This window comes from Cenococcum geophilum (assembly GCF_001692895.1).
Source record: "Cenococcum geophilum 1.58 unplaced genomic scaffold K441scaffold_20, whole genome shotgun sequence".
NCBI lineage: Eukaryota > Fungi > Ascomycota > Dothideomycetes > Gloniales > Gloniaceae > Cenococcum > Cenococcum geophilum.
Genome location: NW_027137578.1, coordinates 1,215,180 through 1,287,268, shown reverse-complemented (window position 1 = coordinate 1,287,268; position 72,089 = coordinate 1,215,180). Strand labels below are relative to the sequence as shown.

The 72,089-nt window shown below is 39.6% G+C and overlaps 5 protein-coding genes across 5 annotated transcripts; 3 read left to right on the top strand and 2 right to left on the bottom strand.

Annotated features, from left to right (window-relative positions):
- Nucleotides 1-10,914: 10,914 nt before the first annotated feature.
- K441DRAFT_559391 (uncharacterized protein) lies at nt 10,915-11,151 on the top strand (the record flags this gene model as incomplete). Its single annotated transcript, XM_067643450.1, has 1 exon — nt 10,915-11,151. A coding segment is annotated over one exon (237 nt), but the record flags the coding sequence as incomplete, so codon positions are not given.
- A 24,220-nt stretch (nt 11,152-35,371) lies between these two features.
- On the bottom strand, nt 35,372-36,274 carry K441DRAFT_659608 (uncharacterized protein). The gene has a single exon (XM_067648565.1). The coding sequence runs from the start codon at nt 35,905-35,907 to the stop codon at nt 35,743-35,745; it is 165 nt and encodes a 54-aa protein (XP_067504228.1). The 5' UTR covers nt 35,908-36,274; the 3' UTR covers nt 35,372-35,742.
- Nucleotides 36,275-36,561: 287 nt separating this feature from the next.
- On the top strand, nt 36,562-37,258 carry K441DRAFT_659604 (uncharacterized protein; the record flags this gene model as incomplete). The annotated part of the gene is made up of 3 exons (XM_067648564.1): nt 36,562-36,624; nt 36,669-36,862; nt 37,021-37,258. A coding segment is annotated over one exon (194 nt), but the record flags the coding sequence as incomplete, so codon positions are not given.
- Nucleotides 37,259-40,892: 3,634 nt separating this feature from the next.
- K441DRAFT_677276 (uncharacterized protein) lies at nt 40,893-41,800 on the bottom strand (the record flags this gene model as incomplete). Its single annotated transcript, XM_067651047.1, has 2 exons — nt 40,893-41,276; nt 41,489-41,800. 2 exons carry the CDS (start codon nt 41,798-41,800, stop codon nt 40,893-40,895), a joined length of 696 nt encoding a protein of 231 aa, XP_067504226.1.
- A 13,758-nt stretch (nt 41,801-55,558) lies between these two features.
- K441DRAFT_687046 (laccase-like multicopper oxidase) lies at nt 55,559-57,930 on the top strand (the record flags this gene model as incomplete). Its single annotated transcript, XM_067652055.1, has 5 exons — nt 55,559-56,316; nt 56,362-56,546; nt 56,600-57,033; nt 57,088-57,476; nt 57,531-57,930. 5 exons carry the CDS (start codon nt 55,559-55,561, stop codon nt 57,928-57,930), a joined length of 2,166 nt encoding a protein of 721 aa, XP_067504225.1.
- Between the last annotated feature and the right edge of the window lie 14,159 nt (nt 57,931-72,089).

Here is a 72,089-nt window from a genome sequence, read left to right as displayed (position 1 = left end):
GTGCGAAATGCAGTAAGCTATTTGTCCCCTTTTGTAATGCGAAGACGGTTAAATATAGAGATGATATCGAGCTTCGTGTAGTAACGAGCCTTACTTAGTTAGTTTAGTATCTTTTATATTAACGGGATCGGATATTAGTTCTTAACGGTAACGGTGTTAAGAGCTCGGTAGTCTATATAGAAGCGCAGACCGCTACTAGGTTTTTTAACGAAGATTACTAGTGCGGCTATAGGCGATAAGCTTGCTCTAATAAATCCTTTACTTAGGTTCTCGTCTAAATACTTTTATAGCACTTAGAGTTTATTTTAGGATATTCCGTATAAGGGTCTAAATCTAGGCTGCTTTCCTTCTTTAAGTATAATCTTATAGTCGTATAGTCGGTATTCTGGTAGCTTATTAGCTTCCTTTTATAAGAATACATCTAGGCGATAATAATACTCTATTAGTACCTTTATAGTAGGGTCGGTGTGCTTCTTTAGTGCTAAGGCCTTTTTAATATCGGCTATTGTAATAGCGAAGATTATATGCTTAGGTTTCTTAGTAAGTTACGCTAGTAGGGTAGCTCTAATTATGCGGATATCTAGGGTGCCAAGCTCGCTTAGATTGTCTATAGTTTCTTATTTAGGTTTAGGTTTAGTATTAGGTATAGAGTTAGTATTAGATTTAGGTTCGGGTTCTTTAAGAATCCTTTTTATAGTTGGATACTAGTCCTTCTAATATCTTTATATAGTGAGCTTAAGCTTCTGCCTATCTTTAGGCAGTATAGTGCTTAGGGCTAATTTATAGAGTTTAGTGGAATTCCCGGATCCTTAATAGATGTTGGTGGAAATCTTACGCTAGTAGAATTTGGTGGAATTTCTAGGTTGGTGGAATCTGGTGGGTTTTTTAGGCGCGGGGTGGATATTAGTGGAAATCTTAGGCTAGTGGATCTTAGCGGATTTCCTAGATTTTAGTTTGGGGTTAAGGCGGTGCGTTATATAATACTTCTGCTTATAACGGGAAGCGGTAAATAGAAGCTTAAGGTTGTCCTAATTAATGGTTATCTTATATAGCTTTATCCAGGGTTGTCTAAGGATTACTAGGTAACCTAGGGTAGTAACGAAAAGCTTAATTAGTTCTTTATAGTTTAGGTATTAGAGTCTTAGGGCTACTATATAGGTAATACGGCCTAAGATGGTGTGTTTGCTATTAAATCCAAATACATTAATATGCCGGTTAAGGGGGGTTAAGGTAAAACTATTATCTTATATAAAGATCTTATTAATAAATCCTATGCCGCTAGCTCCTGTATTAATTAGGATTTAAGCGTTAGCCTTTTAACTATTTTGCTAAAGGCGGCAGTTAATAGTTATGCTATAGTCCCAAGAGTTGGAGTTTATAACGTTAAATGCGTTTAACGAGATCCTATAGTAGAGCTGTTCCGGAGAGCGACTTAGCTCTAGGACCTTCCTTTTAGAGGCGATTAGGGCGGGGTTCTTATAGAACGTTAGTTGGAGCTTTATCCTTATAAGTGGTGCTTATTAGATATAGGGCTGGAACTAAATAAAGATCGGGGACGGTAACCGGAAGATTAATATGGTAAACGGCTGCTAGTGCTAGCCGTTTGTAAATCGTTTTAGGGTATAGGGATGGAGCAGTAGTTTAAGAGGTGGGAGCCACTTCTATATTTAAAGTACATCGGCAAAATATGGTACCCTTTCAATGGCCTCAATGGTTGGTGGTTGACGCAATTGGCGCGCAGTTGAGGGCATTTGGCAACTCGACCGACTAGCCTATGTACGTGTTTTTTTAACACGCAGCCTGCGCGCAGCCTGCGCGCAACCTGCTAGTAATCTGCGCATTTGGCAACCATAATTATATTTACCTCTTTTATACTAATAATATATTTAAATAAAATAAAAGCTATTTTAAAAGCTATTTACTAGACGGCCTAGCGCAAATCATAATTAGATTATTTTAGATAATTTAAATAAATACAGATGATAGCGCCAGAACCAGATGGTTCTCTTCGGCCTAGCCTGAGCGATCTTACCTATTGAGGCTCTTGACCTAACCGTCGCGGCCATGCGACGTCTTAGCAGCTCAGGACCTATTTGCATTGCCTACCTATGACTAACATCTGAACCTGTACTACATTTGCCCCCTGAACCTATTGCTAACGTCACCAGATCTAGCCTACCTATCTATATTTAACCTGACGCCGTTACGTCAGGGAGCACCGTCTCCAGGACGCTACCGTGATCTGTCATCTGAACGCTATGACCTGTCTGCCACGCTACTTTTACCAGGACCGACTGTGCCAGCCGAGACCTTACTATATCCATATCTACTTATCTGCCAAACGCTGATGCCCGTCGCCTACCTATCTTTATGAATCCTGGCCTAACCCGTTGCAGCATCCTACCGCTACCTGAGTCCTACGATCGTGCTTGCCATATCTGCATCTACTTACCTATCTGCATCTGCCTGCCTATCTACTATCTGCTTACCTGTCCGCATCTACCTACCTGTCTAGATCTACCTACCGTCAGCATCTACCTGTTTATGCCTAGCCTGTCTGTGCTACCTTAATTCGATCGATCGATCGACGATCGTTATAGTGTTGGCTGGCTAGTCGTTGTCGTCTGGCTCTGCGACGGTTGTCTGGTTCTGGCGACCGGTCGTCTGGTTCTGGCGACGGTCGTCTGGCTCTGGCAACGGTCGTCTAGTTCTGGTAACGGTCGTCTGGTCCGTACCAGGCGACGGTCGTCTGGTCTCTGGTAACGACGTCGTCCCTGGCTAGCGACGGTCGGTCTGGCTCTGGCGCAGGGTCGGCTCGTTCTGGCGACGGTCGTCTGGGTCTGGTAACGGTCGTCTGGCTGGCGACGGTCGTCTGGTTCTGGTAACGGTCGTCTGGCTGGCGACGGTCGTCTGGTTCTGTAACGGTAGACTGGCTGGCGACGTCGTCTGGTCTGGCGACGATCGTCTGGCTCTGGCAACGGTCGTCTGGTAACTGGTAACGGTCGGTCTGGCTGGTCGACGGTCGTCTGGTTCTGGCGACGATCGTCTGGCTCTGGCAACGGTCGTCTGGTTCTGGTTAACGGTCGTCTGGCTGGCGAACGGTCGTCTGGTTCTGGCGCGGGGCGACGGTCGTCTGGGTTCTGGTGGACAGTCGTTCTGGTTCTAGCGACGGTCGTCTGGCTCTGGCAACCGTCGTCTGTCTGGCTCTGGTAACGGTCGTCTGGGTCTGGACGACGGTCGTCTGGTTCTGGCGGACAGGTCGTCTGGTTCTGGTAAACGGTCGTCTGGCTGGCGACGGTCGGTCTGGTTTTCTGGTAACGGTCGTCTGGGCTGGTCGACGGTCGTCGGTTCTGGCGACGATCGTCTGGCTCTGCAACGGTCGTCTGGTTCTGGGTAACGGTCGTCTGGCTGGCGACGGTCGTCTGGTTCTGGGCGACGGTCGTCTGGTTCTGGTGACAGCGTCTGGTTCTAGCGACGGTCGTCTGGCTCCGGCACGGACGTCTGGTTCTGGTAACGCGGTCGTCTGGCTGGCGACGGTCGTCTGGTTCTGGCGACAGTCTCTGGTTCTGGTAACGGTCGTCTGGCTGGCGACGGTCGTCTGGTTCTGGTAAACGGTCCGTCTGGTGGCGACGGTCGTCTGGTTCTGGCGACGACGGTCTGGCTCTGGCACGTCGTCTGGTTTCTGGTACGGTCGTCGTGGCTGGCGACGGTCGTCTGGTCTGGCGACGGTCGTCTGGTTCTGGTACAACTCGTCTGGTTCTAGCGACGGTCGTCTGGCTCTGGCACACGGTCCGTCTGGTTCTGGTAACGGTCGTCTGGCTGGCGACGGTCGTCTGGTTCTGGTAACGGTCGTCTGGCTGGCGACGGTTCGTCTCTGGTTCTGGCGACGATCGTCTGGCCTGGCAACGGTCGTCTGGTTCTGGCGACTGGTCTGGCTGGCGATGGTCGTCTGGTTCTGGTAACGGTCATCTGGTTCTGGCGACGGTCGTCTAGTTCTAGCAACGGTCCTCTTGCTGGCTGCCGTTCTGGTGCCTCCCTAGGTAGGGAGGATATAAAGAAGGAAGGAAGGGTAAAAAATAAGGTGGCTACATAGGGTAGAGGCACGTGTAGAGGCTATCGGGAATATAGCGGGGACCCGATGCAGAGCTTCGTGTAGAGCCTCTGTACGCAGAGCTTCGCGCAGAGCCTCGTGCAGAGCCTCTGTACGCAGAGCTTCTCGCAGAGCCTCGTGCAGAGCCTCTGTACGCAGAGCTTCGCGCAGACCCTCGCGCAGACCCTCGCGCAGACCCTCGTGCAGAGCTTCGTGCAGAGCTTCGTGCAGAGCCTCTGTACGCAGAGCTTCGTGTAGAGCCTCGTGTAGAGCCTTATGCGAAGCTTCGTGCAGAGCTTTGTGCAGAGCCTCTATGCGCAGAGCTTCGTGCAGAGCCTCTGTACGCAGAGCTTCGTGTAGAGCTTCGTGTAGAGCCTTATGCAGAGCCTCCAAGTAATAAGACTATAAGATTNTATNAGATTNTATAAGATTNTATAAGATTATATATAATAGTTAAATATATAGTATATAACTTTACCTTAATCGCACGTCAAGAAATATACAGTTAGCTTTTAAAGTTGTTAAGTAGGTTAACTGCATATTAAGTTAGTTAAATTGTATATTAAGTAGGTCAACTGCGTGTTAAGTTAGTTAAATTACATGTTAAGTAGGTCAACTATATATTGAGTTAGTTAAATTGCATATTAAGTAGGTCAACTGCGTGTTAAGTTGGTTAAATTGCATATCAAGTAGGTTAACTGCGTGTTGAGTTAGTTAAATTACATATTAAGTAGGTCAACTGCGTATCAAGTTGGTTAAATTGCATGTCAAGTAGGTCAACTGCGTGTCAAGTTGGTCAATTGCGTATCGAGTTGGTCAAATTGCATGTCAATTACGCGAAACGCAAAAACCAAAGTCTACTTAAATCTCATCCTACGAATATTTTCCCAATGTAGAGGCCTAGCTTAATGCGTTATTCTTGTTTAGAGGACCCTAATAGGGCGTATCCTAGGGTCCTAGTGTTAATATCTATGGCGTTAGGGTGCTTAGGTTAAGATAATGACTTAATGGGTGTTTATAGGGTTGTTGTGTTATATTAATAAACGGGCTTTAGTATAAGGCGTAGTATATTGTTATACCGTTTGTTAATAACGTTTGCATAGGCGTTAAGAGTTTCTAGAAGGTCTACGCCTATTAGGGAGGTTTTTAGTTTAGGGCTTAGGGATTTAATAAGGCTGTTAATTAGTGCGGAGTTATTCCAGCCTGTTTCCTTTACGTAGCGGTTAAATTTGGAGAAGTATACTAGGAAACTTTTCTTTTCTTAAGTTATTTAGTTTATCTTTCTTTAAGTGGTGGCTTAGCGGTTCGGGTTACTATATATAGCTTTAAGAAGTATAACTAGGCTTTATACTAAGTTTGGTTAGAAAGGTTTAATAAGGTTAGCTATATCTCCTTCTAGTTAACTTAGGGCGTAATAAAGTTGGTTAGCTTTGGTTAGGTAGCGGTTAGTATTACCGGTTAGCTTATTCTTAAGCCGGCTTAAGAATAACTAAAGATCTTATCGTTTACCGGTGAATACTAGGGGGTCTAGTAGTTTCTTAGATCGTTTTGGTGCGGTAGTCAGCTCTATAGGGTAAGTAACTACTACTAATTCGGGGCTTGCGTTCCGCGTGTTTATCTCTAGAGATGGCGTTTGGTCTTAAGGCCTTAATATAGGCATCTTAAGGATACGGACTTCTTCTTAAAGTGCTTTAATTAATTATTGTTATCGTGCTTCTTATTCAGCTTACTATTAAGTTAAAGTGGCTTAGTGCTATATAAGGGCGTCTGTAAAGGACTTTTATATACCTACTAATTGTTCTTAGAGTGTAGCTATAATAGCGTCGGCCGTTATGGGGGCTTTAGGGTCGTTCTGTATTTTTAGAGGGTAGTGTAAGTTTTTAACGTAACGTAGTGTTACAGAGTGAGTATAAGCGGTGATAATATATAGTGAAGTAGGTATTATTAAGCTATATATATAAACTGCGTAATAAAGTTAAGATGTTGCGTAAGGAAAGAAGGTAGGAAACGGGAAGAAAGGGTATATATTATTGACTTAGTTGCTTGGTTAATACGTATATGGGTAAAATAGGGTTTAGGTTATAGTCCTGGTAGAACTTGGTAGAATTTGGTGGAACTTAGCAGAATATGGCAGAATGCCGTAGATTACCGTTAGATTGCCATTAGATTGCCGTTAGATTGCCATTTCGCGGTTGGTCTTTAATTGCTAAGTTGGTAGAAATAGGTGGACGTGTATAAGGTGTTATGGGGGTGTCCCGTAATAGCTAATAACTCGCTAGGCTATAGCCCCCTCTATTATTAATTAATAGATAAGCTAAAAGTAATAAAGTAGTACTTAATTAATAACCTAGATAAAGGGTTTATCGAGCTAAGTTAAGCCCCTTTTACTTCCCCTATTCTATTTATAAAAAAGCCTAATAGAGGCCTTTGTTTTTATATTAACTATTAAAAGCTAAATACTATTACTTAAAAGGACCAGTATTCTATTCCTTTAATTAATAAGACCCTTACACGTCTAAGCTAGGTAAAGATCTTTACTAAACTTAATATCCGCTAAGCTTTTTACTAAATTAGGATAGACCCTATATTTAAAGATTTAATAACATTCCGTACTTATTATAGTTCCTATAAATATAAAGTTCTTCCTTTTAGACTAATAAACGGACCAGCTATGTACTAAAGGTATATAAATAACGTTCTTTTTAATTACCTTAATAAATTTTGTATAGTATACCTAGACGACATTCTTATATACTTAGATAACGAACTTAAGCATTAAGTTTATATTAAAAAGGTCCTAGAGAGATTACGGAACGCGGGCTTATAAGTTAATATTAAGAAATATAAGTTTAGGGTAAAACGTATAAAATACCTTGGGTTTATTATAACTATAGAAGGAATTAAAGTTAACCCTAAGAAGGTAGAGGTAATCCGTAACTAGAAGCCCTCTTATATAGTAAAAGAAATCTAGTTCTTTTTTGGTTTTTATAACTTCTATTGCCGGTTTATCTATAACTACAAAATTGTGGCAAAACCTCTTATACGACTAACCAGGAAGGATACGCCTTTTATCTTTAATAATAGCTATATAGAAGCCTTTAAAGAGATAAAGGATCGGCTTATCTCTTCCCTAATCCTTTATTACTATAACCTAGACCTTAAATTAATGCTAGAAATGGACGCCTCTAATAAGGTTATAGCGGGAATCCTATTACAGTTATATCTAGACGGCGAATAGTACCCTATAGCTTTCTTTTTAAAGATAATAGACCTGGCTAAGTATAACTATAAAGTATATAATAAAGAAATGCTAGCTATTATTTAATTACTCTTCTAATAGCGCGTAGAGCTTAAAGGTACAAACTCCTAGATTAAGATATATACAGATTATAAAGCCCTAAAGTACTTTATAACTATAAAGCAGCTTACTAGATAATAAGCCTAGTAGGTTAAAATACTCTCCTAATTCTTCTTTATAATTATATATTATTCTAGTAAGCAAAACTCTAAGGCTAATACCCTAACCCGAAGAGAATAAGATATAGGACCTTAGGATAAGCTAAAGGCCTAATATTGGATGCGCGCCCTCCTCTATCCGGAATAGCTTAACCCGCGGATCCTTAAGGAGCTAGACTTTTAGTAAAACAAGCTAGCACTAATAGAGGAGTTCTTAGATAAGCTAATAGGGCTAATTAACCGCCTCCTAACTATAAACCGCACGGCTAACGCCCTAAGGGCCCTCCGCGAATAAGCTGTAAAAGAAGACCCCAATTTTAAGACGGAGGAAGAATTGCTCCTATACTAGGAGCGGCTTATAGTCCCTAATATTAATAATCTATAGACTAAACTAATCTGTAAAGCTTACTGCTAAGTTTCTACGGCATACCCTAGCAAGAATAAGATCCGTAAAATTATTAACTGCCGCTACTACTAGCTAAGAATAGTTGCGGATATTAATTAATATATACGGAACTGCGAAGACTACTAGAGAGCTACTATCCCATAGAATAAGACCCTAGGACTACTTAAGCCACTCCTAATACTAGAGCGCCCTTAGCAGTATATCTTTATAAACTTTTATAAACTACCTAGGGACCGTAACGGATATAATATAGTTATAGTTATAGTTAACCGCTTTAGTAAACGCCTATTCTTAATTCCCTATTATAAGAACATTGATGCTAAAGAGGCAGCCTAGCTATTTGTCTATTACGTTTACTAAATTTATGGACTACTAGATACTATTATATTTAATTATAGGCTATAGTTTATATCGGCCTTCTGGAATAAGTTTACCTAGATCTTAGGTATTAAGCTAAAGCTTTCTATAGCTTATTACCCCTAGATAGACGGTTAGATAGAGATTATAAATTAGTACCTAAACTAGAGGCTTAGGCCCTTTACTAACTATTTCTAGGATAACTAGTCTAAACTATTACCCTTAATAAACTACGCGCAAGTAACCCTACCCTATAACTCCACAGGGTTTGCCCCGATTTAGCTAGAAATAGGATACTTACCCTATATAAGCTTTAACTAAAAAAGGCTAGAAGAACCCTAGACCGTATAAAAGAAGCTATCCTATACTAAGGCCTAACAGTACGCTAAACGATTAGAGGAAGCCTAGATAGTAGCCCGCAAGAACCTAGAAAAAGCTTAGAGGTTAATAGAACAGCAGGCGAATAAACACCGTTAAGAGCCCGATTTTGCCCCTGGCGATATAGTTTAGGTTATAATAAGAAATTGGAAGACTGAACGACCTAGCCGTAAGCTAAACTACTAGATAGTAGGACCGTATAAGGTTCTTAAGAAGATAGGCAACTTATATAAGATAAAGCTCCTAAATTTAATTAGGGTTTACCCTATCTTCTTACTAAATAAGTTATAGAGAGCTATAAACAACCTATTGCCTAGATAAAAGAATAAGCCTCCCTTACTAGTTTAAGTAAATAGTAACAACGAATAGGAGGTTAATAAAATATTAGCCTATAAGATAGTACGGGGAACGCTAAAATACTATATCTAATAGAAGGGCTATAATCCTAACCTAACCTAGTACCCTACGCGGAACTTTATAGGCTGCCCCTAAAAGCTTAAAGAATTTTATAACTAATACCCTAATACGCTTAAACCCCTAAAGTACCTAGACAAATGGATGGAATGCTAGTATAATAAAGACGATAAGTTACCGGAAGAATATAGGGATAAAAACGCCCTAAAGCCCTAATATAGCTATCTGCTAAATTCTGCCATATTCTGCCGTTTTCTGCTAGTACTATAAAATTTCAGATATCTAGGAACTTTAACCGCCGGTTAAAGTTATCTAATTGGTTAGATCCGTGCTAAGACTTTTAGCGGCTACTCTTTCTAGCCTAGTGCTTCCACTTAGCCTATAATTGCCCTTTATACTTAGTCTGGACGTACTTATATCCCCTTTATCTCCTTATTTTATATTTTATAATCCTACGTTTATAAGCTAAGTGCTACCCTATTTCTAACTAAGCCTAAGGGCAGGCTTTCTTTTAAAGAGGGGGGTGATGTAACGGCGCTATCGCACGTTACCTGCCAAATTCTGCCATATTCTGCCGACCTGCGATTAGCCCGCCCAAAGCTAGCGCCTTAGCGGCTTACCTTATATATTTATTTACATCAGTCTTAGCGACCCCTTTTCCTTCTCTTTAGCTTAGTATCTTTATAATATAGCATTCTATAAGCTTCGGTTCAGAGGCATTTATACGAGCCGTAATAATATAGATTGTATATATATTAGCACAATTAGTAGTTAATAGCAGAGTAATGCTAGCGTTAATAGTCCTAGTAATTTTATTCCTTAAAGCTCGTACAACTTAGTATTAGTTAGGGTTGTTTATTATAGCTAGTGTATAATACTAGTCTTAGTATTAACAGATTTCGTTCCTTGTAGTATATATAGCTTAGTATCTGTTAAAAAGGACTATTTAGGTAGTAGTATAATGTAAGCGTCTAATAGAGACGTACGGTTAGTTAGTCGGACTATTAGTTAATAGGTCGGTTAGTAGGCATACGCGTTTAGTTAACGGATATACGCGTTGCTTGGTTAGTTAACGAGTTCATATAGTAGGAAAGAGGTTACTACCTGGCATATGCTTCCCTATAGTATAGGCGGCCGTTTAATAAAGAATTAAAATAAAAATAAAAAGAAATATAAGGGTGCCTACGCGGTATAGGGAGTAAGCTTCTCGTAACCTAGCCACTATAGGACTTCGTAAACCTGCTTTGTTATAGAAGTGTATATCTCCTTCCTTTACCTACGTGTAGGGCTTTATCTACCCGTCCACTATAGGACTTAACCTAAATTATAACAGCCTGCGTCTGACTGAGGGATCTTAATATAATATCATAGCGACTTAGTTAATTAAGGCACGAGCGCCGTAAAGAACGTATATAAGCCTGTATAATTAGTAGTCTATAGACCCGGGTATTAAGATAAGGAGCAGAAGGTGGAAAAGGACACGTCTATATATATATACTAAGGCTTAAGCGAGCCCCCTGACTAGATCCGTTACGGTGCCGTAATAAGCCTTACGTGCTTAAATCTTAATATAATTGTGTAGGAAAATAAGGCTACTTCTTATATCGCAAAGATTTACTAGGTCTACTTTAACGCCTACAAGATTTAACGTCTTCTTTAGTTAGGTAATTCGCCTAACCTAAATATAATTAAGCCCTATTAGAGCTACCTAAAACGGGTAACTATAAAAAGAGGCCTATTTACCTCCCGTGTAGCTGTAGAGAAGGCTTAGCTTAGAGCTTAGTAAGATCTTAAGCAGTGGCGAATTTAGTAGTGGATTAAGAGGATACCTTGCTATATTAAGAAGCTTATAGAACTTAAAGGAGGCAATAATTATAGAGAGGGAGCGGAGGAAAAGCAGGCTGGTTTTCCATTCTCTTATCGTCCATCTTATCGATCCATTATCGATATGGATCTTATCGATATAGATTATAAATATTGTCCATACTTCCTCACCGCTAGAAAATTTCTTAGCTTTTATCTTTCCTTTACTCTATTATACAGGATATAGATTCTAAAGCAGAATTATCTCTTCTTGCGCCTTTAACTACCGTTAATTCAGCCTTAACTCGCCTAACGAGGACCTAAATAGCCGTTGCAATATAGGCCCATACTTATACGGCGCTTAGCATAAAGCTAGAATATTTAGGTCGAAATTATATTCTCTACTACATTCACTATCTATAAGAATTACTACATAGTAGTCTAGTTACTAGTAATTTTCAAAAGTATCTTAATTTAAAACATCTACTTTAGATTAAAAAAGATACTAGCCTAATACAATTAGAGATACTTAAAAAAAACTTTAGTAACTATATATTAAAGCAGAGTCTTTAGGTTAAACAACGGAAATAAATACCCAGGTCTTTTAAAAACGGCTAGATTAGGATATAATTAATAAGGCTTTAATCTTGTTAATTGTTATACAAAACATTCCATTCCGTATTATTAAATGGCCTAAATTTTATGCTTTTTACCGGGTTCTTAATCTAGAATCGTCCGACTTTCTTATAATAGCACACTCTTAAATTATAAAAAAGATTAAACTTATCCTAACAAGCTTATAAAGACATTATACAAAAGAAACTTTAGTCAACAATATTAAGTATTTATCTATTGCTTAATATCTGGACCTCCCTAAATAAACTCCTTCTTCTAGGGATCTGCGCCTACTTTATTAATTAGGGTTAGGAGAAGCGGTTAAAGGCCCTCCTTACCCTTCGTATAGTAGTAAATTATAGCGAAGATAAGTAATTCGCTACTCTTCTCTTAGTCCTTAAGGACTACGGTATTATACAAAAGCTTAGGTCTATTATTTGTAATAATACTAGTTTAAATAATACCCTTTATCGCAAAATAGAAGCCTATCTCTTAGAAAAGGAGGAGATTAAATAGGATTTCACGTATCGGCGGATCCGCTATACTAGTTATATTATTAACTTAGCCATATAAGCCTTCCTATTTTGCAGTTAAATTAAAATAGAGTAACTTAAGTTATATAACAAATAGGAAGGAAAAGGGGAAGTAGGAAATAAAGAGGAGAAATAGGTAACCTTTTGGGTTATAGGACCACTCGGCAAGCTTTATAATATTATTATATATATCCGCAGTTCCGCTAGTCGTATAAAGGAGTTTAAGGATCTCGCAGAGAGAATAATTCTACTTAATAACCGTATAAGATGGAATAGCTAGTTTTAAATACTAGCTATGGCCAATTAAAAGGCAGGAGCTATTAATACCTATACTAAGAACTACTTTACTACGCTCTAGGTAGATTATCTCTCTCTAGAGGACTAGGAATAGCTTTATACAACTAAGGAATTTCTTTAACTATTCTACTAAGCAACTTTAGAGACTTAAGGAGATCACGTAACAATTAATAGCGTACTCTTTACTATAGATATTCTTATCTAGTACTTTAAAGCCGTACTTATAAGTAAACTTCCTACTAAATTAGACGATAGTAATACCGTATAGTAGTCTAAATATGCTTCTAATAAGGAGTTTAGCTCTGGGATTAAAAAGGGGTAGAAAACCTTTAATAAGTACTACAGCAAAACAGATAATTTACCCTTTTACGCCGCAGCCCTTATTCTTTATCTAAACCGTTATATAAAGTATATTAAGGCTAACTAGAAGCTAAAATGGGTAAAGCCTATATTAAAAAGGGTTAAAGGACTTTAGGAATCCTACCAGGAAAAGGCTCTTTTTCCCCTAATTTCTTTATTATATAAAAAGAAACAACCTTAAGAGCAAGAGCTTAATATATTTAATTAGATTGCTTAAAAGTTAGGAAAGTATACTTAACCGTAAAGTTAGGATAAATTCTAAGACTATTGTAATAGGGAACCGTATAATATTGGCAAGATATTAGCCCTTAAATAGTAGTGTTAAGATTAACAGAGAAAATGTTAGCCAAGGTTATCGTATATAGCAATTAATATTCTCTTAATTCCAGCTATAAGCGATGAACTAGAGTGAGTCTTTTTAGGGGCACGTCGTACGGTATTATGGGAAAGGGCGCAGATAGGAGCCAAAAACCTTAAGAGAGTAGAGTGTTTAAAGCATTGGAAACGAAGTAGTATTTTAGACGAAAGGCTTAAGATAGTAACTTAAATTTAAATATCCGCAATATCCGCAATATCTATAATATCTACAATATCTACCGAATTCTACTTAGTCTGTTAAATTCTGCTAAATTCTGCTAGAACTATAATCTGCTCTATATATAGTGCAACTCCTATTAACCTAGCAACTAAGTTAATAATAATAAGGTCTGTGCGGAAATTAACAGATAGACGTATGTATTATAATTCTAAGGAGTATGGACTAGCGTATGGATATGGAGAGGTATAGACGAGTCTATATCGATAATGGATTGCAGCCTAATCCATTTATGGAAAACCACACTGAGGAAAAGTAGCGAAGCTAAAAGCAACTCTATAAGGAAGCCAATCACAAGCTTTCTATAATCGTTGAGGTGCTTTAAACGGGCTATAAGACGTTGCGCAATCACTGTGGTTTACCTGACGCCTATCTACAATTCTTCCTCCCTGCGCAGAGCCGTAAGGAAATTGAGGAAATTACTAAGGAAGAGTGGCAAAAATTAGTTGATTTAGTGGTTCCAAATCGACGTTAAGATACTTAGGGGCCTGGCTTAATTGTAGATCGATAGCTCTATAATTAAAGACTTTAAAGAAACGATCGTAACCAGGTAGTTAAACGGGCAGTTAAACGGGCAGTTGAACGGGTAGAGAGCCAAGTAAAAAGCCAAGAATAGACGCAATTAAGGCCCCGAAAGCCTCGAAAGCCTATAGAATATAAGGTGCGATGGAATGAGATTAATCATGTGAATATTAAACGGTAAAACACCACGTTTTGGAAGCTATATAGATAATATATTAATATTAAAAGCTTCAATTAAGTTGATTGAGTTGGTTTTTGGTGGGGTCTTGGCATCAAAATAACGCTTTTCCCAAATAGGAAGGGGAAATTCAATTTTGCGTCGTCCTCCGTATATAGTAGGAGATATAGGAGATATAAATTATACTACGTCAGGAAAAAATTTAGCAGCATTTAGCTAGTATTTTTAGCATTTCGCAGCATTTCGTAGCATTTAAAACAGACTATACGCATTAAGTAGCATCTAGGCAGCTATATATATATATTATATAATATACTATATCCAATTATATATTTAAAAATAAATTTTTTATATATAATATATATATATAGCTGCCTAGATGCTACTTAATGCGTATGGTCTGTTTTAAATGCTACGAAATGCTGCGAAATGCTAAAAATGCTAGCTAAATGCTGCTAAAATTTTTCCTGACGTAGGGCACTACGGGCCGTTCTTATAGAGTTTATAGTCTAGTTTAAAGAGTTTCTGGCTTTATACTACTTAGCTCATGCCTTAATTTAATAAAGGCCTTAGTTAATAGCTAGGCAGTAGTCTATAAGTACCTTTAACGTCTATATAGTAGTAAAAACTAGTAGTACGGCGCGCTATAGGTCTAGAGTAAGCTTATTAAAGAGGTCTAGTATTAGGTCTTTATGGGGAATTTATACTTAGCTAGCTAGGTCTAAAAAGCGGGTCTAAAAAGCTAAAAAGGTCTCCTTTTTTTATATTTAGACTTTTATAATTAAGGCGGGCGTTCTATACCTTAAAGGGGTCTATAAAATAGCAAGCTCCGCACTACTTAGCCATATATAAACCTATAAAAGGTAAGCGAGTAACTGGCTTAATGCTAGGCACGGCTATACGGAACAATATATATAGGCGAGGTGACTTCGTCACCTAATAGGGTCCTTATAAATAAAAGACAGGTAGTTAATTATTTCTTCTTCTAAGACGAAAGGGTCTACTAAGTCTGTAGTATATCGCAGATATAAGTGCGTCTAAGTATCTCTACTAGTACGGCCGAAAATATAGGCTATCTTAGCTTAGTCGTTAAGGAAGTAATCTTTATTAACTTTAAGCTTATCCCGTAGTTAAAGCTTCCAATTATTAAATATAGGGTTAGTTCTATTTATAAGTAATAGGGGGTTTATAACCTTCGCGGATCTTAATAATATAGTGCGTTAGGCTAGGGCCTTAAGGACTATAGCAAGTCTGTTTAATAGGCTATTTTAAAATATAGGGGTATCTCTAGTTTTAAGCAGTTCTCGTAGCCGTTTAATTTTAGTATTATATTATAGTGCTGCAATAAAGTAGACTAAATAACTACGTTATAATATAAAGAGGAGAAGAAGGTAGAAAGGGGGTATTATATATAAGTAGTAGTGCCGGCCGCCGAGGCACTAGTAGTGGGCCAGCCAATAATAGGAAATAGTACGAGACAGTATGAAATAGTATGCGTTAGGTCAGTGCCGTGATATATTAGCTGCCGTAAGTTCTGCCTAGGGGGTTAAAACATTAATTATTTCTTCGTCTGAGGTATTTACGGGTCCTATAGCTGCTTTACCTACTACTATATTTTATAGCATAGTAGTAGGGGTATTAGGTAATTTCTTTAGGGGTTTTAGTCTATGCGTATCTTATAGGTCCTTTTCTTAGGGCTCTATTCTCTTCCTTTAGGTTCTATCCTTACGGTCCTAGTAATATCCTTAGGGTCTTATTCTATATCCTTATCCTATTTATAGTCTTATAGATATTTTTAAGTTCCTTCTTAGGAAGAAAGGGTGGTTTTGTTACGGCACTAGCAGAATTTAGCAAAACTTCACACCGCTAAGTTACCACAGATTGCCGCATATTGCGGTCACGTGACGCGAAGATCTTATAAAACATTAAGCGGCGCTACTGTTCTTTTCCTTTCCTTTCCCTAGCTTTAGATTCTCGTTTATAGACAATCTAATTATATAGGCTTACGCGTCCCTCTTATTATACTTATACCTCAATTAACTAAGTCGCTAATAGTTTAAGCTTTAGATAATATTAGTAACTTAGTTAATTAAGGTATAAGCATAGTAAGAGGGACGGGCAAGCCTATATAATTAGATTATCTATAAACGAGAATCTAAAGCTAAAGAAAGAAAAAGAGAAGAAAAGCAGCGCTAGTTAAAGTAGGGTTCTTTTATGCGGTCCTCTAGTTACGTAACCGCGAAGTTCTACTAAGTTCTGCTAACTAAGTTCTGCTAGTGCCGTAATACTTTCCGTAGCTTATCTGGCGAGAAAATAGGGTAAACCCTAATTAAATCTAAGAGCTTTACCTTATACGAGTTGCCTATCTTTTTAAAAACCTTATATAGTTTTATTATCTAATAGTCTAGCTTATAGCTAAGTTGTTTAGTTTTCTAATTTCTCCGCCCGTTAGGGGGGGGGGTCTTAGCATATAGTTATATCTCTTCTTATATATATATTTAATCAAGTTAGGGTAATAAACTTACTTTAATTCTAGCCATATAACAATTTAGTTATTAGGTATTAAAAATATTTAGTATATAAAGCTTTAAATTAGAATTATAATCTACTATATTAAATCCTATATAGAGGGCTCTATATTAAAACTCTATAGTTTAAATATATACTAGATCTATAACTAATATAATCTTTAAACCTAGCTTAAGTAGAGCGCCTTAGTTACTATAGTAGATCCTTACCTAGTAGTAACTAAGGCGCCTTAATCTTACTATTACTTCTAAATTAAGCAAAAGCTATTAACGTAGTCTGCGGGCAAGTGGCCTACGCGGGCAAGTGGCCCACCTTAAAAACTTACTAAAAATTGGAAAAATCGCACCTTAATATCTTAACAACCACTTAATAATAAATTCTAATAATTTAGATATAGGCTTTTATATACACTCCGTAGCTTCTATTAAAGTTATATAGTAATTAGTGTTGGGAATAGGGCAAATTGCCGCCATATGCGGCAAATTGCCGTCACGTGAGGCAAGTTGCCGTCACGTGTTGCCGCGGCACTAGCGTGGTAAGGAACCTTAAGTTCCTTACCCTTCCCCTTTCTTAGAAGAAAGAAGAACAACAATTATCATACTATCTACGAACCGTAGCTACGTGATATCCCCTTGTGATCCAACACTAATTAGTGGTTAACTTTATAGTTATGCCACAGAACAGCTAGGTATTCACTAAAAAGAGACAAGCCACTATACTAGTGCTACTCGTGCTAAGGGAAGCTGTCTTTTAAGGTTAGAACTAGTCCTAAACCTTAAATAGAACTCTTCCACAAATCTAAGGATTTAAAGGCTAGAACTAGTCCTAAGCCTTCCCCAGATTATAAATTCTTGCGTCTATTACGTAGAACAACACGCTTTATAAGTCTTCGCGATTTAAGGCTAGAACTAGTCCTAAGCCCTATAATCGCAAATATACGTCACAAACGCGTACTAAACGATAATCCCTATACTACTAATATTCCCTTCCTCCAAAGATATAACTATGGCCACTCTAAACAACTAAAGAGACTCCTTACTACTAGGGGTAGCTATATACATAAAACTTATTAATAAAGATTGGGACGTATTTACCTTTAATATAACAACCTATACCGTAAAATAAGTTAACAGCTTTCTCCTACACCATATTCTATTTTACCAAGATAGCTATTACGCCGATTTATAGTTATGGGAATACTTTAGGGAGGATTTTATAGGATGGACCGCCGATACCTAGGCACTTAGCAATATTAATATTATTTAGAATTTTTAAGACTCCCTCTAAAGGAATAGGGTGTACGTTACTAAGGACAATAACCTAATTACCAGTAATATTTACGCCGTTCTTACTAGTATAGAAGAACCAGTATAGACGGAAGCTAAGATTATACGTTAATTACAGAAACCTAAAACCAACCTATATTCTTTAGAAGGCAACTTTAATTCGGAATAAAACCCCTAGAACGCTACTCTTCCACCTAAAGGTACTCTCCCACCTAGAGGTACTCTTCCTCTACCTCCACTACTTTTAACTCCTTTATCCCAGCTAACCGATAAGCCTCTATTTTAAGAAGTTACGAATCTAATAAAGGTATATTTGGACAAAGAGAAGAAGTTTAGAGGAGAATTATACGACATACTTAGAGCAAAACTATAGGTCTTTTATAACTGCTATAATAAGGTTAAAATTTAACGCCACTAGTTCTATTATGCTTTCTCTATTATATTAAAGGGACGGGCGGCAATATTCTATTACAACTATATTACAGGTAAAAACTATAGCTTTAATATAATGCTTTAGCTTACTAGAGCCTACTTTAAAACTAACAAAAACCGCTAACTCTATATATCTAAATGGCGGGAGACTATATTTTAGAGAGTTATTACTTCTAACCCAATAACGACTTACCTAGAGTGTCTTTAACTACTCTTTAATAAACTCTAGAAAATTTAATATAGTCTTACTAAAACCTACCAAAACAAGAACAGTCTAAGGGACTAGGTTATTTTAGTATGCCATAGCGTTCCTAAGTGCAACTTAGCGCTATATAAACCTATAGATATATTTAAAGGAGTATATACCGAACTACGCTTCGCTATAGGCACTATAATACAAATATAAGAACCCTAACAATTTTATACCAAAAACCCTATTTAAACTAGGATTCTAGACTAATATAATTATAACTAGACTAATTAAATATATGGTGGCCAGAGTAGGGGATACGGCAGAGGGTATAATTAACGTCAACTATAAAGCAATCATAGAGGTCCTTGTAGAGGTTCATTTCGGAACAACCGTTAGAAGAAGTGCTACGTTTATAAGAAGCTAAATTACTAGTTAAATAGACACTCTCTTAATAAGCGAAAGGAGGTATATAATAAGTTCCAATAAAATATAAGAAATGTTAAAAATTATAAGGTTACTACAGCCTACTTCTAAAGCTTTCTAGTCTAATATAAAGGTATAAAAGACCTTAAGGATAAGGTTAATAAGGCCAAACAGCTCCTTATGGATATGGATATTAAGGATTACTCTCCCGACCAATACTTTACTGAGTATAGTAAGGTAAATAGTACATAAACCGTCGCTATCCTTAATAACCAATCTATGTTCCATTCTGTTATAAAGTTAGATATCTTTAACGAGCCAAAGGAAAGTTCCGCGTTCTCCTTTAACGATAGATACTTAGTAAACGTCTTCTATAGTATTATACCAGATACTAGAGCCACAGGAGTATCTATAGTAGGAGAACCTTAAGTTCGAGCTCTTTAGTAGCTTAATAGCTCTATTTAAATTAACCAATTAACAGCAGGCTAACATATAATTCGCTTCGGTAAGGGTACTATAATATCTCTTGGCACAATCAAGGTCCAAACCCTATTAGGATATATTACCTTCTATATTATTCCCACAAATACCCCGTTCCTATTCTATATCTAAGATATAAATAAATTAGGCGTTAAGCTCAATAACCTTAAAAATATACTTATTTAGGGAGATAATTGGGTGCCTATTATACGCAAGTAGGGTTACCCTTAGTTGCTCCTCCAATAACTAGAAAGGAGCGTTGCTTAGAGTCACTTAACTAAGTTAGAGCTACGTTAACTATACCATTGTTTTAGCTACCTATTTATTTACTAACTGCTTAGGGTTCTTTAATAAGCAGGTCATAAAGTCAAGGTTAAGGCAATTAAGCATCTTATAAAGTACTGCTATTACTACTAAATAAACTAGAAGTCCCCTAGCCGATTTAAGTTCACCCTTAAAAATAACTACGACTTTAACTTCTGTATTATTATTAATGTTATATATCTTAACGGTAAGCTAGTCCTCTAAGCTGTTAACTTATCAACCTTCTTCTAAGCCGCACGTTTCTTAAGGGATATATTAGCTAGAAACGCATAGGATACCCTTTAGTTATACTAGATTAATGTCTACCTAGGACCCCCTAATCAAATTATTTACGACGTAGGAAAGAACTTCTTATCTACAGAGTTTTAACAACAGGTAAAAGTAATGGCAATTAAGGGTTAAGGAAGTCCCTGTTAAGGCATATAATAGTATCGGAAAAGTAAAGCAATACTATATACCATTGCGCCAAGTATATAAAATTATTTCTTTAGAACTAGAGGACGCTAGCAAAGAAATCATCTTATAGATGGCTATTAAGGCCGTCAATAATTCCGCTGGCCTAGATGGGCTTATACCCACGTTGCTAGTCTTTAGCGCCTACCCTTAAATAACTAATAATTCTCCACTATCTCCCTCTATTATATAACGAGCTAAGGCTATTCGCAAAGTAACAAAGGAGGTACAACGTCTATACGCTACGCGCTAGGTTAATAACGTACTAGGAATAAGAAATGGCCTAAATACCTCGACTACGCTTAATCTGCCACTCCAATCTAAAGTACGCGTATAGCGTAAAAAGGGAGGATAGTTAGGCCCATATAAACTTATTATAATTAATAGTTAAACTTACACTCTTTAGATACCCCATAGACCTACTTAATTCCATTCAACCGTTATTAGGCCCTACTATAAAGATAATAGTTCCGAGCCTTTGCAGGATGCCCTAGAAGATACCCTAGAAGATGCCCTAGAGGAGAACCACGATTAACGTGCCCTAGAAGGCAACTGTAATCCTAATATAATTATAGTAGACGTGCCGCAACCATAACGCGGTAGAGGTCGCCCGAAGGGATTACAAAATCGCTAACATTTTATTAATTTTAAAGAGCAATTCGTTGCTGCTATAGAGAGTTGAGTTGAGTTATTAATGGCCTTTATAACAGCTAAAGAGAAGGCTGACTTTAAGCTCGCAAAACAGCTCTAAAAGGAAGGTCGTATTATAACCCCAGGAGCTCCTTTCTAAGCATCCGACAAGTAGGAGATTAACGGTTTTATCGCAAGAGGAGTCTTTAAATTTAAGAAATATAACCCTACTAAGTTCGATGGAGTTCGCATCTTTAAGTTAAAAATGGTCAATGAGATTAAGGGCAAAGCTACTAACACCCCATTTAAGAAATTAAGGCTTATTATCTAAGGTTACAATAATAATAGCAAAGAGATGATTCTTACACAATCTCCTATAATTTAACGAGCTAGTTAGCGAGTTATTGTTATATTAGCTCCCTCCTTAATAAAGAATAGAATGGCAGTTTATTTACGAGATATCACTTAAGCCTATACCTAATTAGAGACGCACCTTCAGCGCTTAATATTAGCATACCTTCTAGAGCAAATTCGCCACTAGTATCCTGAAGACACAATTATAGTTATACTTAAGCCATTATATAGAATTGCAGAGGCAGGAACTTATTAGTGGGCTACTTACAGTAAGCACTATAAAGAGAAGCTTTTAATGACTACTTCTATATTTAATCCCTGCTTCCTCATTATAACTATAGGAACTCCATTCGGAATTGTCGGCATATAAACTAATAATATAATTATCTTAGGAGACGACCAATTCTTAGCTCTTAAAGAAGATAAGCTAGTAAAGGTAAATCTTATAGCAAAGCTAAAGGAAAGACTTAATTTAATAACACTATTACTCTTTAATAGATATATCCTTTCTATAAATAAGAATTCCATTGCTTTACGCCAGAAGGGTTAAGGTAAGAAGATTAATGTTATTAACGTTAATTCTCTAAAATAAGGATATATGGAACAACGCGCTCGCGGGGCTTATGTTGCTTCTATCTATTAACCTAAGGCTTCTTTTAATCTCTCTATTGCCGCCCAATACTAGGAACCAACTAAGGATAACGTTCTTGCTTTAAATAAGCGCCTTTTTTAGCAGATAAATTATCTTAACCGAGGGCTACTCTATATACCTATTAATTTCCCCACCGCTAAGATCTTTATATTTATTAATAGATTATTCGCTAATAATAAAGATTTTAGCTCCTAGTTAGGATATAAGATTATTATTGCAAACGAATCTACTAGAGAGAATAACTTTATAATCTACGGCAACCTTATCTATTAGAGCTTAACTAAGAGTAAACGCGTTACTTAAAGCGTTCTAGCGTTAGAGATATACGGAATAGTTAGCGGAGTTAATATAGCAATTACAATTAGAACTACCCTTAAGATAATTACGGATTAACTCGAAATTCCCGCTATTCCTACAATTATATATACCAACTTATACTCCCTCTACGAGTGTTTAGTTAAGCTTAGTACTATAAAAAAGAAGCGTCTTATAATTAATATTATGGCACTTTAGCAATCCTATAAGCGTTAAGAACTCTTTAAGATTTAATGGATTAATAGCCAAGATAACCTAGCAGATGTAATAACGAAGGTAAACCTAAATAAGGCACTAGAGACATTCGTTAATATAAATACTCTATATATATAAGTTAAAGGTTGGGTTAAGAGGGAAATTTAAAGAAGTTAAGATCTTATAGAACTTCGACCGCCGGTTAAAGTTATCTAATTAGTTAGATTCTTGCTAAGAGCGCCGCGCCTAATTAATTCGGGTGGCGGTGTGGAGTTCTGCCGACGCTATTCGTTAATCTAGCCAATTAGGATTTTCCATGCCCGGCATAAAAAATCGCCATTAGCTCGCTTACTACTAGCGCCTTAGCGGCCTACTCGTCTTTACATTAACCCCCTAACACCCTTCCTCTTTTCCTTCTTCCCCTTAGCTTTATACTTTTATATAGTAGCAATCTATAGGTGTTTATAGATGGCAACTATAAAAAGAAGAGTTGCCAGTATTAGGAATAGGGTAAATTGCCGCCATATGCGGCAAATTGCCGTCACGTAAGGTAAGTTGCCGTCACGTGTTGCCGCGGCACTAGCGTGGTAAGGAACCTTAAGTTCCTTACCCTTCCCCTTTCTTGGAAGAAAGAAGAATAATAATTATCATACTATCTACGAACCGTAGCTACGTGATATCCCCTTGTGATCCAACAATTAGTTTAGTGGTTTTTAAGATATTATAATTTGGGGGCCAAAATAAACCTATATTACTATATCTTAAAAACCACTAAACTAATTACTATACAACTTTAATAGAAGGTGTAGAGTGTATATAAAAGTCTAAATCTAAATTATTAGAATTTATTATTGGGTGGTTATTAAGATATTAAAGTGCGATTTTTTGGTAAGTTTTTAAGGTAGGCCACTTGTCCGCGTGGGCCACTTGCCTACAGACTACGTTAGCGACTTAGTTAATTAAGGCATGAGTACGGTAAGAGGGACGCGTAAGCCTATATAATTGGATTGTCTATAAACGAGAATCTAAAGCTAGGAAAAGAAAAGGAGAAGAAGAGTAGCGCCGCTTAATATTTTATAAGATCTTTATATTACGTAACCGCAATATATAGCAATCTGTAGTAACTTACCGGTGCGAAGATCTACTAGGTTCTGCCATTTTTTACTTATAGTAAAGTTAGGTTCGCGCCTATACTTATTTATCTACTATACCATTAATTTTTAGGCCTTTTTAGATTTATATAGGCTACTGTCTAGGCTTCCTCTAAGCGCTTAGCGTACTGCTAGGCTTCCTTATAAGACAGTTTCTCGCGTATAGTTTGTGGTCCTTCTAGTCTATCCCAGTTAAAGCTTATTTAGGGTAAATACCCTATTTCTAGTTAAATAGGTGCAAATCCCGTAGAGTTATAGGGTAGGGTCGCCTAGGCATAGTCTATTAGGGGTAGTAGTTTGCCCTAGTTATCTTAGAAGTAGTTAATAAAAGGCTAAAGTCTCTAATCTAAATATTAATTTATAATCTCTATCTAGCTATTTATTTAGGGGTAGTATATTATAAAGAGCTTTAGCCTAATACCTAGGATCTGGATAAACTTGTTTTAAAAGGCTAATATAAATTATGGGCTGTAATTAGATACTATAGTATCTGGTAGTCCGTAAATACGGTAAACGTAGTAGATATATAGTTGGGCCGCCTCCTTAGCATTAATATTCTTATAACAGGGAATTAAGAACGGGCGCTTGCTAAAGCAGTTAACTAAAATTATAACTATATTATATTCGTTGCGGTCTATAGGTAGCTTATAAAAGTCTATAAAGATATACTACTAGGGGCGGTTAGGTATTAGGAGAGGTTTTAATAGTCCTAGGGTCTTATCTTGTAGAATTATAGACCTATAGCAGTTATTACAGTTCCGTACGTAACGGTTAATATTTATAACTATTCTAGGCTAATAGTAACGGTTACTAATAATCTTATAGGTCTTATTTTTTCTAGGGTAAGCTGTAGAGACTTAGGTATATACTTTAGTAATAAGTCAGGTTTATAAGTTCTATTCCTAGTACTTAAGTAGTCTATTTTTAAGGGACTATAGGCTAGTAATATCCTTTACCTTTTCGCGGTATTCCTATAAAGAAGGGTCCGTAAGGTTTACTTATAGTAGTTTATTAATAAGGTTAAATTCTATAGGGTTAATAGGATATATCTTAGCACTTAGAGATTTAGTACTTAGTTCTTCCTATATCTAAGGGTTAAGGTGCTTTAGTTGTAGTAGTATCTAGGTCCGTAATAAGATCTTTACAGCTATCTAGTTATTTAGGTCCTATTTACGTCTTATAAGGGCGTCCGTATAGTTAGTAACGCCTAGCCTATATATAATTAGGAAGTTAAACTAGGATAGAACGTCTGCCTAGCGCGCTTACTAGGCCGTAAGGACCTTAGTTATTATAAAGTATTCTAGGGCCTTATAATCTGAAACTACCTAAATAGGCTTAGGGGTCCCTTCTAGCTATACTCGCCAGTGCTAAAAGCTAGAGATAATAGCTAACATTTCTTTATTATAGATTGGGTAGTTTAGCTTAGTATCTATTATAGTCTTTAAGTAGTAAGTAATAGGGTGCTATTCTCTATCCATCTACTTCTAGAAATAAATACTAGTAATAACACTATCTAAGGCATCTATTTCTAGCATTAAGGGCTATTTTAGGTTAAAGTAGGTAAGTAAGAGAGTGGAGACTAGTCGTTTCTTAAGCTTATTAAAAGCCTGCTTATATATAGTGTTAAAGTAAAAGGGCCGGTCCTTTATAGTAAGGCGGCTAAGGGGCTAAGTAATTCTACTGTAGTTCTTAATAAAGTGTTAGTAGAAGTTATAGAAGCCTAAGAATAACTATACCCCTTTTACGGTCCGTAGTAGTTCCTACTAATTAATTACGGCCGTCTTTTCTAGGTTAGCCTTAATTCTATCTATACTAATAATAAACCCTAGGTACTTTATACGCTTTATACTAAATTTTAACTTCTTAATATTATTACGGCACTATAGAACTTCGCACCGGCAAGTTGCTATAGATTGCCGTATATTACGGTTACGTAACGTAAAGATCTTATAAAACACTAAACGGCGCTACTCTTCTTCTCCTTTTCTTTCCCTAGCTTTAGATTCTCGTTTATAAACAATCCAATTATATAGGCTTGCGCGTCCCTTTTACTATGCCTATACCTTAATTAATTAAGTCGCTAATATTATCTAAAGCTTACTCTACTCTTTCTTCCTAAGAAGGAACTTAAATATATCTATAAGTGTCGGTATTACCTAGGGGGTACTGCAATTGCAATATAAGGTAACTGGTTCTTAATTTATTCGTGTTCTTCCTCTAATCTACTAAAAGAGAAAGAAAGGGGTAGTAAAGGTCGGGCTATCTATCGGGCCGTAGGTGGTCAGGTAACCTACGCTACGCTATACAGCCCCTACCGCATACGCTCCACGCCATTTATCTAGTAATGATATTTATAATCTCTACTCGTATAGACACTAGCGGCATTTATAAAAAGAAAAGAAGGTAAGAAAGTATAAAGGGGAAGTATATAGGTTAACAGGTGCTCGGGGCAGTAATTACGGATGTTTTGGTATTGCGAATATTACGGATATTGCAGACGTTGCGGATATCGTTACGGATATTGCGGATATCGCTACGGATATTGCGGATATTGCGGATATTGCGGATATTGCGGATATTGTAAATATTGCGGAAGGTGTTATAGGAGTATCCTATAACAGAGCGTAGTTGAAGTCAGAACTAAAGGTATGGCGGCTTTAGAAGGTATAAAAGTTGTCGCAGACCATAGGGGAAAGTAGGTGGAAGGGCTAAGTCCTATCCGTTGTCGTCGAAATGACAGTTAAGGAAGTCGATATTAACCGTAAGGTTCTCTGTATTAACCTTATCACCATACCTTGCTATACTAGGTTCCGTACCGCTAGGTTTTATACCACTAGGTTCTATACTGCTAGTAAGGCCGTAGATAAAGGCATTGTTGTTTATAGATGTGACTATATTCTTAGCGGTTTTAATTAGTATTGGCCCATTTAAAGTTATAAAGTGCTTAATACTATAGTCGTCGTAGAAGAAATTGCCGCTAGTGGTAGTTGGAGTTGATGTATTAAGTGCTATGGCCGTTATATCCTTGTCGAAATTGTTATTAATATCGTTGTCCGTAAGGTACTAGTAGACACATCTCTTAAATCCTTCTCTTACTTTATTATGTTCTTCCTTAGTATGCCTAGTTGACTAATAGTCTCCTTTCTTACACACGAAGCACGTCCTAGCATTATTGCCGTAACGATTATTTGATGAACTTGGTTGGGATATTAATTGGTAATAGCAACGATTAGTAAAAAATACGTCAGCAAGCTGTCTTATAGTACTATTGATCTTCCTATAAGTAACAATTGACGATTATAGGCTGTTCATAAGGCCGGTAAGTATGGTAGGTAGATTAGAGCAAGCTGCCTAGCAAGCAGCGACGTCTTAGCAAGCGACGATGAGCTTATTATGGAGGAAGTCGTTATTGCGGAGGTTAGTATTAAGACTATGCTATAAGTGACGGAGGTCGTTAAGTAATAGCTGTAGGCAGTCCTCTATATACTTGCCCTCGCTCTTTATTATTACTATCTTAAGAGTTATAGCGTTCCACTTTGTTAGAATTCCACGCTTATATTCCGGTCCTTTAAAATAGTTATATACGGCATTGCAGATGCTGTTAAAGGTGGTGTAGGTTGCCTTATTCTTATAGTAGAAGTTAAGAGTAATACTATATAGCATTATTGGAAAGCCTTTAATCTTTGCCTTTTACGGTATACTAACTCTGTTATAAAGGTTGTTAAAAATTATAAGCTTGCGGTCAAAGTTATTATTCTCTCCGCTGTATTTACTTTCCTCCGTATATATCTTTACTAGGGTTGCTAAGTCTCTGCCGTAGTTAACGGCGGNTGTAGCTTTTATAGAGGGAGCCGTGACGTTTATAGAGGGAGCCGTGACGTTTATAGGCGAGGGAGGCTCGGCCGTAGGGAGGTCATTTAAGACAACTGGGGTTGGGGTAGATGACGTTGAGGGAGTTAATAAACGTGATTTGAGGCGACGGTTAATAATATACGAATTAAAGGGTCCTTCGTTGTCGATAAATAGCTTAATTTCTGCATCTAACCATTCCGTAGGGTCGTCCTCGTGGGCGACGTTGTACAGTGCTTATGGTACTAATTTACTCTTCTTATTAAAGACCTATACTCCATTACGTCAGAGCAGTTATTTAAGTCTTTTAATTGCAGACCTATTAGCGTCTTTAAATGTCTATACCTTAAAATTATTAAAGTCCTTTTAGTATAATTTCTATAGGCTTTTATCCTTAAAATTGCATTTGGTATACTTATTAATTTTGAAGTCAATATAGTTGGTGACATCTTCTGTAGTAGTCTCATTGGTTAGGGTAATCCCATTGCCCCAGCGCGGACGTTGGATTCCTATGTCGGACATAACTGGCGTAGATCGTGGTGTAGGTTATGGTGTTCGTGGCTTGCAAAGGCCGTAGGAAGGAAGGGGATACGCTGGCGTTTAGGGCGTGCTGTTGACGCTGCTGGGGGTACTGGCGCTCAGTAAAGAGGTCGTACTGGGTATTGATTTGCGTGATAGACGCGAACCGGACGAAGCCTTAGTAGGAGCCAGTTCTTTGAGTTCCCAGGGCCTTGGTAGGAAGGGTTCTCCTTATTAAGTGGTTAATTTGCGTGATGGACGCGAACCAAACGAAGCCTTGGTAGGAGTTGGTTCTTTGAGTTCCCAGGGCCTTGGTAGGAAGGGTTCTCCTTAGCAAACGCGACGAGATTAACGGGCCTTGGTAGGAGCGATCGCGTGTTATCTCTCTTCGTAATAACACCGGATTCTGATCTGTGATATCACTAATTAGTGTCAGTATCACCCGGGGGGTACTGCAATTGCAATATAAGGTAACTGGTTCTTAATTTATTTGTGTTCTTCCTCTAGTCTACTAAAAGAGAAAGAAAGGGGTAGTAAAGGTCGGGCTATCTATCGGGCCGTAGGTGGTTAGGTAACCTACGCTACGCCATGCGGCCCCTACCGTATACGCTCCACGCCATTTATCTAGTAACGATATTTATAATCTCTACTTGTATAGACAATAAGAATACAAAATAGGACCCTAAGGACATTACTAGGACCATAAGGACAGGACCTAAAAGAAAAGAATAGAACCCTAAGGAAAGGACCTATAAGATATATATAGACTAGAACTCCTAAAGAAATTACCTAGAATTACCTAATACCCCTACTACTATGCCACGAAATATAGTAGCAGGTAAAGTAGCTGTAGGACCCTTAAATACTTTAGACGAAGAAATAATTAACGTTTTAACCCCCTAGGCGGAGCTTACGGCTACCAATACTAAAATTAAACGACTGCGAGAGCTGCTTAAAGCTAGAGATACCCCTATATCTAATAATAAGTTATTACTAGATAACTAAAGACTTGCTATAATCCTTTAGGCCCTATTCTAGCGCCTTAGTAGATCTACTAAGGCCTATATAGCACTAAAGCGGTCGGCAAAGGTTGCGGATCCCCTGCTATTTATAAACGGAACCGACCCTATATTTAATAATTAAAAGCTTTAATTATGGGATAAGCTTAAAGTTAATATAGACTACTTCCCTAACGCCTAAGCTAAAATGGCCTATGTCTTTAGCCGTATTAGCGGAGACGCCTAGATGCCTTTACGCCTACGATATACTAAAGACTTAATAGACCCCTTTATCTTTAAAGAAGAAATAATTAAATACTTGTCTTCTATTTATAAAGACCCTTTTAAAGTATAAAACGCCCGCCTTAGCTATAAAAGCCTAAATATAAAAATAACGGAGACCTTTTTAGCCTTTTAAACCCGCTTTTTATACCTGGCTAGATAGGCCTAGATCCCCTAGGAAGACCTACTACTAAACCTCTTTAATAAGCTTACCCTAGACCTACAGCGGACCGTATTACTAGCTTATACTATAGTATAAACGTTAAAGGAACTTATAGACTATTGCCTAGCTATTAACTAAGGCCTTCGTTAAATTAAGGTACGTGCTAATTGGCTAAAAACTAGAAACCTTATAAACTAGGCTATAAGTACTATAAATACGGCCCGTACTGCCCTAGTATAATTAGCAACTCCTATAGTTAACCTAGTAGCTAGCCGCGTAGCTATCCCTACTATGGGCCTAGTGTACACCCGGCCTATATATAGTAACCCCTATATATAGGCCCTTAGCGATTAAGGAGCTTACTTCTTATATGGTTAAATAGGCTACCCTATAAGGAACTACTTAATAAAGGTAAAGACAAACGAGGTCCTATTAATTTAGGAGAATAGTACGGAGCCGAAAAAGAGGAACTTTAGAGGAAGACTCCTCTCTAGGGTTAAAAGGGATTAATATATTATATATTAATCTAGGTCGGCTAGTTAGTAGAAGAAGCTACACTATCCCTTATACTTTATTTTATAATAAATATTAAGTTTTAACCTCTACTTTAGCTAACTTAGGAGCAAATGCCTTTACCTTAATTAATATAAAGTACGCTGCAAAACTGGCTGACTTTTTAAATATACCCCTTAAAGAACTGCCTAAACTAATCCCTATTTACGGTTATAACAGACGGATAGGGCTACCTATTATAACTATCTTATAGATTTACCTTCGCGTTAATAAACAAAGGTAGTATAATATCCCCTTCCTTATTACGGACCTTAGAAGCTATAATATAATCTTAAGGAGAAAATAGCTAGCCTATTTAGGCTTATAGCTTAATATACAGAATAGGCAGCTTATCTAGCCTAAAACTATACCCCTAACGCCTTTCTTTATAAAAGAGATTAGTATTATAATAGAAAACCTTATACGGCCGTAGATAAACACCGTTTACTAGGCTAATATAACGCGTAGGGACTACGCTTTTAAGAAGGATATATAGCTTAATCCGTATACTACGCCGCCCCTAGACTACCTATATTATACTACCCGCACCAAAAACTTAGGAAGTTAGTAGTAGCCTAGCTAAGTCCCTAATAGAGAACTTAGGCCCTATATAGCTATAAAGGGAGGCTAGGGATATTAGATAATATACTAAACTAATAGACTAAAAAGATAACTTATGGAAAATAGAATATAAGCTAAGGAAGACTATAAACCTTATACCGTAAAATACGGTCTAATAAATATCTATAAAGAAACCTACGGACCTCCTACCAGTTAATATCTGCTATATTAGCGCTATAGAATTCTACTAGAACCTAGTTTAGCCTAATACCGTTACCTTTATAACTAGCTTATACAAAATTAATTAAATAATTAAAGAGAAAGAAGCCCTAGCCTAAGAGAAAGGCGAGCTTATAGATAAGGAGCTAGTAGAACAGAAACTGCCCCGCTAATACTAGAAATTTAAAGACACCTTTTTTAAAGTAGTGTCTAATATACTCCTACCTTACCAACTGTATAACTATAAGATTAAAATTAAGCCGGATAAGGTAGTTACCCTTAGCTATAGCCCCCTCTAATAGCAATCTACTGCCAAATTATAGGCTATAAAGTAGTATCTTATTAATAACCTAGATAAGGGCTTTATTAAGCCTAGTAAGCCCCTTTTAACTTACCTATTCTTTTTACTAAAAAGTTAAATAGAGGACTTTGTTTCTGTATCGACTACTATAAGCTTAATAATTTAACCCTTAAAGACCGCTACCTACTACCTTTACTTAATAAGACTTTAGCCTACATAAGTAGAGCTAAGATCTTTACAAAGCTTAATATCTGCTAGGCTTTTTACTAAATTAGGATAAACCCTAAATTAAAAGACCCTATTACGTTTTGGACCCGTTATGAAATATATAAATATAAAGTACTACCTTTTAGACTAACTAACGGACTGGCTATATACCAACAATATATAAATAATGTACTATTTAACCACCCTAATAACTTCTATACAGCATACCTGGATAATATTATAATCTACTCTAAAAATAAACTAAAATATAAAGAGCATATCTATAAAGTCCTATAACGGCTTTAGGAAGCTAGCCTTTAAGCCAATATTAAGATGTTAGAATTTAATATTAAGCGTATAAAGTACCTAGGGTTTATTATTAGTATAAATAGGATTAAGGCAGACCTAAAAAAGACGGCTATAATTAATTAATAGGTACCCCTAAGGACTGTAAAGGGGGTATAGTTATTTTTAGGGTTCTATAACTTTTACTAACGCTTTATTAAGAACTATAGTAGGATTACCCGGCTACTAAGCCTACTTACCTATAAGGACCGGCCCTTTTACTTTAATACTGTATATAGGCAGGCCTTTAACGAGCTTAAGAAACAACTGGTCTCTACTCCCTTACTTACCCACTTTAACCTAAAATAGCCCTTAATACTAGAAACTAATGCCTTAGATAATATTATAGCTGGTATTTACTCCTAAAAGTAGATAGACGGAGAATAGCACCCTATTGCTTACTATTTAAAGGCTATAGTAAATGCTAAGCTAAACTACCCAATTTATAATAAAGAAATGCTAGCTATTATCTCTAGCTTTTAGCACTGGCGAGCCTAACTAGAAGGCACCCCTAAGTCTATTTAGGTAGTTTCCAATTATAAGGCTTTAGAATATTTTATAATAATAAAGGCCCTTATAGCCCGATAGGCGCGCTAAGTAGACATCCTATCTTAGTTTAACTTCCTAATTATATATAGGCTAGGCACCACTAACCGTGCGGACGCTTTTATAAGGCGTAAATAGGATATAAATAACTAGATAGCTATAAAGACCTTATTACGGACCTAAGCGCTACTATAACTAAAGTACCTTAACTTTTAAATACGGGCAGAACTAAATATAGACTCTTTAGATGCTAAGATATACCCTATTAACTCTATAGAACTAAACCTTATTAATAAACTACTATAGGTAAACCGTACGGCCCCTTCTCTATAGGAGTACCGCAAAAAGGTAAAAAAACGTTTCTAGCCTATAGTCCCTTAAAATTGGACTGCTTAAGTACTGTAAATAGCTAGTAGTAGTAGAGGAACAGAACTTACGGACTTAGCTTATTGCCGAAGTATATGCCTAGGTCTTTATAGCCTACCCTAGAAAAAAATAAGACCTATAGGATTATTAGCAACCGCTACTACTGGCCCGGAATAATTATAGATATTAACCGCTATATACGGAACTGCAATAACTGCTATAGGTCTATAATTCCACGAGATAAGACCCTAGGACTATTAAAACCCCTCCTAATACCTAACCGTCCCTAGTAATATATCTTTATAGACTTTTATAAGCTACCTCTAGACTATAACGGATATAATATAGTTATAATCCTAGTTAACTGCTTTAGCAAGCGCCCGTTCTTAATTCCCTATTATAAGAATATTAATGCTAAAAAGGCGGCCTAACTATATATCTACTATATCTACCAAATTTATAAACCACTAGATACTATTATATCCAACTATAGGCCGTAGTTTATATTAGCCTTTTAAAATAAGTTCACCTAGATCCTAGATATTAAGCTAAAGCTTTTTACGGCATATTACCCCCAGATAGACGGTTAAACGGAGATTATAAATTAATACTTAGACTAGAGACTCCGGCCTTTTATTAACTACTTTTAAGATAACTAGGCTAAACTATTACCCTTAATAAACTACGCCCAAGTAACCCTACCCTATAACTCTACCGGATTTGCACCTATTTAACTAGAAATAGGTTACCTACCCTATATAAGCTTTAACTAAAAAAGACTAAAAGGGCCCTAGACTATACGCGAAAAACTATCTTATAAGGAAGCCTAGTAGTACGCTAAGCGCTTAGAAGAAGCCTAAAAAGTAGCTTATATAAACCTAAAAAAGGCCTAAAAATTAATAAAATAGTAGGCGAATAAGTATAGGTGTGAGCCTAACTTTACTATAGGCGATATAGTCTAGGTTATAATAAAGAACTAAAAGATAGAACGGCCTAGCTATAAGCTAGACTATAAAATAGCAGGACCGTATAAGATTTTTAATAAAGTAGGCAACTTGTATAAGGTTAAGCTCCCAGACTTAATTAAAGTTCACCCTATTTTCTTACCGGATAAGCTATAGAAAGCTATAAATAACCTACTACCTAGATAAAAGAATAAACCTCCCCTACTAATTTAAGTTAATGGCGATAATAAATAGGAAATTAAAGAAATACTNGCCTNTAANCTTATAANGGGAACGTTAAANTATNNTATTAGTTAGAAAGGNTATAACNTAGACCCCACTTAGTACCCTATATAGAACTTTATAGGTAGTCCCTATAAGCTTTAGGAGTTCTATAGCCGTTACCCTAATAAACTTAGACCGCTAAAGTACCTAGATAAGTAAATAGAATGCTAGTATAATAAAGATAATAAGCTACTAAAAGAACATAAGGATAAAAACACCTTAGAAATTTCTTAGTTATATAAGGTCTTAAAATATCTAGGAACTTTAACCGGCGGTCAAAGTTGTTTAATTAGTTAGATTCTCTTGCTAAGACTTTTAGCGACAAAGCCTAAGGGCAGGCTTTTTTAGAGGGGGGGTAATGTTACAGCACTGCAGAACTTTGCATCTACAAATTGCTACAAATTGCCGTATATTGCGGTCACGTGACGTAAAGATCTTATAAAATACTAAACGGCGCTGCTCTTCTTCTCCTTTCCTTTCCCTAGCTTTAGATTCTCGTTTATAGATAATCTAATCGTATAGGCTTACGCGTCCCTTTTGCCGTGCCTACGCCTTGATTGACTAAGTCGCTAATAAATATTGGCCTGGAGGCTAGCCTTATAGAGTTATTATAGAACCTTATAGACGTGTTCCTCGTATTTTAACTTATTTTTAGAGTAAATTATAATATTATTTAGGTAAGCCGTGCAGAAGTCGTTAAGGTAGTTAAAGAGTATATTATTTATATATTGTTGGTATATAACTAGTCCGTTAGTTAGTTTAAAAGGAAGTACTTTATACTTATATAATCTATATTAAGTCTAAAATATAGTAAGATCTATAAATTTAGGGTTTATTCTAATTTGATAAAAAGCCTAATAGATATTAAGCTTTATAAATACCTTAGCTCTATTTATTTGGGCTAGTGTCTTATTAAGTAGGGGTAGCGAATAACGGTCTTTGCGGGTTATATTATTAAGCTTATAGTAGTTAATATAGAAATAAAGTCCTCTATTTAGCTTTTTTATAAAGAAAATAGGGGAGGTAAAAGGGGCCTAGCTAGGCTTAATAAACCCCTTTACTAGGTTATTAATAAAGTACTACTTAGTAGCCTATAACTTAGCAATAGATTATTTATAGAGGGGGGTATAGCTAAGGGCGTTTTCCTTATCTAACTTAATCTTGATCTTATAGTTATATAGTTAGTATGGTAAAAGTATATTAAATATTACCTTAGAGAATATATCTTTAAACTTTTAGTATTAATAGGGTAGTTTCTATTTTACTAGCTCCTCGTCTATAAGCTTGCTTTTTTATCCACTAAGCCTACTTTTTTTTTTCTTAAGTATTTAGTTAATTTTATATAAGCTAGTTATAAAAGTAATAGTATTAGGCTAAACTAAGTTCTAGTAAAATCCTATAGCGCTAATATAGTAGATATTAATTAGTGGAAGGTCCGTAGGTTTCCTTATAGCTATTTACTAAACCATATTTTATAGTTTAGGGTTTATAATCTTTCTTAGCTCCTATTCTATCTTCCGTAAGTTATTCCTTTAGTTTATTAATTTAGTATAGCGTCTAATATTCCTTACTATTCTTTATAGCTATATAGGGCCTAAGCTCTCTATAGGGGGCTTTTTTAAGTTATTACTAACTTCCTAGGTCTTTAATGTAAGTAGCGTAATATAGGTAGTTTAGGGGCGGTATAGTATATAGATTTATTATATATTAAGCTATATATCTTTCTTAAAGGCCTAGTCCCTACGCATAGTATTAGCCTAGTAAATAGTATTAATTTAGGGCCGTATAAGATTTTCTGTAAGCTTTGTAGTGTGTGGGAATTAAACGAGCAACTTGATTGTAAATCTATGGAAATCAAGTGGTATATATACATGAGAAAGGTGTAGGCAATAAGATAAAAGGGGAGACTAATACGTAGTCGAAACAGGGTAATAAGGTATACGAGGTATACGAGGGTAGTGCTGATGCTGCCTTCCAGGCAGCATCCTGGTGTCTCAGCATGGTACTGGTAGTCGGTTACACACCCCCCCAGATTTGACGGTGTAGTTAAAGCTGTAGAAAGAAAAATGAAGGCAGAAACTGTACTCCCCAGCTTTATATCTCTGGACATAGAGCTGTATTCAAAGAGATGTCCTCCATAGCCTCTCAGGAGACTATATTCGAAAAGGTATCCTCCCCAGCCTCTCAGGAGACTGTATTTAAAGAGGTGTAGTGATTTGATCTGCATTCGAGGCAGTCAATTAACCCGTGCTCGGGGTAGTCATTTAATCTATAACCGAGGTAGATGTTTTGATCTGTATTCGAGGTAGTCATTTGATCTGTAGTCGAGGTGGAACTCGAGGTAGTCATTTGAGCTGTAGTCGAGGTAGATCTTTGAAGCTGTTCAATTGCATTGACGTGCTTATGAAGCTGCTCAATTGCATTGATGTGCTTTGGACGCTGCTGTTATTGCAGGAAGGACGTAGTCATATGGTGACTCTGGTGACGTTAAGACGTCGAGATTGGTGCTTTGGAATCAAAATTAATTGTTCCTGTATTGATATTGGCTTTGGCCTAATTCGATCGATCGATTGATCAAATTGTTCTGGTGTTTGAACGGTCGTCGTATGGCTCTGGTAATGGTTGTCTCTCAATCGAATGTTATTCAGTGACTGTCCATCTAGTATCCAGCTAAGTGTAGTACTGCTTAGATCATTCCATACCGTTTTGGTAATCGTCCATCTAGCATCAGCCTCGTGTTCTGGCCTATTCTACAAGCTTGTGGTACTGTGGGAGTCGTCTGTTGTAACTGGTCGTAGGAAGTCGTTCGCTGTCGATTTGAAAGGGTCAAGAAGGGTCCAGTTAGCGTCTTGGCGTAACCTTATTTTGACGTTCCGAAGCTTTGATTTGATTCGTCCGTTCGTCGGTTGGTCGTACGGTCGGGGGTCGTACGGTAGGTCGCGGTTCGGTTCGATCGATGTTCGATGTTCGATGTAATCGATGTTCGATCGTCCGTCCGTTTGGTGTAGTATTGGTGCCTCCCTAGGAAGCCTTGATTTGATTTGGCGACAGGCCTATATCGAGGCTCTGGTTTGGTTTGATTCGATATTCGATCCAGTCGAATTGATCTGGTGTTCGCTGGCTGGTCGTTCGAACGGTTGTCTGGTTTTGGCGACGGTCCTCTAGCTGCCGTCGGTCTGGTGCCTTCCTTGTGTCTACCCAGTATCCTTGTCTCTCACCATCAGTATATCCAAGCTAGCTTCTGCTCTGGCTCCGTGCTCTGGCATCTCGCTCTGGCTCTGTGCTCTGGCATCTCGCTCTGGCTCTGTGCTCGGGCTATCGCGCTGGCTAGGCTCTCACTTGGACGCCATATGAGGTCGTTACGCTGTGGTGGGTAGGTCGACTCTGTCGAATGGTTGTGTATCTGGGTTAAAGGAGGTTAGGGTTCGTACGGTTGGGTTCGTACGGTTAGGTTCGGTTCGATCGATGTTTGATGTGTTCGATGTTCAACTTAATCGATGTTCGATCGTCCGTCCGTTTGGTAAATAAAGGTAATTATGAGTACAAGAGCGGTACCCGGAAGAAGCTCGAAACACTTGCAAAGGTGGAAGAAGTAGTGACTTCTTAAACGAGGTAGCAATTGATTGCTTAGTAAGCGCTGAATGTACAGATCAGATGCAGTACGGTAGGCAGGCCGGGCTCATAACTGTAAGCTTTGTAGTGTGTGGGAATTAAACAAGCAACTTGATTGTAAATCTATGGAAATCAAGTGGTATATATACATGAGAAAGGTGTAGGCAATAAGATAAAAGGGGAGACTAATACGTAGTCAAAACAGGGTAATATAAGGTATACGAGGTATACGAGGGTAGTGCTGATGCTGCCTTCCAGGCAGCATCCTAGTGTCTCAGCATGGTACTGGTAGTCGGTTACATTTTCTATTATAATACTAATTTTTTTTATAAAGGAAGGAGTTAGGGGTAGGGTTTTAGGCTAGATAAGCCGTCTACTTTATATATTTAGCTATAAGCCTAAATAGGCTAGCCATTTTCTCCCTAAGATTATATTATAGCTTCTTAGGTCCGTAATAAGGAAGGGGATATTATATTACCTTTGTCTGTTAATATAAAGGTAAATCCGTAATATAGTTATAATAGGTGGTCCTACTTATTCGTCATACCTATAAATAGAAATTAGCTTAGGCAGTTCTTCTAAAGGCGCATTTAAAAGGTTAGCTAGTTTTATAGTATACTTTATATTAATTAAGGTAAAGATATTTACTTCTAAGTCAGCTAAAGCAGAGGTTAAAACTTAATATCTATTACGGAATAAAGTATAAGGGATAGTATGGCTTCTTTTACTAACTAGCCGACCTAGATTAATATATAATATATTAATTCCTTTTAACCCTAGGGAGGAGTCTTCCCCTAGGGTTCCTCTTTTTCTAACTTTATGCTATTCTCCTAAATTAATAGGACCTTATTTATCTTTACCTTTATTAGGCAGTTCTTTATAGGGTAGCTAGGTTAACTATATAAGAAGTAAGCTCTTTAATCGCTAAGAGCTTATATATAGGAGTTGCTATATATAGGCTAGGTATATACTAGGCCTATAATAGGGGTAGCTATATAGCTAGCTACTAGGTTAACTATAGGCTAAGCGGCTAGTACTATAGGGGTTGCCGATTGTACTAGGGCACTATAGGCCGTTCTTATAGTACTTATAGCCTGGTTTATAAGGTTTTTAATTTTTAGCTAATTAACGCGTGCCTTAATTTAATAAAAGCCTTAGTTAATAGCTAGGCAATAATCCATAAGTTCTTTTAACGTCTATACTATAGTATAAGCTAGTAATACGGCCCACTATAGGTTTAAGGTAAGCTTATTAAAGAGGTTTAGTAGTAGGTCTTTTTAGGGGATCTAGGCCTATCTGGCTAGGTATAAAAAGCGGGTTTAAAAGGCTAAAAAGGTCTCCGCTGTTTTTATATTTAGGCTTTTATAGCTAAGGTAAGCGTTCTATACTTTAAAAGGGTCTTTAAAAATAAAAGATAATTCTTTAATTCTTTTTTCTTTAAAGATAAAGGAGTCTACTAAGTCTTTAGTATATTTTTTTTAAAATTATATATCGTTTTAGCTGCCATTAAGCACTATACCGGGTCTTCTATTATGGTAGAATTATATAAAGAGCTTACCTATAAATAATAACTTAACCAAATAAAGGAAACTATTACTCTCTCTATTATATTCTACCCCCCTAAGGGGACTTCTGCTATATAGTATATCTATAGCTATACGTACTATATACTAACTCTACCCCAATTAAATATCCCCTAAGTAGTAATATTAAGGCCTCCACCTCTTATATACCGTAGTATATATTTATATTAAAAGGATAGCGAATCTAATAGAGGTAGGGGCTATAGGTAAGCAGCTTAGCGCTATTAAAACTATAGCGTTTAATACTAAAATATGGGTTTTCTTTATTATAGGCTAGTAGTTATAGTATAACGGCCGTTTCTCTAAGTTATTAACGGCTATAGTCTTAAGCGTTAAGGTTTAAGGTATTTAGATTAAGGTTAAGTTGTATTTATATAGACCCTATATACGCGTTAGATTTAATTTAATTAGTAAATAAGAGACAGCCTTTCTCTCTCTCCCCTTATTATACGTGGCCGCTTATATTATTGTCTACTTAAACTCGTCTTAGCTTCTTAATATAAGTCGGTTTACTACTCTAATAGGTAAAGATACTAGACACCAGATACTACAAGAAGGTACGAGTTTATTCGTCTAGCTTTAGTATATTATAGGCGTAAATACGTCTAGGTATCTTCGCTAGTACGGCTAAAGATATAGGCTATCTTAGCTTAGGGGGTAGGAAAGTAGTTAGTATTAACTTTAAGCTTATCCCGTAATTAAAGCTTCCAGTTATTAAATATTAGGTTTATTTTATCTATAAATAGCGGGGGATCTATAACCTTTACTAACCGCTTTAGTACTATATAGGCCTTAGTAAATCTACTAAGGCGTTAAAATAGGGCCTAAAGAACTATAGTAAGTCTTTAGTTATTTAATAATAACTTATTATTAGATATAGGGGTATCTCTAGCTTTAAGCAACTCTTATAGTTATTTAATTTTAGTATTAGCTGCCGTAAGTTCCGCCTAGGGGGTTAAAATATTAATTATTTCTTTATCTAAAGTATTTAAAGGTCCTATAGCTACTTTACCTACTATTATATTTCATAGTATAGTAGTAGGGGTATTAGGTAATTCTAGGTAATTTCTTTAGGGGTTCTAGTCTATGCGTGTCTTATAGTCCTTTTCTTAGGGTTCTATTCTATATTCTTATCCTATTTATAGTCCTATAGATATATTTAAGTTCCTTTTTAGGAAGAGAGAGTTAAAAGAGCTTTAGATAATATTAGCGACTTAGTTAATTAAGGCATAAGTACGGTAAGAGGGACGCGCAAGCCTATACGATTGGATTGTCTATAAACGAGAATCTAAAGCTAGGGAAAGGAAAGGAGAAGAAGAGCAGCGCCGCTCGATGTTTTATAAGATCTTTGCGTCACGTGACCGCAATATGCAGCAATCTGTGGCAACTTGCCGGTGCGAAGATCTGCCAGGTTCTGCCATTTTCTGCTAGTGCCGTAACAAAAGCTCTGTATAGGGGGGTCCCAGGGGGTCTCCCCTGGAAAACCTCATCTCTATATATATTAATTAAAGTCTATAATAAAGCTCTATATTAAAGCTTTGGGTTAATTGATTGGCTTATTACTTATAAACTCGGGTCAAAATTTTCGTTGGGGGGTACCAACGATCCGCATGTTAGGACGTAGCTATCCGTACAAGGGATAGGAAATTTTCAGCTCTACTAACAGGTAGCACTAATATACCAGGAAGTCTAGTAGTCTACACACGAAGTTCACCATAAACTTCCTCATAGAACCCAAATTTAGAAGCTCTGGGAATCTTCATAAAGCTCCAGATCTCTATAAGGGGAGTTCAAAGAACCTTCCTTAATTGATATGAAAACTTCACACCAAACCATTATAAAGCTTCTAAAAACAAACATGCGTGAAGCATACTCCGACTAAATTTGTTTCGAAATACCCAAATCTACCTAGGTGCTCTGCAGCAGAATATTATTCGATGATAATGCCACCTTGCGCCGATGAAGCGACTGTGTCCCAGAGGCTTTATAGCACGACCGAACCCGCGAAAAGCAAAATACCACAAAAACGTACAAGCCGTGAAGGACAGCTCAAACCCAACGAAAGGCTCAGCCTCAGCCAACCCATACCACAGCAAACCGAGACCCCCGACAACACTCCCGACGCGTTGTTCCGGCCTCTCACGCCGAGAGACAGTATCCTCCGCCACCGACACCTCCGTAATCGTCCTTGGCTTCAGCCCGTTGCACCATCATCACCAGAATCTTCTCGGGCTGCGGCAGCCGCCTTGGCACCTTCACCCACTCGCTATCTACGCTTGAGGAGAACCAATTCGGCATCAGCGTCCTCACCTCCACCCATCCTTCTTCCAGACGGTTGGCTTCTCGTTCCTTCGCATCTTGAGCGCTAGTCTTATCTTCGGAGTGACTAGATCCCGAAGGAACGGCATCTCCGTGGGCGGCACTGTCAGGTACATCATCGCTGGGGGGGATTGCGGAGTTCAGGAGCTCCTGGATGACTAGGCGATTGGGCGTGGATGGCTGGATGGGATCTCTGGTTTCCTCCTAGAGAATGGCGATATGTTAGCTATTTTTTTTTTCTTTTTTTCTCTCGTTGCCGCTTTTGTATGTGTGTGGAGAGTGTGGAGAGTGGGGATAGCTTTTAAGTGGTTGAGCAGAGACGCTGGGAGGAGGTGAAGCGAAATGCGTCTTTGTCCCGCAGGCGATTGATAGGCGCATCAAATTCAATATGACGATGGTGGTATACGATAACATACCATGGAGGGTACAATGTTGCTATCGGTAGTATTTTCTGGCGTATAATCGATCTCGTGATTTGAACTACGTAGGAGAGTATTTTTTGAAAAGCAGTTTGGATCAGTCCGGCCCTCTGGACTAAGCGAAAATAAAGTCTCCGAGTCGCTCTTGTCGAAGCCGTCTCTGAGACCTGTGACCAGCTCTGGATTAAAACGGCGAGAGCCAGAGTTGAAACGATCAGAAATGGATTCAAGGGCAATTGGCGTGCGCTGTTCGCTGGAAGCGCACACCGGAGAAGGAGGAGGCTGCGGCGGTAATGGAAAATAGGTCATGGTGACGTGTTTATAGTTGGAAGTTGAAAGAGTGAGTGGGGTTTTTAAAGATTAAGGCTTTTCGTATTGATCTTCTGGGCATTTTGCTAAGAGTATAGGCTCGTTCAGGATGTGATAGATCATTTCCGTCTATGATCAAACAAGTCCTTCCTTCTAACTTTGATTCGTCAAGGATTTGTAGCGTCTGCCACCGGAAGCGTCAAGGGGATGATATCAAAATCGGAAACATGCAGAAAGAGGCTGGAGAAGCGGTATAGTTAAGGTTTCGACAGCAGAGAGTGGAGTACTTCAAAGGGAGGTAAAGAATGTTGGGAACTCAAATATGGAAAAAGGTAGAAAACTCCTTGCGCGAATCCTAGATTGGATGCTGATGAAAGTATCTTTACATGGTTGGGGTTAGCATACAGACATAGTTGTGCAGTTTGATAGATGTGAGCTGTCAAAAAGGCTTGGACCTTCCCGACCTTTGAAAGCGGGGGGACGGGCCAGCTGCGACAAAGGTGTCACAAAATTCCCGTTTGATGAATGAGAGGCAACTGTACTCTGGCGGAGTCTGCGTATCCCATCTTGAGGGTTGCAGTTTGAGAACGGGGAATGCGGGGGTTGACCCCGCCGCCGAATTGGTGAGGTTTCGCCCTGGACCTGTCAAAATCACAAACATGCCCATCGTTGTGCTGTGCAGCCGGCGGAAGAGCCCTCAAGTGTTCCTGCGTGGTCTGCCCAATAACGAAATCCTTCGCGTCAGGGCTTGATCAACAATGCGGGGATGATGCAACCGCCCATGCAGCTGTGAAGCCCGCTCGCTCGTTCCATCGTCGAGAACCAATCTTTCCACACCTGTCCATCACACCCATCCATCGCGCCGCCCTGTCACGGCTCGCCCTGCAGCCCTCGGCACCACCACCAGACTTCCCCGTATTAGCAACTCCACCAAACGCGGCCACCTCAACATCGCCCAGAGTTTATGCCCTTATTCTCCATCATCTTTGATTTGCGGCATTGCCAGTCTGGGCATCGGTTGGCGAAGTCCGATGCAGTGCATTAACTGCATAGACATCAGCTCTTATAGTTTGGCCAAAACCCCCAAGCCGGAGATAAGAGATGTCTGGGCTAGCATGTATTATTCCCGGAGCAACTAAGAAGGAGGAGTGACCATGTTCGCTCGGAACACTCCGATGTCTTTCGACACACTTCTGAAACCGAATTGTGGATATCCACCAGCAGGCACAGTCGCAAGTATTCTAACCAGGCCTCTGACACACGATTTTTGCATGGTAGCAATGGGAACAGCCACGGTCAATTTGTGGCCTGATGGACAAGCCGGTGGCGTCTTTTGGCGTTAGGATTTCCCATTATTTAATTCGAAAGTGCCATGACAATTGGGAATCCGCAGTCACCCCAGGTCCATCCGTCTCTCCTTAAGCTGCAACCAATCCAAGGACGTGAATATAATCGGGGAAGCCCGAGGGACCAGCCGCGCAAGGTTTCGCCGGGGCAGCCAGTTGGCTGGGCTGCAAAGCGAGCTGCAAGTGGCCTGCAGCTGGCCGCAAGTGCCAAGGGCTAGGCGAAAAAGTTGTGGCCACGCCAAATGCCCCACCATACAATTCCTCACCAAACCGTCACTCTGAGGGTTCTTTGTTTATATTACTTCACAACACAATTAACACCTAAATCATGGGCAATAGGCTAGTGTATAGTAATAGAAAAACTCTATAGGCTTCAGGCTTTAAAATAAGCTATTATTTGTATATATTGAGTGCGTGGTTATGGAGTTGTGAAGGGGGGAAGTTGTAGGGGGCTGTTTTCGCGTGGCCACGACTTTTTCGCCTAGCCCTTGTGCCATGTCAAGCAGGCATGAGGAAACGGCCACACCCGCTTGATTTGCATGTTCCACACTCACTCGCTCAGCCCCCCTTGCCAGCTCCCCATTTGTCCCACCAACCGTTTGATCCCTCTTGCCTTCCATCCCACGTCACACCTGGGTCGATCATCGAGGCTCAAATAATTATCTCCTTCACTTCAATTTGATCCCTGATTTAACTCCGGTTTTTCTATGAAACCTGGAGCCCTCGGCCTGAGCTATCGCCTTCGAAGCTGGTCGTCGCGAAGTCGCTGTCACATTCAATCTAATAACAACCCCGGCGCTGACACCGTACCAACGCCCTTATCCTCGTTTATAATCCCATTTGGATGCTTCCATATCTTCCGCCACACGATTTGATGCCTCGAGTCTTGCTTCCCCGTTAACTGTCATACAAGGCCCACCAAGTATGTACACTGGAACACCAGTTACGGTGGACAGCCTCAGACTTATAACCGATTACCTCAACTACGATGAAAGACCGACTGTTGTCATTGAATACATCAACGCCTCGAAGGTCGCCAGGCTTCCTTTAGTATGCAGCATTCAGCCATCAGGTTGTGGAATAAGATGCTCTTTTAGAGCGGGCCACCAATCCATCTACTTGGACTTTGCGTGGCTCTGAAGCTTCCAACGTGTACTACCAAGGGGTAAAATGGACCAGGACAATACTCCGGCAAGGATAGGGGCTTCTTCGCCGCGATCCCTACACCCTCAGCTTTTCGAATAATACCATTCCGAGCAGCTGCAGTGCAACACGACCGCGGAAGCCCAACAACTTTCCACAGATCAGCCCGTATCATCCTTACGAGCACGCAATGACGAGTTATACAAGCAGAATGCTCCTAGACACCCCCCATCACCAGAGTCGCGTACAGAACCGGGAGAGGAAGTGGTGTGCTTTTCACTAGACTGGATTGGACAATTTCAGACCTTCCTGATTATACCAGATTCTTTCAAAGCTTCAATTGTTCACAACCCGCTCTAGGGCCTGTGGGAAACTGGGGAGATGAACTCTGTTCTCATGTATTCGTGATAATGAACCACCCGACTCCGAGAGTTCTTCTTTGGGGCTCGGAATTTACAATCATTTACAATGGACCATGCGCAGCACTTATGAGAGAGAAGCATCCAGGCACACTCAGCCTACCCAGAGCCGTCGGTTTTGCTATAGGCTGGGAACAATTACATCGCAATATAAAAACTACAATTGAGACGGGAAAGGCAACAACTGTTGAGGACCATTACCTCCCAACATCGCGCAATGGACTCCATCCGGAAGAAACCTGCTAGTCTTACACTTTACTTCCAGCATTGGCCAAAGATGGCTCCGCGGTTGGCGTGCTTAAAGAGCTCACAGACAACCTAACGGGTGGTTAGCCAAAGGAGGCTGGAAACTTCAAACATAGCTGAGAAAATGGACGCAGCTCAAGATCTCACCAAGTTCTAGAACCATGTGGTTGATATACTCGAATTAAACTAGGAGGACTTCCCCCTTGCGCTTTTGCATTCAGTTGTGAATGACGTCGAACCTAAACCTCCGGACAAATCAACGGCTACAGGCTGCATTGATATGGAAGGTATCGTTGGAATCAAAGCTGATCACCCCCCAACTGCACCTAAAATGGTGAGGGCTTGCATGCCCACTTCAAGAGATCATGGGCCCAGGTGATCCAGTTATGCTACGGATCAGTGATGGATCCCTGCCGGAATCATTGGCAATTCGGATTTCAGGTCGTGGTCTGAACAGCGTCTAATGCTGCTCTTCTCTATCCTATCGTTCGGTTGGACGGTCCTGACGCAGTTAGATTTCTACTCCTAGGAATGAACCCACAGAAACCATATGATGAAGACTACAGAAATTTTTTAAGGCTCCTTATCACCACATCGTAAAGGCGGCTGCGTCCAAAGAACAGAGGGAGCTGAAGCGCAGAACGAAGAATGCAGAGAGGCAGGAACGCACCTTCACTAGTCCTCCCAAAATGGCTCCCGTCGGCATAGCCATTTTCCCACCGAATGGACCCCTCTGGAAAAATCATGCCTATGGCTATCCGAGCGGAATCATTGCGGATAGCGAACAGCTTCATGGGTAGAAGGCACCATTACATCTAGATGACTGGCCGAGGGTTCATGGGAACTTTCGCCGTGTGCTTGAAGGGCCAATCTCTGAAGCCTGAATTTCGTGTGCGCAACACACCGCCAGACCCGAGGAAGGATGGAGAGACTAATGAACGGCGCTGGGTTCTCTCAAATGCAATGTCCGAGGTCGATGAGAATGGGAATGTGTCAAAGATTACTAGCTTCTTAATGGATATAACGCATCATAAAAGAATGGAGCAATTGCAAGCGCACCGTTTTTGATGCCGATCAAATTGGGAGCATTGCTCTTTCAAACCAATCACTCATCCCGGATCATACCCGAGCTGCAGTTGTTGATGCTGCGCAAACCATAGTCCTTTGTTCTCAGCATCAGAAGAGGATTGTCGACGACATTCTCGCTCTTTCCAAGTTAAATTCGAACCTCTTATTTGATCTCCCCTGACTCAGTTCAACCGGTCGCACTTGTCAAAATGCTCCGCAGATGTTGAGGCATATCTCCACGACGCTAGAGTCAAAGCTTCGTTTTCTGTCAATCAATCCTATCATAACCGTGCGATCAACCACGTCCTCCTTGACCTAGCACGTCTTCTCCAAGTCCTTATTAATTTCCTCACAAACGCCATCAAATTTACGAGGGATTCACGCAAGCGCCACATAACCATTCTGCTTGGCGCATCACTCAAACAACCGTCGTCTGGACTTGGCAAAGTGTCATACATCCGTCGCCGAGAATCTCGCGCTGAACAACCTTCCGGGGAATGGGGAACCGGGAAAGAGGTCTTCCTGCAGTTCGACGTAAGCGATACCGGATGAGGCCTTACCTGAGGAAATGAAGCTGCTCTTTCGCTTTTCTCAAGCATCACCCAAGACGTACGCTCAATACGGAGTTTCTAATCTTGGTCTATTCATATCAAGGGAACCTACGGAGCTTCAAGGAGGCCAGATTGGAGTTCATTCAGTAGCATCCCAAGACAGCACCTTCACCTTCTACATTAAAGGCCGCCGATACCTTTCTGAATCCACAAATAACCCCGATCCAACCACGACTGCACTAGACGGCACAGCTTTGAGCGATCCGAGGCAAGGCTCTTCGGATATAGCACCAATGGACTTTGTTCTTTCTAGATTTCCTGCGAAGGACGGACCAGCTAAGCTTGACGCCGATCTGAAAGCCCTACTTCGTACCTCACACGTTCTGCCTATCGAAGACAACCTAATCAATCAGAAAGTAATGGCGCAGCAACTCCGGCAAATGGGATGACTACCTTTTCCGCAGAACCAGTCCGCGATGATGCGCCTTCTACTACAGATGCCAGCCAAGTTGATACGGCATTGAGCTCTTATTCATCCGGCCCCTCTGCTACAGAACCCTAGCTAGTTCAGGATCTAAACCTCTCAATTATCCTCATGGACCTTGAGATGCCTTTTATGAACGGGCTTACTTGTGTGCGGCGCATTCGGGAAATGCAGCGTAGGGCAATTACTAGGTTACAACCTTGCCTCTAATGAACGAACCCCGGAATTATATCAGCTGCCGCTGTCTTTCTGGGCCGCGTGCTTGACACTTTCCACTTTGTAAACTATTACAGTATCAGCTCCAGGGCAATTGAAAAGGATGACCAGCTTACCACGCGCACATAAGGACTTCCAATCATTGTGGATATTCCCATAATCAATCGAAGTTCTCCCACTGATTACCATGACGCCCCGCGCTAGCGTATACATTAGAATTCAGAAACGTTACCTCAATCCCGTCAAGAAACCATATATCGAAATCACTATCGTGCAACTTACGATAAGATTTATTTCGGTGTAGAAAGTGCGTTTGAAATTTTCACCAAGCCCAAATTTTAGTCTAGATGCCCACGCTCTCTAGATCGAATGTTTCCCGCATTCTTAATATCGATAACTGTCAATACTGCCTCGCTTTAAATTGGCAGAATCATTAAACTATTATCATGGTGTTCATATTTCAGCATCATTGTACTCTAGAAATTAGTACCGGTTGAGTAACCGCGCCGATTTCAAATGATATTTGCTGTATTTATGTCTCTCCAACCCACTCCTCATTCCAGGCTGTTTATGGCGCTACATTTCCATCCGCGCAGGTCAAGTGCTCAAAAACCAACTATGATATGACAGTCACAGGTATCGCGTAGCTCACCGTTAAACTACAGGCAATGAGTCAAGGTGCGGTGCGGCAAAAGTACGCAGACCGACTCTAGATATCCATTCCGTCTGGCAGGGCTTTGACCGGCCCATGCCTGAGCTACATAAGCCTCAACCTTGTATTCTGAAGGCAAATCACTGGAATCCGAGCGGACGAAGTTCGGCGTAAGCTGAAGGGGCGTCAAAGCAAATACGTTTTTATCCCTTACTCAAAGTAAGTGGTCCGTGCGGGAGCACCGCTTTCAAATCAACGCGTGTATCTATGTAGAATTCAACCATCAATTACACCACCCTGCCTTCCAATCGCACTAGAATTGATACAGACCTTGTCCAGAAAACTTAATACAACGCCCCCCTAAATAAAACTACGAAAACAGCTCCTCCTAAGCCCTGGCGGTTGCCCAAATTCGACCTCTCCATATTAACAATTAGGACCACCATATTTCTAAGTACGGGCAGCGAATTCAGCTAATCTAATTGGTTAGTTCCTATCGGTAACCTTAGGGCCCATTTTGACGCTGCAAGGGATAGGTTTTTTTTTTTTTTAAAAAAAATCATACGCCGTTTTAGCTGCCATCAAGCGCCATGCCGGGTCTTCTATTATGGTAGAATTATATAGAGAGCTTGCCTATAAATAACAACTCAACCAAACAGAGGAAACCATCACTCTCTCTACTATATTCCACCCCCCTAAGGGGACTTCTGCCGTATAGTATATCTAAAGCCACACGTACTGTATACCAACTCCACCCCAATTAAATATCCCCTAAGTAGTAATGTCGAGGCCTCCACCTCTTGCGTACTATGGCGTGTATTCGTATTAAAAGGATGCGGAATCTAATAGAGGTAGGGGCTATGGGTAAGTAGCTTAGCGCCGCTAAAACTACGGTGTTTAACACCAAAACGTGGTTTTTCTTTGTCGTAGGCTAGCAGTTATAGTGCAACGGCCGTTCCTCTAAGTCGTTAACGGCTGTAGTCTTGAGCGTTGAGGTTTAAGGTATTCGGATCGAGGTCGAGTCGTGTTCGTATAGACCCTGTGTACGCGTCGGATTCGATTCGATCGGTGGATGAGAGACTGCCTTCCTCTCTCTCCCCCTATTGTGCATGGCCGCTCGTGTCGTCGTCCACTCGAACTCGTCTTAGCTTCTCAACACAAGTCGGTTCACCACTCCGACAGGTAAAGATACTAGACACCGGACACCACGAGAAGGTGCGAGTCCATTCGTCCGGCCGCAAGGGATAGGTGCGAGCTTCGGTTTTTTGGTACTTACACTACATTCGTTCGAAGTTCATTAATCATATAAACCATCTAACTAGGCCGACTAATTTCTGACCTAGATAAGCAATTCTACTCGAAAGCTTCGGGAAGCTATGTACAGAGCCCAGTGCAAAATACGTCAATTGCATATAGCTCCCCAAGAACTATAGCATGAATGTCTTGGTTAGCAAAAGTATCTTCCTAGACACTTCGTGCCGTGGGTTCATAGCAAATACCGTCGGCCAAGGTAATTACATTATTTCTAAAAACCGGGTCCCATAATGATTTCTCACCGTATTACAGGGTACAGCTTTACATGCAGAGCTGGGCTGTTCCAGATGACGAGGGAACCATTTTTTGCTTTCTGGTTGGAGTTCGAGATCAAAATTCCAGAGCAGTTTCGCAAGAACGAGGCGCATTTCAGCATATGCAAGACTACATCCCGGGGTATTAGCCACCATCCGTCCATACATCATGGCAGGGCTTTACCCCCCTCCGATGCAATTCCTTAGGCCGGACGAGAACGGCTGGAATGCGGCTTTGTCGTCGAACACGTATCGAGGATCTCCCAGCCAGCGCTCGGGAATAAACGACTCGGCCTAGACGAAGTTCATCTAAAACATTGGGTAGGGCGCCACGCAAACCGAGGTCTTTTAAATGAGTATGAGCGTCACCAACAGTATAATGAAAGATAGAGAATACACACTCCCCCAGGAAACCATTTCCCGCAAACCATTGCTCCCTCATCGGGAATTACCCTAGGAATGTTTGAAGGTACCAATGGGTAAATCCGTGACCCTCTTCAATGACTGCGGTCAGGTACTTCAGATTAACAAGCTTCGTGACAGAGACTTCGTCCGCACTCTGGAAGTTTCCCCGGATCTCCTCGACCAAGGTCTTGTAAACCATTGGGTTCTTGAGCAGGTGCCAGGTTGTGCTAGTGAGGAAAGTACCAGTCGTCACTGCCTCCGGGAATCAACACATTTGAATTCGAGCGGATCTCCGGCACCAACAATCCCTTCTCATCATTATACTTGAGAAGAAACGACACGAAATCCGACTGGTCCGTCACCATGGCTATACGCTTGTCTGCCAAGTCGTTGCTGAACTTGGTGTGCCATGCCGCCTGCTCCATCTTCTTCTTGGACACCATCTTAAACAGAAGTTTTGGCAGCCCTGGGATACGCCTGCTCAAACCAAGATAGTAAAACGCTTGAATGGACTCGCCGACGATGTCGATCCAGGGATGGCTCTTCCCATCTCGCAGACAGCCGAACGACTCACCATAGCACAGATCGCCGAACAGGTCGAACAGCGCCCGATGGTACCACTACTTGATACTAATCGCATTGCCAGCCTTGCAAACCACGTGCAGTCTGGTCATCAGCAAGTTCGTGTAGCTCTGCATGATAGGCTTCTAGTCCCTCATTTGATTGAAGACAATTGCATTGTCTGTAGTATCTTATATACTTAATTGGGTCAGAGTCTATTCTTAAGTGCCTCTATATGTGAACTATCCTTTTAACCTAAGCTTATTTGGTGGAAGTCTTATTCTCCTGTTTCAAATGAATAAATAAGTAACTCGCGACATGATGTAGTCTATTCTATCTAATACCGGCACAGGACTCGTTCCAGATTATTTGTGCCTCATTCCGGAACAAATCGTCCTGAAAAAGGAACAAAGTCGTGTATCGGTTTGATCGTCTGGATTCCGGATCGATTGCCTCATTTAAGAATATCTTTGACTACACAACATGTTAAACAACCTCCAAATTTGATATACCGTATTCTTAATTACGGGCGTTCCATTGGCTACGATTTGGGGTCTTTTAGAATTCGTGGGCCCTTGACTCATGTAGGACAGCTTGGCTCTACAATTACCTTAATTAAGCCTAGCTTAGGGGTTATTTATTCCGCAATGAGTTGTTTATTCCGGAATACACGCTCTTAAAGCGATACACGACATTGTTTCGTATTAAGGCAGAAATAATCCGGAATAAATCGTATACCGGTCAGTGATGTCAGCAGTTGGGTTAGGTTACCAATTTTGGCCCTTAACCAAACCAATATAAAATTATTAGACCAAGTAAATGCTAATCTTATAAGCTAGTAAACTGGACAAGGATTTTATGGTTTAACCTAACCTAATCGAAGTGTAACCTAACCGCTGACATCACTGATACCGGTATTGGGCAGAACAGGTCTCTGCCCAAGTATCCGCCTAGAATTTGAGACTATCCGCCCTGAAGTCATCTGCTTCCACATGTGTTTCATTGGCCTTGAAAAGCATGTCCTTCCCTCCTACGTTTTGGTGTAATGGCCGCTGTGGAGCCGTAAGCTTGGTCACTATCCTGCATATCAGATATAGCAACACGACAATATTTAGGGTAGCATTTGGAGCTGCTGCATATCTCCGTGGTAATTTGGATCCTAATCGGCGACGAATGAGACCCACATTCTAGGCATGAGCTTGGAGAGATCTTGATAGCCTAGATCAGGCCCTATCCAATTGACCGGGGTCGGATTGGGAATACAAAGGATGTAAGCGACCTGGTTTAGGAAGAGCCGGCTGATTAGCCCTTGGACGAATATTGTAGTTGTTTTTAAGTTGGGTGACCAGGGGTCCCTGGGGAAACTGCCAATGTAGCACAAATGTAGCACAAAATCACCGCATCGTTAAACCGAGCTTACTTACCTTAGTAAACTGTGCAACGCCTTCATAAACGCCTTTTTCAATCCCATCCCACTGCGGCTGCTCAAATGGAATGAATAAACATTCTGATGTGTAGCCGAATATAGTTGAGCCAAATGCCGGCGACCAGCCTGCATAAGCCAATCTCCTATGATTGACGCACCCCACTTAAAGTGATACCCCAATTATTCAAAACGAGTAAAGCTGGTTTTGCACGGACGGCTTAATGTAGAATTATCAGGATATATATCCAGGACACAACCGGCATTTACGGCTGAAAGCAACGGAGATAAAATTTTGTAACCAGGGTTTATTTCGCTACCACCTACATATCCATATCTGCAGAAACCGGTGATATACTAATCTTTAAAAGTTTAGCACATTGATATATCCACTGTTGATGAATACTAGTCAATCTGGCAAAGAGGGATATTGGATGGGATGTGCAGAAGCTCGTAAAGGGTTCTGCACAGTCAGTATAACTTGGATGATTCCGCAGCAAGACTAGAAGCTGTGGAAATTATTTTCATTTCGGCCGAGGGATACCAGTCCAATCGCCAAAATCATCGTCTCCGTAATCTCGATGCCGATCCAATTCGTCGCTTTCAATACGATCATCCCACTGCGTGCAATCAATGCGATCATCGTCTTCGATGCGGTCACTCCAGGGCACAGAGGAGTCAATACGGTCATCATCATCGCAAGTTAAGTAATTATTCCAGGATTCGTCGTGCTGCGAACCTTGCCACGGACTCAAAGCCCTCTCGGCTCCATGAGGCTGATACGTCTCTCTTTGGGATAGCTGCACCCTTGCCATTGTCTCTTCTTCTACCTCAGTTCTCCAATCCGAGTCAAGTCTTCCCCAGTAAAGACTCCAGAGAAATGGCATGTATCGCACGTCCTGGACACAAAGCTGCAGGATGTCCTCCATGAGTGGTCGACTATTAAAAACTTCATAAGAGCCTCCTTTTTCTGGATCGTACAGCTCCTCTCCTCTCATCCTTACGGTAGTCCAATGCTGCTTTGCCTCGAATGTCATCAGAGCATCCCTCTCAACGCATTTCGCAAGACTGCTAAGAAGCCTCTTTCCAGAACCACGAGTGAAACGAGAAGCATCCTCCATAAGCTGGATGTCCTGAACGCTTTGTAAGGCAATGCCAAACTGAGCAAATAATGCGTCCGCATCGTTACGGACATCAAAGAAGACCTTTGGCATTTGCGGTGACTCTAGAATATCCTTCAAGGTCTTTCCCTCTTTTCCCGTAGTTGTGAATGTTGCCTTGTTGAGCTTGTAGACATCAATGAGGAAAGTGTGGTTGTCGGGGAGAACAAGAAGTGTGATGATGGAGATGGATCCTTCGCGTGACGGATCCTCCCCTTCCAAGTCGATATAGAGGGAGGGCGGCTCATACGGGAGATGTGTGAGAGAATCGATACACTTTGCTAGCGAAGCGGTAGTATCTACAAAGCTGCACGTTGCTGCAAGTGGGCTGATGTAAGTACCCGAAAAAAACAGTGAAGATGACTTCTTCGATACTACGCACCTTTGTTTTGCGAACAATGCATCTTTGTGCCGTGAGATCCCTGATGGCCAAAGTTGCCCGTGAGAGCTCGGCGGATGGGGAAGATGACAGCGGGACAGCGGAGCGGAGGCGGTCAAGACAGACCTGCAGGCACACCAGCCGAATAGGGCACGGGGATACCATTTTTGGAAACCTGGACGAACAACAGCTGATCGCGGATGAGTCGCGAAAACGCCGATGCCGATGAAATAAATGCGGGCAGTGCAAGCAATGTTTCTCCCCAATACTGATGCCGATGCTGATAATTACTTATTTGTTGAGGGAAGAGCCGCTCTCAGACATGGTGACAAGATGTTTCTGCGTTCTGCTGGCCGCGGTAGTTACCGGCAGGTGAACTGACTAACTGGTGATTGCCCGGGTGCAATAGCGCTTCGCCAGCGCTGCCCGAGTCACGACACCTACCGTAAGCTGGCTTTCAATACTCAGAGTACAATTTTCTCGAGGTCTCTCCTCTCCCCTTTCCAAAGAGACGTTTCTACTCGACGCCTCCTTTGACGGCCTCGTAAGTGTGTGATTTGAAGGGGCCAGCCCGCGTGGATGCCTCGGTGCACGGACCCGGAAACTCTGTCTCTCCTGTAAACGACTCGCGGGCTTTGGACCGCGTTCGAGCCATTAGACCGCAGAACTCTTGGATTTACAGCTTGTACGAGCTTCGGTTTCTCCCCCCCCGTGTGTGCGCAACACACACACCTAATTTCGCTTTCTTGCACACTAGAGAATTTCAAGTTTAACTCTTGCAATTAAGCTTAAGGATTAGAGACTTTACCTTTCTTGTAAGTGCACATACATTGCCTGTGAGTGCACAGCCTTTTTTACAAGTGCACAGTGTCTACGCTGGATAGTGCACTTGACTAGTTGTTAGCGAAATTAGGTGTGTGTGTTGCGCGCACACGGGGGGGAGAAACCGAAGCTCGTACAAGCTGTAGATATCATCACACGATCCAGTCATTTGGCCGGGCTAGATGCCCAGAAAAACCCTCTCCCGCTCTGCCGCCAAAACCTGGTGAAATTAAGAATCCCCCAGCAACTGGAAGGGGTCACCTGGGAAGTGCCGCGTTCCTAGCACGCTTGGCCGGAAGTGATAAAACGCCGGTGATCATTTAGCGAGCCATAGTGTGTCGCCTTATCCAAAAGAAGCATCTCAACGGCGCAGGGTGACTTATCTCACCGCCGCCGGCGACTCGTTGTGGGGCCATAGCTACAAGGGGGGACCACAAACGGGTCAGACCCCCTCCTACTAGTATGTGTGTCAGAATAAGCGAGCCCTAAAGAGTGTATAGGGACTAAGTTATTTTGTTTACCATACTAGCATGGGCCCCTTGTATACGAACACGAAATCCTCATGATGATGTAGCGCTAACAGCTTCAAAAACGGCAGAAATCCCCGAGTCATTTTCTCAAAGTGAGCATATTTCCTCCATATTTCTCCAATTGTGCATCACCCGGTCAGGAGCCCAGTCTGGACAAGAGAATGGTACCCAGCCATCTATTGAGTCTCCTCCTGGTGGCCTAATGGCTGCCAGAGACAGTCCGACTGCCGCTAGTTTTACGTATTATCATATTAGAACGTGCAGTCTTGAAACATTTCGGAAAAATCAATTTTTTAGGTGATCGTCCTTTGTGGATATGATGGCGTTTATTAGCGTGTGTGGCTGAAAACAGCAAATTTCCCCTGGGTCTTGCTCCCCTTTTTTCGCGTCTCTCATTCGTGTTATTCCAGTGCTAAGCGCTTATTGTGTCGGCCCGTTTCAGCCTTTCTTTTCCGGGCCTCAGCTCAGCGTGCTCCTTTGCTCCTTTGAGTTGTCGAGATGCTAGTTCAAGCCCACTGAACGCCTTCCACGCAAGTGCTGCCATCTGCCCCCGCATACTACCCCATAGTTCTTTTGGGGGCCGATGTTGGGAACAAAATACGAAATGATTTTCAGGGACCATTCACAGCGGCGCATCTGGCACAGTGATAAACGCGCTCATCCCTACTTCTTACTCTCTCAATCATTCTCAATCATTCTCGCGTCCAGCAGTCACTCGTTTTTCTGTTCACTAGTTCTTTTGATTTCTTGCTTGATTGAATCACGTTCGTTTATTGCTCGCCAATATGGTGGCAGCCGCTCCTTACGTGACCTCCGCGGTCACATTGACTTCAGTAGTTCATTACGCTTCATCGTACCTTCCAGTTGCCTATAATACGACGAGAACCAGTGTTATCACAAAAACGGTAACTGTTTGCCCTTGCACCGACTCCTTGGCAACCCTGGCCAGTGCAACGTATAACCCCAATGGGCCGTATGTGAATCCCTACGATTATTCCTCGTTGCCTTTCTCATGGCCAGGCAAACCAACTCACGGGGAGACAACTCCTGCTCCTCTTCCTACCGCTCCGTTCCCCTACGGGGGTAAAGCCTCAGGTAAATATGAGGCACCTGCCTGGATTCCCAAAGGTTATCACTCCTTGGTGCCTGGAATCCCACAGAACGGCACCAATGGTAACTCTCAATGGGGCGATCTCCACTGTCCCCATCTCCCAGTCGATGGGTTGCCACCATACGGGCCATCATCTTCAATTTCTGGAAGTGCTTCGGCGAGTGTTATAGGAAGCCATTCGGGAAGCCCGTCAGGAATTCCTTCGATAAGCATATCGGGAATCCCCTCGATAAGCATTTCAGAAAGTATTTCCGCAAGTGCTTCTACATCTCCATCTTCGCCCTGTGGTGAGATGCCAGACACTGGAGTTACTCGAACATACGATTTTCACGTAGCTTACCAAACCATCGCACCTGATGGTGTCCAGAAGAACGGCATTACCATCAATGGCGGCTTCCCTGGTCCTTTGATTGAGGCAAATTGGGGAGATTGGTTCGTCAGCACCTTGTACAATAAACACTAGCTAATTCATTATAGGATTATGGTCAACGTAACCAATGATCTTCCGAATGAGGGCACCACTCTGCATTGGCATGGCTTTAGGCAACAAGGAACCCCATGGTATGATGGTGTGCCAGCGGTTACTCAATGTCCCATTATCCCTGGTAACACCTTGAGCTATCTTTTCCGTGCCGATTTGTTCGGAACTTCTTGGTATCACAGTATGTTCTCTCCATTCGAGAGATGCATGGGCTCGATTACTAATATTCGATAGGCCACTACAGCGCTCAATATGCGGGCGGTGCTGTCGGACCTATGGTCATTCATGGTCCTAAGACTGCTGACTATGATATCGATATTGGGCCAGTTATGGTTTCCGACTGGTATCACCAAGATTATTTCACTCTTGTCAACCAAACCATGCAAGGCAACTTCCCACCTTCAAACAACAACCTAATCAACGGCAAAATGAACTATCCGTGTGAGAACACAACACTGCCGTGCACACCCAACGCTGGCATCAGCAAGTTCCAATTCACATCAGGAAAGAAGCATCTCGTCCGGATCGTCAATACTGGTGCTGAGGGTACCCAGAAATTCAGCATCGACAATCACACACTGACTGTCATTGCTAACGATTTCATACCTGTTGTGCCTTATACTACCAATGTCGTTACAGTTGGTATTGGTCAGCGCACGGATGTTATTGTAGGCAATATTTTTCTCTAATGCATCACAATTTTTTTTAACAGCATTTTTTAGGTCGAAGGTCTTTCCAATTCTGCTGGTGTTTACTGGATGCGTTCGCAGTTAGGCACGGACCGTTGCACACTTAACGACGGAGTTTCTCCCAATGCAGTTGCGGCTGTTTATTACGAAGACGCTGATACTTCATCTGTTCCGGAGACTACATCGGACGTGACAGCGGTAGAGCTTGCCAAGTGCTCCAACGATGCGCTTAATCAAACTGTTCCCTTCTGTCCACTCAAGATTGACTCGAATCCTGCGAGTGTCGAGACTATTGACATTACATTCGGCTCGAACGGAACAAGTTTCCTTTGGTTCATGAACAACAGCAGTTTCCGCGGTGATTACAATGATCCAGTGCTCCTCGAAACAAAGGCCGGTAATTTGACATTCAAGAAAGAATGGTTCGTCTTCCTAATCTTATTTTCTGTCAATATTTGCTAATCATATCCTTATAGGAACGTCATCGACGTTGGCACTAACAGCAGTATTCGTGTCATTCTCAGGAACCACGGTCGATTCGGCGCTCACCCAATGCATCTTCACGGCCACAATTTCAACGTACTTGCTGAGGGCTTCGGTGATTGGGATGGTACAGTTGTCAACGCGGATAACTCGCAGCGGCGTGATGTACAAATTCTTCAAAATGCTCCAGACCCCGATATGCCTTCGTTCATCGTGTTGCAGTGGGACAATGATAACCCGGGTTCCTGGCCACTCCATTGCCATCTTGCGTGGCACGTATCAGGAGGTCTTTTCGTCCAGATGCTAGAGAGGAAGGAGGATATCCAGGCACAGACTTTTGATGATGATGTTGTGCAAACGTGCAGAGATTGGGCTGCTTGGACTGGAACGTAAGTTGATGAACTGCCTTTATTATGCGGCACCTTGCTAACTGATTTATAGTAACGTGCCTGATCAAATCGACTCCGGTTTGTAGAGGATGTTGTCTGCCGCAACTAGGTATCTCGTGCTGAAAGCGGTGTAATAGTGTGGTGTCCTGTATTTGGCTTGTTTTCGCGGCGGTGATTGATGGTCAAAGCTATCCTGTACATTTTGCCGTTTTGCGTTGCTTTACAAAATGCGAGCGTTGATACATTCCGTATCGAACTGCCCGGTTTATAATTCTCCATTTGATACAGGAAATAAGTTGTATTGTAATGCGAATGCAATTACATGGAGATATTCGATCCTATATGAGAATTCGGTGGCGCTCTGTTCATGCTAACATTGGTATAATTCAAAGCTGTATGTTGTTTATCGCCAAGATTCGTCGAAGACCTAGTATCCCATTACACTGTCTTGACGTATTTCTACCTAATTTAGGTATAATTATATACATAAAGGATATAATTCCGTGCGGTTTGATCGGCACGATCAACACGCACTTACAATGAGATGCAAAGAGGTGGTGTGCAAACTCTCGACTCACGTTCTAATTTAACCCACGTCCGATTAAATTGTGCTTGACTGAGAAAACCTATTCCTTCGTCTGGCAAGTTTTTCATGGACTTTTCGTATATGCACGCCTCATAAGCCAATCTAGAGGCTCTATACTATATAGAGCTTGGTGTTGAAGCCTCTGGTTAGTACGGTAGCAAGGGTTAGCGCCTTATTGACGCTTAAATATTGCGGTGAACAGCAGCGACGTGGCCAGGAAGCCTATAATATTTGGTATAGTTAATCTAAAAGCTTTAATATTGTCGCCGTCTATTTGATTATTAAATTGTTAGTAAAATATCGCCCTTATGCCGCCTAAAAAACGTCGTACTCCTTTGGCTCTAAAGCCTCTAAAAGAACCTTAAGCCTAGGAGTCCTATTTATAATCCTTTTAAGTGACGCAGTATACACACGATAGCGTGTCGGCAGCAGCTACGCAGTAGGTAGTGGAGGCTTAGCTAAGTAGCCAGATAGAGGATATTAAGGATGAGTTAGGAGCCTTTTTTAAGGCCTATGGTGAGACTGCTAAGGATAAGGCAGATAAGGTAGATAAGACTAAACTACCAGAACTATTAGCTAAAGAAGTTATAAGAATAGGCCTTCCTATTGTTCCTACTTTATAGGAGCCTATAGCCGCTGTTCCTAAACTAAATCTTAAAGTTATTAACCTTCCAGATAAGTTAATATTCGCCGCTTGGCGTGCTAGTAAGCCTATTAGTGGTATTAACACAGACGTTAAATCTAATAACCTTCCTAATTAAAATAAGGATAGTAAGCGCTATGCTTACTATACGCTAGCAGATTAGATTAGTATAGTATCTAGCGGATATAGATCTGGATAGGACCTGCCGATTTAAGTATTTTTACTATTCTTTAGTATTAGTATATTTAAAAAGCTTGCAATTAATATAAACCTATATATAGCCTCTTAAAATGCTAGCGGATATTACCAATTAGGATAATATATGGGTAAATAATTACGGGCATAGAAGGAGACCTCTGCTAGTGAATTAATAATTTAGGTAGGATTTGTGTAACCGACTACCGGTACTATACTAAGACACGAGGATGCTGCCTGGAAGGCAGCATTAGCACTACCCTCATATACCTTATATAACTTATTACCTACGTCTTACTACCCATTTCTATTACCTATTACCGACTGTAAGCGCAGTCTTCTTAACACCCACTTCATGTATTTATACCACTTGATTTCCATAGATTTAGAATTAAGTTGCTTATTCAATTCCCACACTATAAAATCTTACAATTTGTTATCTATATAGGCGTCTTTAAAGGCACTTAGGTGCCAGATCTTTGGGCTATAGATCCTAAATATCCTAGACACTTAATTAGCTTATTTATAGGCCTAAAAAGATAGGAGCAACTTAAGCGTTTTTTCTATATCTTACTACCCCTACTAAAGGGCGTTAAATGTTAGGTCTTTAAGAAAATTAAGCCGTTAATAACTCCTTTAGGTAAGGCGTTTAGAAAGTACGTTATACCTAGATCTATAGTTAGCTTTAATAAGATAATAGTAAGGTTTACTAGACGATCTACGGCTATAATTAAATTGCCTAGTAAGCTAGTGCCTAAGGGCTTTAAGATAATAAGCCTTTGTTAGTATTGATATTGCTATAGCTTTATATTTACCTTACCCAGCTATTTTTTTAGGCTTTCTTCTTAAACATATTATTAAGATATTATTCTCTTAAATACCTTTAAGTGCGTCCTTTATCTTACCTAACAGCTTCCTCTTTAGGCTTATTAATTTTACCTATTTTTAGATAACTACTTTATAAATATTCTATTGCTTTAGGCGCTTTAACGGCTTAGAATTACTGCAGATAGTACAGCTTAATTAAACTTAAAGGACTATCTAGAGTGTAACGGCGCTAGGGCACCGCCCCTGCGACGTCTACATATAGCCTAGTTAGGGGCTCGCTTAGAGACTTGGCTTGTGTATATAGACGCGTCCTTTCCTTAACCTCCTGCTCCTTAGCTTAGTATCTTCGTAATACAGCATTCTACAAGCTTTGGTTTAGAGGCATTTATACGAGCCGTAACATTATACTAAGCTCACCCACCTGGGGGGGACTTCATTTGTTTGGAGCTCCCTCTTTACCTCGCTTAGGAAGGCCTGGATAATCTCTTACCCCCATTCCATAGGTCCTTAAGGACTTGCGTTAAACACCCCTAGCTGTACATCGTCGACGCGTTAAGTCGCTACTATTGAGTTACTAGGAGCCGGTACTCAAGCAGCTAGAAGGTCTCCTGTAATTATGATTAAATGCCAACTTCGATGGCCAAGGACACGTGCCTAGGAAGGCTTAGAATATCTTACCCCTTTGACCTTTTTAACTAATACGGAGTTGTACGAGCTGCAGAGACGACCCCGGTTAAGACTTAGCCTAGTACTACAGAGAACGATATAGTGATCCTGTTACTAAGCCCAGCACTAATCCTACAGTAACGGCCAAGATGAGCTGACTTATAACCCGTGCCGTGCCATTGGGCGGTAGGTGTATATTATCCGCGAAGTCCTCTAGTATGTATTAGGTTCGGGCCGACGGCTAAAACAAGCTAACTTATAACCCGTGCCATGCCATTAGGCGGTAGGTGCATGTTATCCACAGAGTCCTCTAGAATAAATCCTACCCGTTATCCTCTAGCTACTACGCTGCGATAACTACCCTAATTGATACTAAGCCGTATAAGAAGAGACGAAATCGACTAGGAAGGACTTGCTGGCACTATACTGCCACCCTAAACCCTTAAACCCAATTACTAACTATACTAATACGCCTATAGTCTAACTGACCGAATAATCGCGCCAATACGCCTATGATCTAAATGCGATTCAAATGCGGCCTAAATATGATTTAAAAGCAAACCTAATAACCTATTACGCTAATATACCTATAATATAACTCTCCGACCTATCTATAAACGCCTTATAGATACCCATCAAGTTCTTATTAACAACTACCGTACGTAATTAACCCGAACCTTACTATTAACCTAGGTAGTCCCTTAATTTTACGGCCGAATATATCTGCATTCTATGTATAGGGGTACTAGGAACCTAGGGGAGAATTTAAGTAATTTATAGCACTCTTGATCAGGAGAATAGATCAGGAGAATTATTCCAATTTATAGCACTCTCTAATAGCTCTACAGATGAGCCTATTTATCTTTACGACTTTCTATAAATAAGACAGCCTACTATTATAAAAGCATGTCTTGCCAATCGTTAATAAGAATCGAAATATTAATACGTACGCCTTAGTATATACGCTCTTAATACCATTCGTTAACTACCCTTAAACTACCTACTACTTAACGGCAGTCCTCTTTAAACAATAATATGCGAATCTGCTCTTTAATAGCATCTCGTTAAATTGAACGCTATATGATAGCTTACCCTTATACGACTATGCTCAAATATTAAAGCGCACTCTTTCTTTAATACCTTTAACCCTCTAATAAGAATTAAAATATTAACACGTACCCTCTTAATACCTCTTTTAATACCTCTAATAACGATTTAATATGCTAAGTCATAACAGTATTCCTACAAGTTCTTAATCAATCCTAGATATCTGCTACTTATAGCGATATCCTTAATTAAATCTAAGTATTTAAATATGCCTGTTGACTCTATAGTGTACCTTTGAATAACCAATAACGTCTTAAACTACCTACCAATTGATAGTAGACCTTAAGAAACCGACAGACGGATTATGCCGTTACGCCTACAATCCGAATGCGATTCAAATGCAACCCAAACGCAATTTGAATACAAACCCAACCAACCGTTATGCCGATATACCTGCGACACAAACTACGACTTTAACAACGACCGTATGAGTTTATTAACAATTAACTACCTCCCTGACCGATTTAATCGTCTTCTTCTCTACCTATAGTAATCCTTTTTAACTAATACTAAGCTACGCATACCAAGGAACGACTATGGTTAATACTAAGTTATACAAGCTTTACCTTAAGCATTTATATACTCCGACAATAAGGTTAATACTAAGCTATATAAGCTTTAACAACAAAATCAATTTGGACGAACTGGATAATAATTGCGCCGTTACGCCTACAATCCGAATGCGATTTAAACGCAATTCAAATACAAACTAATTAACTAATTATGCCGTTATACCTACAATTAATTAACCAATAATAGCGCCAATATGCCTACTATCTTAACCTAATAATAACTATGCTGCTATGCCTACAGTCTAACTAACAGACCAATTGTGCCAATACGCCTATAATCTACCGACTAACTGATAGACCGAACTCTACGTCCGACTACTATTACCACCCAACGCTTGCACCATACTGCTATTACAATAGACCTCCGCTGCTCTACCTGCAGCCAATTAACCCTTACTACTCTACCCGCAGCTAATTAACTACTTACTGCCCTACCTACAGCTAACCGACTTTTACTGCTCCGCTTATAGTAATAACCGTATACAAGGTGGAGCTTTGCCCCTTATATAACCCTACCGCTTATACCGTACTACTACCCAACCTCTGCTATGATGTACCTCTTGCAGCTAAACTAGTACCTTGCTGCCTACTATAGCACCACAATTGACTTCTACTACTCTGCCTGTAGTACCACACTTGACCTCTGCTGCTTCGCCTGCAGCTAAACTAATACCTTACTATATACCGTAGCCAACCAACACCTGCTGCTCCGCCTACAGCTGAATAAATAAACCCTTACTACTCTGCCTGCAGCTAATCCCGATCCAACCATCACTGCTCTGCCTATAGTACTATAACTAACTTCTACTGCCCTGCCTGTAGTAATAACTATATACAAGGTAGAGCTTTGCTCCCTAGAATACGGCCTATCGCTAGCACTATACTACTACAAACCCGATAAGATATCGCGCCAATACGCCTGCGATATTAATTACTGTTATGCTAGTAAGCCTACAACCTAAATATGACTAGGTAGAGCTTTGCTCCCTAGTATACAACCCTATTGCTGGCATTATACTGCCACCTGAACGACCTATTGCTTGCACCGTACTGCTACTAAACTAATAAGAACTCGTGCCGATATATATACAAGTAACTCCCTAACCCTCCTACCCTTATTAAACCTTTACGCCTACTTTTTTTAAGAGGGGGACTAGGGGGGCTTTTTTTTATGGCTTGGGGCGCGCTATAATAAAAGGGGGGAGAGTATAGCTAGGAGGCACCGGAGTTCTAGGAGGAGGGAGGAGGAATGATAACTAACAGAGGGCTTCTAGCGATATACCTCGCAGCAGTAGGAGCTGCAGGACGGCTGCCTGCCCTATATTAACTAGGTATAGTGATATACCTTACAGCAGTAGGAGCTGCAGGACTGCTGTAAGTCCTATATTAACTAGCATCGCGATTGAGCGCCAGATGCTAGATTTTTTTTTCTTTTCTTTCTCTTCTTTCCTTTCTACGAGGGGGTAAAGCTTAAAGGTAGGCTTTTTTGGAAGGGGGGGGTAATATGACGGCGCTAGGGTACCGCCCCTGTGACGTCTACATGCAGCCTAGTTAGGGGCTCGCTTAGAGACTTGGCTTATATATATAGACGCGTCCTTTCCTTAACCTCCTGTTCCTTAGCTTAGTATCTTCATAATATAGCATTCTACAAGCTTCGGTTCAGAGGCATTTGTATAAGCCGTAATATAGAGGTGCATAAAAGGGCTAATAAAAAAAAGGAAAAGCTACCATTTAACTTTATTACTGTTACGGCTTATATAAATACTTCTAAACCAAAGCTTATAGAATACTATATTACGAAGATACTAAGCTAAGGAGAAGGGAAAAAGGGGGTCGCTAGGACTAGTGTAAACAAATATATAGGGTAAGTCGCTAAGGCGCTAGCTCTAGGCGAGCCAATTACAGGTTAGTAGAATATAGTAAAATTTAGCAGGTAATATGCGACAGCGCCGTTACATCACCCCCCTCTTTAAAAGAAAGCCTGCCTTTAGGCTTAGTTAAAAATAGGGTAGTACTAGGCTTATAAAAATGTAAGATTACAGAATATAAGATAAGGAGGAAAAGGGGATATAAGTGCGTCCGGACTAAGTATAAAAGGTAATTATAGGTTAAGTAGAAGCGCTAAGCTAAGAAAAGTAGCCGCTAAAAGTCTTAGTATAGATCTAACTAATTAGACAACTTTAACCGGCGGTTAAAGTTCCTAGATATCTAAAGTTTTACGGTACTAGTAGAAAACGGCAGAATATAGCAGAATATAACAGATAGCTATATTAGGGCTTTAGGGCGTTCTTATCCCTATACTCCTCCGGTAACCTATTATCTTTATTATACTAATATTTTATTTACTTATTTAGGTATATTAGGGTATTAGTTATAAAACTCTTTAAGCTTCTAGGGGCAGCCTATAAAGTTCTATATAGGGTACTAGGTTAGGTCCAGGTTATAGCCCTTTTATTAAATATAGTATTTTAACATTCCCCATACTATCTTGTAGGCTAGTATTTCGTTAACTTCCTATTTATTGTTACCGTTTACTTAAATTAGTAAGGGAGGCTTATTCTTTTATCTAGGCAATAGGTTATTTATAGCTTTTCGTAGCTTATCTAGTAAGAAGATAGGGTACACCCTAATTAAATCTAGGAGCTTTACCTTATACGGCCCTACTATCTAGTAGTCCAGCTTATAGCTAGGTCGTTTAGTCTTTTAATTTCTTATTATAACCTAGACTATATTGCCAGGGGTAAAGTTAGGCTCTTAACGGTATTTATTTACCTACTATTCTATTAATCTTTAGGCTTTTTTTAAGTTTCCACGGGCTACTATCTAGGCTTCCCCTAAGCGCTTAGCGTACTATTAGGCCTCGCTATAGAATAGCTTTTCTTATATAGTCTAGGGTTCTTTTAGCCTTTTCTAGTTAAAGCTTATATAGGGTAAGTATCCTATTTTTAGCTAAATCGGGGTAAACCCTATAGAGTCGTAGGGTAGGGTTACTTAGGCGTAGTTTATTAAGGGTAGCAGTTTAGACCAGTTGTCTTAAAAGTAGTTAATAAAGGGCCTAAGCCTCTAGTCCAGGTATTAATTTATAATTTCTGTCTAACTATCTATCTAGGGGTAGTAAGCTATAGAAAGCTTTAGCTTAATGCCTAGGATCTAGGTAAACTTATTCTAGAAGGCTAATATAAACTATAGCCTATAATCAGATATAATAGTATTTAGTAGTCCGTAAATTTAGTAGACGTAGTAGATATATAGCCGGGCTGCCTTTTTAGCATTAATGTTTTTATAACAGGGAATTAAGGACAGGCGTTTACTAAAACGGTTAACTATAACTATAACTATATTGTATCCGTTACGGTCTATAGGTAGTTTATAAAAGTTTATAAAAATATACTACTAAGGGCGCTCTAGTATTAGAAGTGGCTTAAGTAGTCTTAAGGTTTTGTCTTATAGGGTTATAGCTCTCTAGTAGTCCTTACAGTTCCGTATATATCAATTAATATCTATAACTATTCTCGGCTAATAGTAGCGGCAGTTAATAATTTTATAGGTCTTATTCTTACTAGGGTATACTATAGAGACTTAGCAATAAGCTTCGCGGATTAGTTCTATCTATAGATTATTAACGTTAGGGACTATAAGCCGCTCCTAATATAGGAGCAATCCTTCCTCCGTCTTAAAATTAGGGTCTTCTTTTACAGCTTAATTATAGAGGGCCCTTAGGGTATTAGCCGTGCGGTTTATAATTAGAAGGCGGTTAATTAGCCCTATTAGCTTATCTAAGGACTCCTTTATTAGTGCTAGCTCGTTTTACTAAAAGTCTAGCTCCTTAAAGACCTATAGGTCAAGCTGTTCTAAATAAAGGAGGGCGCGCGTCCGATATTAGGTCTTTAGCTTATCCTAAGGTCCTACGTCTTATTCTCTTCGGGTTAGGGCATTAACCTTAAAGTTTTACTTACTAGAACAATATATAATCATAAAGAAGAATTAAAAGAGTATTTCGGCCTACTAAGCTTATTATTTAGTAAGCTGCTTTATAGTTATAAAGTACTCTAGGGCTTTATAATCTATATATATCTTAATCTGGGAGTTTATACCTATTACAGTACGTACCGACTGTCAAGGTACAAGGTACGAGGTGACTGTATATCATTGACAAACGATGTCGTATAAGGATCTATGTAGGAGGTGAGGCGGTATATATACACGTCGCTTAGGGGTCAGGTCAGTGCCGTGACAATACCTTTAAGCTCTACACGCTATTAGGAAAGTAATTAAATAATAGCTAGTATTTCTTTATCGTATACTTTATAGTTATACTTAGCCGGGTTTATTATCTTTAAGAAAAAGGTAATAGGGTACTATTTACCGTCTAGATATAACTGTAATAGGATTCCCGCTATAACCCTATTAAAGGCATCCGTTTCTAGCATTAATTTAAGGTCTAGGTTATAGTAATAAAGGATTAGGGAAGAAATAAGCCGTTTTTTTTTTAAATCTCTTTAAAGGCTTTTATACAGCTATTGTTAAAGATAAAAGGCGTGTCCTTCCTGGTTAGTTATATAAGAGGTTTTGCTATAATTCCATAGTTATGGATAAACTAGCGGTAGAAGTTATAAAAGCTAAAGAAGGATTAGATTCCTTTTACTATATAAGGGGGCTTCTAGTTATAGATTGCCTCTACCTTCTTAGGGTTAAGCTTAATTCCTTCTATAGTTATAATAAACCTAAGGTATTTTATACATTTTACCCTAAACTTATATTTCTTAATATTAACTTATAAGCCCGTATTCTATAGTCTCTCTAAGACCTTCTTAATATAAACTTAATACTTAAGTTCGTTGTCTAAGTATATAAGAATATTATCTAGGTATACTGTATAGAATTTATTAAGGTAATTAAAAAGAACGTTATTTATATACCTTTAGTACATAGCCAGTCTATTTATTAGTCTAAAAGGAAGAACTTTATATTTATAGGAACCATAACAGGTACGGAATATTGTTAAATTTTTAGATATAGGGTTTATCCTAATTTGGTAAAAAGCTTAGCGGATATTAAGTTTAATAAAGATCTTTACCTAGCTTAGACGTATAAGGGTCTCGTTAATTAAAGAAATAGAATACCNGTNCTTTTAAGTAATAGTATTTAGCTTTTAATAGTTAATATAAAAATAAAGGCCTCTATTAGGCTTTTTTACGAATAGGATAGGGGAAGTAAAAGGGGCTAAACTTAGCTTAATAAACCCTTTATCTAGGTTATTAATTAAGTACTACTTTATTACTTTTAGCTTATCTATTAATTAATAGTAGAGGGGGCTATAGCCTAGCGAGTTATTAGCTTTTAATTAAATCTTATAATTATATGTCTAATTAGGGGGTAACTTATCTAAGGCCGCTTTTAAGAATATATCCTTATAATCTGTATAAATGGTAAAAAGAAGGCGTTTAACTAGTTCCTCATTAGTTTCCTTAGCTAGCCTTTCCTCTCTATTATTAATAATTTAGTTAATCTTATATAGGCTCGTTATAAAGACCTTATTATCCTTCTAGTATATATTAAAGTGGAACGCTATAGCGCTAATTACGGCGATATCTATAGCGGGGGGGTTGCCTAATAATAGGAGCGTATATAACTTTAGGGACTTCCGGGGTCCTAGCGTTATTATTACTCCTTTTAGCTCCTATTATATCTTTTAGAGGTTATCCCTTATATCCTATTAATGCGTTATTTTCTATACTAGTTAAATCTACGCAATTTAAACGTTATCTACGTTACTATCTATCCCGCTTTTATATATAGAGTCCCCTTTAAATATAGCGCTTTAGGAGAGTATCTTTATTAGTATAGAGTTCTTTCTAGCTTTATGGTAAGCGTCTTTTTAGGTAAAGGCTAGGTTATAGGCCTGGATATTTTACTAGTAAATAGGGTTAACCCTTATAGCTAGTGTCTTATAGTTAGTTTGGATCTCCCTAATAAAAGAGGGTAACCTTAGTCTATCCTCCGGCTAGATAAACTATCTTTATTATATATTTAACCAAATATTAAAATAGGACATCTATTTTTGTTTAAGGATTATATTATAGGACCCTAGGTCTAGAATATAAAAGGGGATACTATATTAGCGTTGTCCGTTAAGAGTAATATATAACTTTAAGACGTGGGTAACAGGCTAACTAGCTTAGCTATTATAGCCTTTTACCTAGACAGGCTTCTCTAGTTAGATAGCTTCTATATTTAGAAACTTAGCAACATTATTTATATAGGTAGTATTTATAAAGGCGAAGCTATTTGCTCTAGTATTAATAAGGGCGGTTATATTAACTCTATATTTATTTTAAGATACTATATATAGAACTATAAAATGCTTTCTACCTATTAACTAACTAAGATTAATCTCTTTAAGATTAATAGGGTACCCTAGGGGGGAGTCTTTCCCTAGGGTTCTTCTTTTCCTAACTTATCGGACGTTTCTCCTTCCTCTATCTCCTTAATATTGCCTATATCCTTTAGCTCCGGGCAGGATAAGGTAAAGTAACCCTCCTTATTATAGTTATAGTATATAGCTAAGGCGGGGTTAATTAGAGTATTGTAATAAGTACTAGTTAATAGCGTAATACATAGCTAGTTAGGCGAGGCTCGCTAGTGCGTAGTTATAACCGCTTTTGGTGTAAGAGTAGTTATAACTTATCTTCCTACTCCAGCTTCTATAGGTATGGCTAGCGAGTTCTAATTATTACGGAGTCGCTTCTACTAATTAGGGCGGGCGTTAATCCGCTTTAGTTTTAAGTCTAATAATAGGCAATAAGCTATAATTTTTTTATAGGTTAGTAGGTTATTTAAGGTTATAGCGATCTTTTCTTATAGCTAGATTATTAGCTTATTATATAGGTCTAATTAGTAGTTCTTAAGGGGAACCTAGCCTTCTTCTATAAGGTATAGGAATTAAGTCTAGAATTTAGCAAAGGGTTAGTTTGGTTTTATTATTAGGTAATTATAATTATAATAGGAATTCTGTACTTTATTTAGGTTAATATAAATAGCCGCTAAGTGCTATATTATCTTATTAATAGATATAAATTAGATAGGGAAATTGTCCTTAAACTTAGCTTAAAGGTGCCGATAGGCGTCCCCAGTAGTTCGACTAAAGAGGTAGAGCATTTTAGCTTTTTTAGAAAGGAAATAGTTATAGTTAACGCGGAGCTTTCCTTATACTTAAATTCTCTAATTCTTAAAGGTAGGGTCTATCCCGTTAGATAGTAGTTAGGGGTTAGAGAGCTTAACGGACTTTAATTACTTTATTATTATATCCGTACTCCCTAGTATATTATATTTAGTAGAGTAAATAAGTTAGCTAGGGCTTTAGAAAGGGGAAGCTAAGCTATTTTATAGGGCTATAAGGCTTTCTAGAATCTCTTATATATTTCTTACTTTAAAACAATTGGCTTTCTAGCTAGCCGTAAGGGCGCGAATCTGCTCGCGTACGTCTATAATGTTATTATTGTCCTTAATATCTAATCCTAATTAGATCTTAGGTTCCTCTTAGGTAAAGGCAGCTCTCTTAAATAAGCTTGCTTTAGGTACCATTATTAGCTTTTTAGGGTTTATTAGTATTATATGCTTTAGTTTTAATTCTAGGGGTACAGGTCCAGTCCTATCTAGCTTATAAGGTAGGATATTATCTAGGCCTTCCCAGGCAGTATAGAGTTGTTTTAGTGTCTAAGTATAGCGCGTTAATATGTCGTTATAGACGAAGTTTCTTTTAGGGTAAGATATTATTAAGGCCTTCCCAGGTAGGGTAGAGTGAGCTTAGTATAATGTTATGGCTTATACAAATGCTTCTAAACCAAAGCTTATAGAATGCTATATTACGAAGATACTAAGCTAAGGAGAAGGAAAAAAGGGGGTCGCTAGGACCGGTGTAAACAAATATATAGGGTAAGTTGCTAAGGCGCTAGCTCTAGGCGAGCCAATCGCAGGTTAGCAGAATATGGCAGAATTTGGCAGGTAACGTGCGACAGCGCCGTTACAATTACAGAAGTAGTTATCAGCGTAGTTAATTTGGTGCTTTTAATTATATAGCAGGACAAGAATTTAGTACGGTTTTTAATAATGGTTTACTTATATAGTAATAAGGACGTTAATAAAGTTAATTAACGTTGGCCGTAGGCATATAATTCCTTCCTTAAGAAACTGGTAGCTAACGTTTAGGGTAATAATCTAATTAAGAAGTTAACGCTACCTAGGCTCTCTATTAAATATCACAGCGACTTAGTTAATCGAGGTATGAGCGCCATAAAGAACGTATGCAAACCTGTATAATTGGTAGTCTATAGACCCGGATATTAAGATAAGGAGTAGAAGGTAGAAGAGGACACGTCTATATATATATGCCAAGGCTCAAGCGAGCCCCCTAACTAGATCCGTTATGGTGCCGTAACATTAACTACAATAACTAGATAAGCGGCGTTAATATTTATAATTAGCTTTAAAGCTACTATACCACCTAGATTACTACTATACGTACCTATTCTTCTAGGCGCTTAATATAGCTATAATTAACGCCTATATTATTAGTAAGAAGATTATTAGGTAAAACCTAAGTAGATAGTTATATAGCCGTAAGGTATGGGCGACCTTAGGGCAACCTAGGGGTAACTCGCCTATAAGGCACGTACTCTGCACGTGCCTAGGAAAAACCCTTCCTACCTTACACACAGACTTCTCCTTTTTCCCTTAAGGATTCGTCTCTATCTATACAATATACCCTATTATTTTATTATTAGACTCCCTATCTATATCTTTACCTTATATTTAAATCCTTACCAATCCCCTTAGGAGGATAGCTGGTTTAATTTTTCTATAATGCCTCCGAAAAGAAAACCGACGCCTACACCTAATGGTAATACGCTAGCGATGTGACTGTAGAACGCCTTAGGATCTAATGCAGACAAAACCGCTAAAAGCACACTAGCAGCATCTAAGCCACCTTCTAAACCTTAAAATGATTAGATATTTATAAACGCTAAAGACTAGTTTAACTTATATACCTAGGCTTAATAAAAGCTTAGTAAGGTTACTAGCGTCCTACCTAATACCGCTAATATAAAGGAGCTAGACGAGCTAGCTAAGAAAATAGCTAACTTATAGAGTATTATTAATTTAATAAAGCCCTCCCGTTGCCTCTTTAATAAAGAGTATAAGTTATATAGCAAACACATACACTAATTAAATCTCGACGCCCTAGTTAAGAAGTTACTACCTAATATTAGCGGTACTACTTAACAGCATTTTAACCGGTAGATCGCTGTAGTTAAGAACCGATTTGAAGTTAATAACGCTAACTATAACTATAAGCGCTACACGCGCTAGGCTATTAAAGGTCTTATAAAAGAAAAGATAATTACCTAAATAGTTTATTGCTGGTTAGGTATTAAGGATAAGGGTCCTTTACTATAGAATAAGTTTAAAACTATAGTTTAAGACTAGATTAGAAACCCCATAGTGAGACGCTTTAATAACGCTATAATATACTATATGGCTGTAATAAAGGAGAACTAGAGGTTTAA

What these genes read in the sequence shown, in the direction of transcription:
- K441DRAFT_659608 (XM_067648565.1), bottom strand. Translation starts at nt 35,907, where the DNA reads ATGACTACCTCGAGTTCCACCTCGACTACAGATCAAATGACTACCTCG.